The 72,089-nt window shown below is 44.5% G+C and overlaps 1 protein-coding gene across 1 annotated transcript; it reads right to left on the bottom strand.

Annotated features, from left to right (window-relative positions):
• Positions 1-15,359: 15,359 nt before the first annotated feature.
• Positions 15,360-70,008, bottom strand: PPAT (phosphoribosyl pyrophosphate amidotransferase). The gene is made up of 11 exons (XM_082264989.1): positions 69,718-70,008; positions 61,540-61,606; positions 56,747-56,953; positions 50,976-51,088; positions 47,290-47,432; positions 33,035-33,107; positions 20,261-20,415; positions 18,891-19,018; positions 18,576-18,797; positions 17,904-18,024; positions 15,360-15,785 (listed from the first exon to the last, which is right to left on the bottom strand). The coding sequence occupies exons 1-11, from the start codon at positions 69,843-69,845 to the stop codon at positions 15,610-15,612; spliced, it is 1,533 nt and encodes a 510-aa protein (XP_082121115.1). The 5' UTR covers positions 69,846-70,008; the 3' UTR covers positions 15,360-15,609.
• Positions 70,009-72,089: the final 2,081 nt, after the last annotated feature.

Genomic DNA, 72,089 nt, shown 5'->3' with positions numbered 1-72,089 from the left:
AGGATCCAATTAACCATAAACAATGGCCATCCCACGGACTCCATAGAAATCCATCAGGACGCCCAGTCCAAGCCATATGCAAATACAGGTGCTGTCAGATGGGAGGTATCTTACCTGCAGTGCAGCCTGGAGCTGGTAAGTAGACAATGTATAATTTGTCAGTGTGCACAACCTCTGTTCCTTATGTGCCTTTACTGCACTTTTTATATTTGTTATTTTACGAGAAGTGAGAGTCACTGAAGTGGCTTATTTGTTTATTGGGTTTCCCTTTGTTTACCCTTTTGCTAAAACTCAATTAACAACTGGCTTGTCTTTAGCAGCAATGGTGTGTATACCAGCTAGGACTGTTCATGGGCAGTGCTTTGTTTTCTCTGCCTAGTGTCCTACTCCTGTAGGTGGCGATAATCCGAATAGCTGTGGCGATCAACAAAACGTAAGAGAAGTAGATTTCACCCATTTCCAATTATGTTGTTAATATTTGGACACCTAATTCACTTTTGGGGGGTTGAGGGGGAACCTCCATGCCATGTGCAATGGATGAGATTTTAAAAAGTTTATCTAAAGTCTCAATATGTGTGGATGGTGGATTACCCTGCAGTTATATCCTCCGCTCCCTGAAAGCACGATCCAAAAAGTTAAGCACCTAAACATAGAAAAATGGACATTACGTGTGCTTCTAGATAAACTCATACAAAACAAATCAAGTTAGAAATATTTATTAAGTACAAGAGATAAATGTTATTTTTTGGAAAATTATAAACATAACACCACCACTTATATTGGCTTCAGTGTTCATATGCGTCCACAAGGGTAAGCACATTTCACAGATACAAGACGAAATGATATCATGTCTAAAATGTATTAAAGTATATACAGGTTAAATATGCATGCACCAAAAAGTGGATACTTACAGATCTTTTGACATAAGAGACTTTAGGGCATTGAAACTCTCTCACAGAATGATTACCAATACACAAACATTTAGTTAAAGAAATTACTGAATACAAAAGTCCGAGTTATTACCTGATAACTTCCTTTCCAGGAATCCTCCAGGACGGTCACATGAGATAGGCTCCTCCAGCCGGAAACACAAGCACAGATCGATTTAAATGGCCACCCACCGGCTGCCCCTCAGTTGTATAAAGATGACCTGGACAGCAAAGTCTAACAGCCTGAAATATCTAGCAAACAACTTCCCAATCAATAGGGTGGGGGTCCACCATCCTGGAGGATTCCTGGAAAGGGAGTCATCAGGTAATAACTCCCAAATCATCCTCCAGGACTGTCACATGAGACCCCAACGATGTATACCTAGGGTGAGACTACCCCACTTGAAGGACCTTACGACCAAAGGTCAGACCTTGGGCGGAGACCAGATCAACTCTATAGTGTCTCACGAAGATTGAGTCACTGGACCAGATGACTGCTTGGCAAATTTGGTCGATGGATGCCCCAGCCTTTTTCAGTCTAGGAAGTAGCTACAGAGCAAGTGGAGTGTGCCTTCACATCTGGATGACTGGTCCGGATTTGGGTCGAGTAGGCTGTTTCTATCGCCATCTTAATCCATCTGGCTATAGAATTTTTAGATGCTGCTTCTCCCTTGTGAGTGCCTCTGAAAGATATAAAGAGGTTGGACACCCTCCTGAAAGGTTTAGTGACTTCCAAGTAATGCAGGACGCACCTCCTGACGTCCCGTGTAGCGAAAACCTCTTCTCCCTAGTTAGAAGGATTCTGGCAAAAAGATGGTAGCACCACTTCTTGTGATCAATGAAAAGCTGATGTGACCTTAGGGAGGAAAAGGGGGTCTGTTTTGAGTACCAGCTTATCTGGTAAAAACGTGAGGAAAGGTTCTTTTATGGACAGGTCTTGTAACTCACTTACGTACCTGGCCAAAGTGATGGCAACCAGTAACGCTACCCTAAGGGTGAGGTGTTTTAGGCAAGTATCTACGAGGAGTTCAAAAGGGTCCTTGGAGAGGGCCTTGTGCACAAAGGAGAGGACCTAGGGGGCTTACTGCAGGCACTTACTGGGATGGGTCTTCTCAATGGATTTGAAAGGACGTTTAACCAATAGATTATTGTTGACCAGAATGTCAAGAACTACGGATTGAGCTCCTGTCTGGACTTTGAGGGTACTCACTACAAGTCCAGCCTCTGCCCCATCCAGGAGGAAGTCTAAAATGGTACTAATGCAGTCTGGAAATAGAAATCTGACAAGCATCTTTGATGTATATACCTTCCATACTTTGCTGTAAATTATCCTGGTCACTACGCTGGCAGAGAGTCCTTTGTCTAGTAGCGAGCACCGTTCAGAATCCAAGCCCCCAGTTTCAGTGTCTGGATTAAGGGATGATAGGCTCCTGATTGAGAAAGTAGATCGCTCTGGCTCGGAAGAACAAAGGGGTCCTTTTCTGCCATCTTTTTCAGAGGAGTGAACCATGCCCTATTCAGCCAGTAAGGGACTAAAAGGATCACCCTCATCCCTTTCAGCCAGATCTTCCTTGGAATGAGTTGGATTGGCAGAAAATGCGTAGACGAGGTTGAATCGACAAGAGAACTCCAGGGAGTCTATCCCTAGAGAATCCTTCTCTGTTCAAAGAGAAATAATTTGCTACTTTCTTGTTGTTCGCTGTGGCGAACAAGTCCACTTCTGGGAACATCATCTTAGAGTGAGTACTGAGAAGATCTGGTGGTTTAGCTCCCATTCCGTTGGATCCAGCTGTCTGCGACTTAGGAGATCTGCCAGAATGTTGACCGTCCCTTTTATATGGATGGCTGAAAAGGGAGAGCAGGTGGGTTTCTGCCCAAATAAGTAAGTTGTGGGCCACCCTCATGAGCGGTTTTGAGCGCGTGCCCCCACTGTTGTGACATTAACAGTACCTGGATGTGTCTGCCCCTTGTTTCTTTCTGGAAGGCGAGCAGGGCTTCACGTACAGCTGCGAGCTCTCTCAAGTTGGAAGAAACTTCCGGCCCTGTGTGGAATCAGAATCCCTGTCTCAACTGGTGCCCTATGTGGGCTCAATTGAAAGCACTTAAGTCCATGGTGATTCTGACTAGGGATAGACAGATATGTTTTTTTCAGGGCAATACCGATATTTTGGTCACAATGTATTGGTATCGGCCGATATGGGCTGATATTTTGTACATTTAAAGTTTTGAAAAATAAAGACAATTTTTGACACAAATCTGGTACTGAACATGTTAATTTTTGTTTAATGCTTAATGGCTGGCACCCTGTGGTGGGTGGGTGGCTTCCTGTGGTGGGTGGCTGGCTGGCTAGCACCCTGTAGTGGGTGGCTGGCTGGCACCCTGTGGTAGGTGGGTGGCTGGCATAGGGCCTGTGGCTGGCTCGCACCCTGTGGTGGGTGGGTGGCTGGCTGGTACAGGGCCTGTGGCTGACTGGCTTGTACAGGGCCTGTGGCTGACTGGCTGGTACAGGGCCTGTGGCTGACTGGCTGGTACAGGGCCTGTGGCTGACTGGCTGGTACAGGGCCTGTGGCTGACTGGCTGGTACAGGGCCTGTGGATGTGGGTGGCTGGCTGGCACAGAACCTGTGGATGTGGGTGGCTGGCTGGCACCGGGCTGCTGTGGGTGGGTGTATGGCTGTGATACACTCCCGCGAGACTAGTCCCAACTCAAGACGAGGCTATCCAAGGCAAGGGAGGCGGCCTAAGAAGGCAGAATGACATCACAAAAATATCACCAATAACGGCCAGTTCCGGGGCCGATACATCGGGTTAAGTGCATATTGGCCCCCGATATATCGGCTGAAGTTGGTCCCATTGAACTGCTGGAATGGAAGCCGACATGAGGCTGAGGCCTAAGAGGACAATTATGTTCTTACTTGTTGTCCTGGTTGTGGAGATCAGTTGTTTGGTCGCATCGGCCAGCTTTGTTACTTTTTCTTCTGGCTAGAAGATCCTTTGGGCCACGAATCGATGGTGTAACCCAGAAATACCACCCGCTGGGATGGGGTTCGGTTTGATTTTATGCGTGTTGATCTTCCAGCCTAGCGAGGTGAGGAAAGTTTCGGTAGTTTGTCAACACTTCTGATTTTGTTAGTACCATATCTGAACGACTTTCTCATCTATGGCCTATCTGGACCTCTTCAATCTGAGCTCCTGCATGACTTCTGCCAATATTTTTGTGAATATAGGAGGAGCTGACAAAATCCCAAAAGGGAGAGCCTGGTATTGGAAGAGACAGAGCTGCCCTTCCGTACGGATAGCAAACCTCAGAAACCCGATGGCTGGGATGAATCGGGACATTAAAAGGTAAGCGTCCCCCAGGTCTAGGGTTGTAAGAAAGGCTGTTTCTGGAAGTAAGGATCTCATTGAAAAGATAGATTCCATCTTGAATTTTTCTGTATTGGATAGATCGGCTGAGGCCCTTTAGGTTTAAGATTAGGCAATGTTTGCCCTGAGGAAAACTTGGGAGTAGAAACCCAAAGTTTGCTGAGAAGGATGTAGTTCTATGATCACCCTTTCGTTTAGTAGATCCATGACAACAACCTCCATGGCTTTCATTCAGAGTAGTGAAGCCAGAAGAGATGTGAGTGACACAGAAGCTGGATGGTGACTTTGTCACAAATTCTATCCTATATCCCTCCTTAATTATCTGCAGGATGAAAAGGTTTGCACAAAAGCCTTGCAATTGCTGGAAGAAGTGCCGTAGTCTTCCTCCCACTGGTACGCTGGCGTCATTGGGGTTTATTACTGTTGGGCCAGGAGTTAAGGAAGAGGGCATTCGACTTCCCCTGGAAGACCCATCTTCTTTGGGGATTTGTCTTCTCGCCTTTAGATTGTTTCTCCTTTAGGGCAAAGAAAAAACTTTCGGTTTGTCCTTACCTTTGAATGGGAATCCTTTGGATTTGTGGTCTGACTCCGCCAGCACTTAGTCGAGTTCCGGACTGAACAGTAGGCTAGCGTCGAAATGGATGTTACATAATGTTCTTTGATGCGTAGTCCCTAGCATTAATAAGGCCTGTGGTGCGAGCAGATACTCTGACAGCTTCCGCCGAAACATCAGCCATATACACCACTCCCTTTTCTATCAAGAGTAGGGAATCTTGCGCCTCTTCTGCGCCGGGGACTTTTTCCAGGTGACTCAAGAGTTGTTAAAGCCAGATTCCTGGCTACACAGGTATTGGCCATGTTGGGTTGAAAACCAGCCAACCTGCCTCATATACTTTCCTTATGCCCTGTACACACGTGCAGATTATCTGCAGACTTTTGTCTGCAGACTTACCTTTTCTATGTAGTGCAAGGGCCTGCCGGATTGCATACAAATTGAAAGTGTTTAGGTTTGACCTCATATTATATGGTTTTGGTAAGTCTGCAGACAAAAGTCTGCAGATAATCTGCACGTGTGTATGGGGCATTAGCGTCACGCCGATTTTCTTAACCAGTGGGTCTTTGAGAAGGCCTATATCCTCAAAGGACAAATCAGATTTTTTAGAAACCCTGGCCAAAGATGTGTCCAACTTTGGGCATTTGACTGGGATACATTCCGTTTCCTCAAATGGAAATTCTCTCTTTAAAGCCTTAGGAAAGAACAATTTGTTTTCCCAGACATTCCCATTCTTTGGTAATTATTCTTTTAAGAGATTGGTGGACCAGAAAGGATCTGTTTTTGGTCTCTTGCAGACCTCTATATAACCGGTCACAGACAGAGTCGGTGGTCTCGATCTTCTGTATATCCTCTGTTATGTAGATAGCCTTAAGGAGTTCCTCCGTTTCTTCCGCTGGAAATAAAGTGTTTAGCTATCTTTTGTGGCACTACCCGGTCTGGTTCGTCGGGATCCAAGGTGCCTTGAAAAAGGAGCTCCGTTTCTTCCAATACAGAGTCAGAAGAGGTCAATCGCGCCAGAGGGACGGCTGGAGATTTTTTCGTCTTCTCGGTGTACACTCCTCAGGATAGCTGACGATGTTGACGGCTGGGCCGTGTTCTTGATCACACTAATGATGCTTAAAGAGATTTTAGAGTTGAGGTTCCTTCTTTCTTGAAATCTAGAAAATCCTTTTGTTTTTTTACTGATAATCTTTTTTGCATCTGTGGAATAATAATTTGTCGGTATCTGGGGGGATCTTTACACCGCAAGTGCGGCAGTATTTTTTAGATTTACCCATCGCTTCTGCAGATTCTTGTGACTTGGGCTGGGAGCAAGAAAAAGAAAGGCAGACAGAAGGGGAGAAAAGTCAGCCTAAGACATAGCTTGCCCCCCCCCCCAAGGAAGTACCCCCCCAAGGCAGTACTCCAGCCACCTCCTTCCCTCCACTTACCATAGCAAGGCTGTGGCCTATTTAAGCAGCCTCTGGTAGGGGGGGCTAGGTCCTTAGCCATTAGGACTGCCTTCCAGCCCCTACTGACAAGCGGCTCAATATAGATGGGAGGAAAGGATGGGGGAGGTAGGGATGGTGTCAATCCATCCCTAACACAGCTGCCGTTGAATCCCAGCAAGGGGGGACCCTCCCCCCCCCCACACCCATGCTGACCGCGGCAGCTGCCCTTACTCAAGATGGCTGCCAAGCTACCAGCAGCGCCATCTTGAAACCGTCACTTCTGCTGCGCCGACCAGAAAGCGACCTGCTGCACACAGGAGAAAGAAAAACCTTGATTGAGAGGGAGCAAGTCCACCCCTTTCCCCAGCCATTATTTAAACACCCCCTGGTGCAGAAAATGCAAAGAGGAATCAAGGAAAGGGAAGGGGAGTCCTGTGAGAACTGCATGACTCACCCCTGGGAGTCCTTCATCCCTCACCCCAAGGCCCTGAATACTGGTAGCTGAACACAAGCAGGGGAGGAGGTGTCCAGGGAAACCTGCCTTGGACAAGGTAGAAAAAAATAAACAGGGAATGAATGTCATCTTCAGCTCATGCTTGCAGGACAGGAAACACAAGAACTGAGGGGCAGCGTTTGTGCTTGTGTGTCCTGCAAGTGGAGGAGCCCATCTCATGTGACAATCCTGGAGGAGGACTTGGGAAATTAAAAGGTGGCGTTGGGGATATCTGTACCCCTAAACATGTTTTTAGGGGTACATTTATCCCCAAACAACACCTTTTAACTAATTTTCTAATAAAGAACTTTTTTTAACTAAATGTTTGTGTATAAGTATTCACTATGAGGATTGCAATGCCTTAAAGTCCCATTTCCACATTTGTTTTTTCTCCATTCATATTTGGGATGTCTTCAACTGAACTCATGTCTTTATCTTCTGACATAAACACACAATTTCTCTCAACATAACAGGAGCTCTCAGTGATATCCATTATATCATCTTGGGGGTCTCCCTACCCTTAAAAGAAAAAGGCTACTAGGGACAGATATTAAAGCCCAAGAGATCACACGAGAACCAAAAAAAAAAAAAAAAGGAGGCAATTTTCCCACTGGGGATGACCGAAGGGATCAGTGCCAGAGGGATCAAACAAGCTTTCAGGGCCCATGGGGAGACTCTGGGGTACAAAACTGACATGTAAAAAGCCCACATGCTCATACTAACTTTTCTCCCCTAACAGTATGCTGCACTCCAAAGTGGAATGCATTGGAGGCCTCCCCCAAGCAGATGACACACTGCTCAAGATATCAGAAAGGACAGGATAAGATTTCCACATAGAGGACATCATGCAGCAGGGGTGTATTCGGACACACACGACAGACACCCCCAGGAGGTAGGGATACAGCAATAAGGGCAAAAACAAAAACCACAGCAAATTAAACAGAAGGGAAAAAATAATGGAAAGGAAGTAGTGGATCAGGGAAAGGAGACAAAAATAAGATGGTAACCATAAAGATAAATCCTCCTACCCCAGAAATCCCCAAGGGGACATCAGGAAGCACCATTCACTACATTCACACCATTCAGTACTACAATAGTGCAAGAACATACAATTGCAAAGGTCCAGAGTAACAAAATGAACCTAAAAAAGTGTGAATTAAACCTTACATCAATTTTATTTAAAAAAAAAAAAAAAAAAAAAAACCTACATGGGAGTGCAACTAACCAGCTCATGCCTCCCATGATCACATGCCTGAAGAAGGGGTCCTGCGCAGCTCAAATGCTAAATACGTACCATTTGGGCTTGGCTTTGTCAAAAGATCTGCGGTGTGCTGGCAGATATTTACATTATACCGTGGTGTGTGTCACATCTGATGCATTAGGAGGTTTTGGGGAGGGCTTTTTTTTTGGGGAGATACAGTGGGGAGGGTGTCTCCTCCCTTTTTCTGTTGCACCCTTGGGATTGGCAGGCACACCATTTGTTGGGAGAGGTGGACAGCTCCGTGGGAGACCTAGGGGTATATAAAGTCAGACACAAATTGAGAGGTTTGTGAATGCTGATGGCTGCATAGCACATGTGAAGAACAATGTCCTTTTTGGAGATAACTTCGGTGGTAGATCGAGACGTAGTTTGGTGAGGCGAGAGTTTTCATTCCCTCTGTTTTGGCACATTTGTGTACGGATATTCCCTTTGTAATCATAGTTGCATTGGATTTTCCCTGCTGTGTGCCACATATCCACTTTTATGTTTAGACTGTGGTTGGATCGAGATGGGTCCTTTATACAAGAAAGATGCAAGTTTAAATTAAATGAATTTGCTCTAGTCTTAGAACAATAAGTCGCTACTATTTGACAGGGAAGGAGGGGGCGGGTGGACAGTTTTAAATTTGTCCATTTTTGTATTCTAGAGTCTCCCCATAGGTCCTGGAGGCTGGTTTAATCTCTACCCTCGCTCTTGGTCATAGCCAGCAGTAAAGTTGCCACTTTTTGGTCCCACTATCACCTCTTATGCCATATTTTTTGGGCATAATATTTGGCCCTAGGAGTCATTTGGGGGTAGTGAGACCACCAGCAATAATATAGTTATCACAGAGCTCCTTTTATCTTGAGAGAAATTATGTGCATTTATGGCAGGAGATCTGTAAGTAACCGATTTTCGATTACTAATCTGGAGATACTTGAAATAATTTCATTCTTAAAGGTTAGTGTATCTTGTAGACAGTTGAAACTTTATCATCACTTGAAAGTACTAATTCTCTCTTCAGTCCTGAAGAAGCTGGGGGCGTGGTGTTTTTTTTTCTGAATCAGGAACGCTTATTGACCCTTGGTGTTTTTAGTTTATAAATCCTGCAAAAGACTATTAATTATTTTACCTCTTGTAAATATCTTTCTGATTTTTAAATGTGTGTATTGTGTAAATTTGCCTGGAAGCAAAATGTAAAGTCCATTTTTCTTTGTTAGTTTGAGGCAGCTCATGATTAGAAGCCCTTCTCAAGAGGGATGACCAATGACTACCTTCCTACTTCCATTAAGCTGGATACACACACTATACAACTTTTGTTGTTCGATTTCCTTTAGATTTACCTTCAACTATGTAGTGCAAGGGTCTGCCTCTTTGCATATAAACTGAAAGTGTTTAGGTTTGAGCTCACATTATATGGTTTTGTTAAATCTAAAGAGAAAAAAAAAAAAATCTATAGAAAATTGTATTTGTGTATCCAGCTTAAGAATGGATTATCTTCATATGCATAAGGAGCACCACGTGCAGAAGACTAGAGACTTTTTGGCAAGCATTTGCGAGGCTCCTGGCAACTTTGTAGAAGTCTAGTCTTCAATTCTAGCTTGGAAATGTTAAAATGCATTGCAATAGGAATGCATTCTTTAAACCATCTGCTAGCTGGCCTTCAATAATATTGTCATAGTGCTGAAACTTAGTCTGCTAGCAATGGGTAAAATGAAAGCAACCCATTAAGATCTGTGTTACACCAAACTAGAGATGAATGGTACTTTCAAACTTGTTAAAAGATCATCAGCAAATTCTTTGCAGAATTTCAGAGCTATATTAAAAAACACTGGATTTTTGACTTAATTCTTTTTTCTGAAGTTCATTGACAGACTCAGCTTCATATCTTCTTAGGTTATGCTCATCCCTTCAGGAATAGGACACCAGGCAGGAAAAAGCTTTCACAACGCCTATGGTGCTGTCCCTGCAGGCATAACCCCACACACTCCGCTTCAGTTTTGTTGCAAGCAGTGTTTAGAAGACAACAACCCCATTCCAATCATAGAGGGGTGGGTGCTGCATCTGTCCATGAGGAAAGGATTTTACAGTAAGTCAAGAATCTAGTTCATCATTCAATGACAGACACCACTTCATATCTTGACCATTGGAACATCCCAAGGAATATTTGCATGAGGGGCAGGAAAACAGACAAAAACCATAACTCCAAGGCTAAAAATATAGCAAAAAAGGTAAGGTGCCCAACCATGAACAACTGGAGCTCACCTAAAAAAACCATACACCCTCAAAGAGAAAAAAGTTATTTTAAACAGCGGACTGCAAAACCTTGCAGCCAAGAGACATCCAAAGATGCCAACACATCTACCTTGTAGAATTTTTGTAAACATGTGCATTGATGACCAAGTTGCCGCCTTGCATCACTGATGCCTGGTGGCGAAAAGCCCAAGAGGCACTCAGCGCTCTAGTAGAATGCACCTTTACAGGGAAAGGAGGAACCTGACCCTTCAGTGAATAAGCATGAACCACCCTCTGCCTGATCCATTTGGATATGGTCACAGCAAACGTAGCCAATCCTTTGAGGTCCTTCTGCAATTTCCTTGGGATTCTTGGGCTTAGGACAGAGTGAAGGCAGCACAATGTCTTCATACAAACGGAAATCAGAAACCACTGATTAGGATTAGGTTGAAGTACCACTTTATCTCTGTGGACCACCAGATCTAAGACAACGCCACCAATTCAGACACCCTGTGGGCAGAAGGGATAGGCACCAAAAAGGCAACCTTCTGAGAACTTAAGCAGAGGAATCTCTGGAATGTTCTCAAAAGGAGGTTTATGAAGAACCAATAACAAAGTTCAGATCCCACAAAGGTAAACGGGGGATCAGCCCCTGAATAAAAGTGTGAATCAGGGCATGCGTAGCTAAAGACGTCAGAAAAACACAGCCAAAGTAGAGACTTGGGTTTTGATGGTGCCCAAAGCCAAAAGCTGTTCAACCCTTTTAGAAAAGTCAAAACCCTTGCTACCGAAACGAGAGGGTGCACCGTCAACAATTCAAACCAGGAAATGTAAGATTTCCATTTTGGAGGGAAAAAAAAAAAAAAAGATTTCCACGTACGATGATAGATCTTCCTGGAAGCAGACTTCCTGTCCAACTGTGTAGGAATCACAGAGTCAGAAAGCCCTCTATCCTTCAATACCTGGCTTTCAACAGCCATGCCATTAAAGCCAGTGACTGTAAAGCAGGATGGAAGATTGGTCCTTGAGACAGCAGATCTTCCGACAGGAACTCTCCAAAGGAGCATCGGCGACCAACCTAACCAGGTCTGCATACCAAGACCGGCGAGGTCAGTCTGGGGCCACTAGATTGACCAGAATCCCTTCCACCTCTATTCTGTGCAGCAGCTTCAGCAGGAGTTTCAGTGGGGGGGGGGGGGGGGGGACACAGATCAGCCGATACTGACCCAAAGGAGCCACCAGTGCATCTGTGGCATCGACCAGAGGATCCCTTGGCCTGGCCACAAACCGCTGCACCTTCTTGAGTCGAGAAGCAAACAGGTCGACATCAGGTGTCCCCCCACCGGACACACAGGTGAAACACCTCCGGGTGCAGGGACCACTCCCCCTGATCCAACACCCGAAGACTCAGGTAATCTGCCTGTCAGTTCTCCACCCCTGGGATGTGCACAGCAGAAAGAGCTGTGACAAACTTCTCCGCCCAATCCAGAATCTCAGCCACCTCCCGGGGCCACCAAGACACTCTTGATGATTGATGAACACTACGGCCGTGGCATTGTCTGATTGAATCCAGACCAGGCAACCTTGCAGATGAGCTGTCCAATGGCAAAAGCTTTATCGCTCTGAGCTCCAAGATATTTATTGGCAGCTTGGACTCTACCGCCCAGGATCCCTGGTCACAGTTTCCCCAGCACTCCTCCCCAGGCTGGCGACCATGGTTACCACTGTCCAATACAACAGCAGGAAGGACTTGGCGAAGTGCTGGCGAGTGAAGCCACCACAGAAGAGCAGATTGTGTTGCAACGCAACTGAATCAAAGTATCCAAAGATTTTGGATCCTTGTTCCATTTTACAAGAAACTCCTTTTGTAATGGTCTTGTGTGGAACTGAGCAAACCGAACCACCTCAAAGATCGATACCATCAGACCCAAGGCCTGCATGCAAGTCCGCAGGACAGATTTTTTGCAACCGGATTGCCCCCTGCAATTTTTGCAATTTGTCCAGGAAGGAAGATTCTCGCCAAGGCGGAGTCAGGCCCAGATAATCCAGTCTCATTGAAGGTATCAGGGCAGATTATTTTTAAATTGATGTTCCAACCTCATGCACACGAGGATTTGTCTGCAGATCCGGATTGGCCTGCCTTTGGTTTACCTGACCATGTCTTCTTGGAACTCCCAGAAGACCTGAATGGCTTTTTTTTTCTTGCGACCCGGAGGTACAAAAAACTGCCTATGAACAGTAAAATAAGGCCCCCCGTCTAGCACGTGGTGCCTTGCCCTTAGAGGATTGAGACGTGTACTCTTCCCAACAGTAAGGCCTTTTATCAACTCACCCAGGGAGGATCCAAACAACCTGTCCCCCGTAAAGGGAAGGTCAGACAAAGTCTTTTTGGAAGCCTGGTCCACAGACCAGCTTTTTAGACACACCATGAGTCTTCTAGCAATCCCCACCGCGGACACTCTGGCTACCAGTGAAGCCGCATCCACCAACGCATCACATATATACAGAAGGGCTTGAGCCATTTGATCCAAGAGCCCAATCAGCCCCGTGGGAGAGCTGTTGCCGATGCCAAGACACCTTTTAGTAACTTCACCCATTCAGTGACGTCTGACACCAGGGTGGTCACCAAAATCTTGAATCTCAATATTGAGCCCGCTGTCACATGTAAATGGCAGGACAGACTCAATCCATCTATCGACGGGGTCCGTAAAGGGCAGAGATTCTTCCACTGGGACCACAGTAGACTTAGAGTTTTGAAACTGCATGGTCCACCAAGTGGAGATCTTATCTGCGAAGGGTTTAACGGCATTTAAAATGCTTGGGCACCACTAATGCCCCGTACACACGTGCAGATTATCTGAAGACTTTTGTCTGCAGACTTACCAAAACCATATAATATGAGGTCAAACCTAAACACTTTCAATTTGTATGCAATCCGGCAGGCCCTTGCACTACATAGAAAAGGTAAATCTGAAGACAAAAGTCTTCAGATAATCTGCACGTGTGTACGGGGCATAACTTGCTTGATGTGCCCCCACTGTTCATATTGACACCTGCATTCCTGACACTGTAGACTCATCCCATTTTTAAAGTTTCTATAAGTGCTTCCACCAATGCGCTTTCCCACACAGCAGCTGATAAGGACATGTCCTCTTCGCCATCAGACTGCAATGACAGAGCCACCAGGGTGGGGTGCATCTGCCCCTGGATCTGAAGATACAGAGGGAGGCAAAGGGTGCTTACAACTAGCGTTACTTAACACCAACACTAAATCTACTTTTAAAACCAGGCATTCCAGAACTGCTATAAAAGCTGACAGGGGCTGCAAACCCAGAAGGTTCCACAGCCATACTGAGGTGGTCTGTAGGTGAAATGTTGTCCTGGGACTCCATATAAACTATTAAAAAGTAGTGTCACTTAAAAAAGTCGCTAAAGCAATTGCACCGCTACACTGGCTGGTAAAGTCCCAGCCTAACAGTATGTTAGCATTGTGTGAGGAAACCCACAAGAGACCCCAAAAAACATCACCGCACCGATCAGGAGGCACGCAGGAACGATCTGTACAGCAGAAAGAATGATCTGACACAGGAAGTGAAAGCACCTGGGTCATGCCTAGAGTGGACTAAAGAAAACGACCACCCCATGCATTTGCATGGGGAAGATTTAGAAAATGACTGCTTATACATTACATGAGGGATTCTGACATTAATGCAGGGCAAGTCTACAGCCAAATGGCAGCCCCCCCCCCCCCCCACGGCACACCATGCGGTCTACAGGACCCCCGGGCGGGGGGGTTCAGCAGACAAAGGCAGATGGACCCCACCAGGAAAAATGCCCTCACCCCCCCCCCCCACCGCAGAAGCGTTGCAGCGGCCGCTATATGTGCGCCTCCTGAAAGGTAGAAAACCTGTTATTGGGGGGGGGGGCTGGTATACTTGAGAGGCCAAGGGGAACCGAGGGATACCCAAGGATCCGACTATTCCATGGAGGGGGCCCACATCCACCCCAAGACCGCCAGAGAATTGGGGGGACTTTTCCTCACCATACCACGAAATTAGGTGGGCACCACTCCGAACAGGCTACCTCCCACCTGGGATGGGGGTGCTCCCAGGCAAGGGGTACACTGCGACTCAGGGTGTTCTAGGTCATTCACGTCCCAGTGAGACAGTCCACTCGCAGGCTCGTCCCATCAGGGCTCTGTCGTTGCAAGGCCTAGTGCTGAACTATAACCTGCTCATGCTCGCTGGCACAGGCGGCTGTTTGTAGTTCTCCAGGAACTCTACTTAAAGAATAAACTACAAAAAAGGTTCCCAAAAAACAACAGCTAAGGTCAAAGTCCCAGCAGGGAACTAGGTCCTACTCCTAAACTAGGCCGAAACAAACCTTGGGGCTGTAGAAGAGTGAGAAGGGTTATGCCTGCAGGGACAACCCCATAGGTGTGGTGAAAGCTTTTTCCTGCCTAGTGTCTTATTCCTGAAGGGAGGAGCATAACCCAATGGTCAAGAAGATATGAAGCTGTGTCTGTCAGTGAATAGAAAAAGGAGTAATCTTACAGAAATACATTACTCCTGCAACAAACCACCACTGCCCATAGGGCTGCAATTGTGCAACAGCTTGTGAGTCTGTCCTAACTGACAGTGCTCCCCTAAAGACTCAGTGCAAGAAAGAAAACCTCCACTACCACCACTATGGAAAAAGAATGAAGTCCTCTAGCAACCAACCCACATATTGGGTTAGAGAGGAGTAAAATTAAGACAAGAACCTGCATGGAGGAACAGGGGTAACTTACATCTGCCTTGTGCAGTGCTTGTTATAGTATCCAAATTCAATCCAGAATCCTTTGAGTCAGCAAGGTAGGGCTGCTATAGTAACTGGACTTTCCCAGCGGAGTTTGGCAAGAGTATCCCCCAAAACAAATAGTTTCTGGTTTCAGCACTGCTGAAATAGCAAAATATATATGGTTGTGTGCTGTAATACTTGCGGCATTTTATAATTTTGTATTTCAAATGTGATATGCAAGCAATCCAGAAATCTAAATAAGTATTTAAAAAAAAAAAAACTTTTATTGCCAGCCTTCCAATGTTAGACGAAAAAAAGGAGGGAGGAAGCAGATATCTGCACTATAGAAAAACCATTGAGAACACAGACCATTCATACTGTACAGGTAAAGTGGTAAACTCTTCAGAACAGACACTAAAGAGGCTAAGTATTTTCTGTGCGTCTTTCAGCATGGGAAAAATCAGTTTTTTGGCATTGATGCTTTTTGAAGCAGCTGTCCATCAGATAAAATAAATAAAACGTCCAGTGGGTTGACTTGACAGTAGGTGACAATGGTCACATGTCAAGTAATGAAGATGAATTTCACCATTCGAGTTCCACTGGATATTCTCCTGTGAGACAAGCTGTACAGTGGCCACGTGAAGATTGAGGAGACGTTGTGCCATTCAATCCGTTTTGTTGGTCTTTGAAGGATTTAATGCCCTCACGTACTGCAGAAGTTAATCCTTCCACCGACAAGTAAACCACACTGTTCGCACCTGGAAGGAAGAGAACATAGAACACTGAGCTTGCAAATCTTAGAATAAAAAAATTTAATGAACCTTGACATGGTTGCTGTTCATATGGTCAGGATTGCATTTCATACACAAACTAAGGCACTTCCTCTAGTGGCTACCTGGACATTCAACAGTACACGTCTGGTCCTTACTAAATGGTGACGATAAACTTTGCAAAAGAGATGATTTCTAATGATGAAAAGTACCCTGCTTCATGTACATATTAAAGTTACAAGCTACAGAAAAAGAAATGCATTGTTTATTTAAAGGGACAATTAAAACAAGAGCACTCAAAGTCTATGGTTTTTGGTATGCTTCTCCATGTAGATCAGGGGCTATATGGACAACATAAATCCAAATGATACATTTTTCTTTTCCAATAAATGTATAACTTTTTTAGAAAAGTACAAAGCCAACATACATAGGGCAATTAGAATACTCTGAATGCATACATGGTAATATACAGAACCATAAACATGCACATAACACCAGCATAAATCCGTTCCATCCTCTGAAATAGTTATGAGTGGAGGGGTAGCGTACTAGCATCGAATTGATATTCTAACCAAAATATTTTCTCCTATACTTAACTCTTCCAGTTTATAGTAAAAGTATGACTATATACACTTAACAGACTACAGTGGGCTGACTTCACTCCCACTGTTTGAGACGGTTCCAAGATAACTATACCTTAAACCATAGTTAATTGGCCCTATGAACATGTAGCAAAGAGGCAAAACAAAAAAAATAATTAGAAAATGGAATGTAAGAGGCAACTGAGGAAGAGGGGAAAGGCAGAACATGCACCCTATCCTGAAATCTAAATAGACCATCTACACCCTTTTAAAAGGCTTAACCACATCCCATATGTTGCTGGCCTTTGGTGGTTGTACCAGGATGGATGCCTGCAGCTGCAGACATCACCCTGGTATCTTTAAGAACAGGCGGTCAGCTCTCCTGTAACAGCAACTGCAGCCATTACAAGCAGCGTGAGGGGACATCCCGATCCAGCAATGTGCACAAGAGCCTCGGCTCCTCTGGGTCTTTCCCTCCTCACTGGCTGAGACTTCAGCAGTAGCCATTGGCTCCCGCTACTGTCAATCACAGCCAGTGAGCCCATAACGCGAAAGCAGGGGTGGGGGCCAACCCAGTGTGAACACACTGAGCAGGAGATAGGGAGCCCTCATAGCAAGCTGCTTGCTGTGGTGGGGCACTCGATTAGGAGCCAAGAGAGCTGGCGGGGGACTAGAAAAGTGGAGGATCAGGGCTGCGCTATGCAATACCAACTGCACAGAGCAGGTTAAGTATAGCGTGTTTTTATTTTTTTTCAAAAAACAAACCTTTATCAATACTTTAATCCAGGGATCCAAGATTTTTACAAAAAAGCCAACCTTTCATTTAAAAGTTGCCAAGAGGCGTTCGTTGCAGCCACGAAGATAAAATGCAGTTAGCCTCCGTGTGCCTCACCAATCCCTCCACTGGACCTCCCATCAAGTGATACATTTTCATTAAGCAAATAACTAGGTCCATTTGCAATGGAGTGATACCCCAATTTGTGGCCTTGTTAGATAGGCGACCAGCCAGTTAGGAACCAAAGGTGGCAGTGGCTCTGGTGCATACCCACAACTAAAATAACGGATCACATTACCCATTTGCTTTTGGTTACAGACTACTATTACAATGGTGTAATTTTAAAAGAGAACTTATTTTGATAATTTAATGAAAGCACTAGGCCCTGCCAGCACAAGATTTCTCTGCCAAATATCTAAATCTGCAAAGTTTCATCTGCTTTATGAAAGAGGCAAAAGTTCAACCACTTCATGAAAGGCATTACTCAAGTCAAGCACTACATAGTTAAATGCTTGTGCCAAATCAAGCACTACATGGTTAAATGCTTGTGCCATTTAATCCAGACACATTTCATGTACAGATCCATAACAGGCACAACGCATGCCCCAAGTGCATACACTTAAGATAAAGGTTTCCATTCGTTACAGAACAAACCACATGAAGGGTGCACTATATAGCAAAAGAATTCCAGAATGACGTTGCCACTGATTATCCACCTGCCAGCCAGCAAAAAGTTCAAGGTTTGCTTACCAATGTAGCCAGCCAAGTCACTGAATTCTGGACGATTCGCAATCAGCTCCTCTTTTGTAGGAATGTTAATTCCCATGTAGCAGGGATATCGGATGGGTGGGGAAGCCACACGAATATGCACCTGGACAGAATAAAATATAATCAAAACATTTAATATTAAAGCCAGCAAAAGATATAAAAAAATCTACTCGATAGTGACATCAAGAAAAAGCTAGGCCAACTACGGTGTATTAGGTTTACATTTTTGTAATCACTGCTATAACCCCGGTAACATCTATATGTGCACAATAAGATGAGATGCCAACACTACTGCACAGCTCAGGACTTCTGCTAGTTAACTGATCGTAGCTCCCTGCAGCAAAAAACATGGTTTTGTGCCCAGTAAAGAAGTATTCTAGGATGCATAAGGTACATCCCTAGGCACTTAAAGCAGAACTAAAGTTTTAAATAAACGGTGAGCAGGCAATACAGGCATACAATGTCGTCTGTAATATAATAAACCCACCTGCTTGCAGTCATCTAATAGAACATACACTGAGCAGCGCATGCAGCAGTGCCTCTGCCTGGATGACTGTACACCTGTGCACACACGATCCATCCAACCACCAATCAAGTAGTCTGCATGCAACCATCTCACACATCATGAAATGTACCCTCTTCTCCCACACTCACCTCTTTTGCTCCAGAATCCCTCAGCAGCTTAATGATCGGAGAGATGGTGTTCCCTCTGACAATGGAATCATCAATCAGAACTATTCTTTTCCCAACAAAGTTATCCGACAGAACGCCAAACTTTTTCGCAACCCCAAGCTGTCGTAGTCTCATGTTTGGCTGAATGAAGGTACGTCCAACATAGCGATTTTTGCACAGTACTTCAACATACTGAATACCACACTGGAAAGTTGTAATGGGAAATTAGCACATACATTATGATAAAGATAAGGGAGATATGGGAGGGGAACGCATATGTAAAGACCAAATAATTACCTTCTCAGCATAACCCAAAGCTGCAGGGGTTGCCGACTCTGGCACAGTGCTGATAAAGTCAGCTTCAACTGGAGCCTCTATAGCCAACTGCTGACCACACCGCCTTCTAACTGAATACACCATCTGTCCTAGAACACAGATTGAACAAATATAAAATTAAAATCAGATTTTTTTTCTGTAGGCCCTACCAGCAAAAAAATAAAGAGTACAGTATCCTATTACCACATTGTATGTATGTATTTCCTACTAATTCACTTGTTTTGAAGGAAAAATAAACCTCAGGCTGGCTTCATGATCTGTTGGGATAGTTATAGGGCTAAGGTAATGGATGTCCAATTGTAGCCTGTTTGCTACCCATCCTAATCACAAATTCTCATTCTGCTTTTATGTATCCAACAGTGGGCAGCTAGAAAAACACTGAACAGCCGTATTTGGACATCTGCAATTGGCGATTACACTTCTCAAAAAGGACATTTATGCCCCAGCTTGAAGCGAACTGTATATTGGTTTTCTGTTTAAAAGGCAGAGATGTATAGTAACGAAGTAGAACTACTTAAGTACTGTACTTAAGTACCGAAATGCGGTATCTGTACTTTCCTAGAGTAGAATTTTTTTCTCCTACTTCTACTTCACTACATTTTTTCGATGATTTCGATACTTCTACTCAAGTATTTTTTTTTTTGTGCTGCATAGTTACTCGTTACTTTTAAAAAAATTACCACTGCCAGAACAGTAGATGGCAGGTTGCATAAAGCTCAAAAAAATGTGTATAATGTAATTTGTAAATCAGCGCATACGAAAATAAAGGCTGTGTATAATAAAAGCTGCTATACCAAATCTTTCCGATAAAAAGAAAATATGAAACAAACAAATAAATGGTGCTACAGCGCTTAAAGTGCATCAAGAAACTACTAACAAACACAGGTTAATCATTTGAATAAATCATTTGAAATAATAACAAACAATATGATGTTCAAACTTTTGACTTCTTTCTTTAATAACTACATAACACAGTACTTGTACTTCTACTTTCAGTACTTGAGTAGAAATTTTTTTTCAAAACTACTGGTACTTTTTACTTTTAGTACTTAAGTAGCAAATTTTTTGAAAAAACTACTTGCAATACTTAAGTAAAAAAAATGTTGAATACTTTAGTACTTCTACTTAAGTAACTTTTTCTGTGAGCACTTCCACTTCTACTCAAGTCACTTTTTGATCGAGCACTTGTACTTTTACTCAAGTAGAAATTTCGAGTACTTTATACAAGTCTGTTAAAAGGTTTGTCACACACACTTTAACTCGACACCATTACAATCCCCATGAATATTTTACGCAGTACCCCACAGGAAGAAACGATTGATCATGCCTACCTTCAAAAATAGAGTCTGGTCGTGCAAAGTAAACATATTCAAATATACAGAATGCAGATGGGTCCTTCTCTTTAGGTCTGGGGACAATGTCCAACGTTTGTATCCCAGTCTGAGAAATCTTCACTATTTCTCCAGGCAAGACTTCTCTGTAATATCTAGAAATATGCAGAGGTATAGAATTCTTTAGGCATTCTAGTCAACCAGATAGACTTGTATGTGCAAAGAGATTTTCATTTCTGTCCATGCATTTGAGACTTCCCCAACTTGGGGGACCCAACTCCCCACTACCAGCCTGGGATTCAGTAGGGAAGGAGCTCATTGAAGTGCTGCTGCTCCCATCACTCTGCTCTCCCCTCCAGTTAGCAGCGGCTTGTCAGAACACATGGATGCAGCACACCCAATGGTATCAAAACACCAACCCCTGGTACAGTTTCTGTACAAGTAGTAAACAGATAGCAAGCCACAAATTACGTACACTTTACTTGTATTTCATTTCATTTAAGTTGAACAAATTCAGTAAATGCATTCATTAGAAATTTGCATTTATTTTTTTTTTTTAAATCAAGAAAAAAAATTTATTGAGAAATCGCAGGCAAATACAAACAGTGCAACAGAAGAAACAAGTAAGAACAGCCACAAGATAAGGCACATAATGTGTTACAGATCTCAGCCACAGAACCAGTATACATCAGAAATCAGAGAGCAGCCTGAACCAAAAAAATCGTAGCAAAAAAAAAAACAGTCATGCATCAAAATCAAAGCAGCTCTCACAACACATACCACCAGAGGGCCCCCCCAATCACCTAAAGCAGCAGACGGTCGAGGACCAGGTCGGTAGGAGCCATCTCCGGAGAACCCAGCCAGACTCCCCAGATTTTCTGGAACTTAGCCGGGGCACCTCTATGCAGGTAAATAAACTTTTCAATGCGAAGGGTGGCGCCCAGTCGCTCCAGCCATATCCGATATGTAGGAGGATCCCGATCAACCCAATGTCGGAGAATAAGCAGTCGAGCCTGAAACAGAGCTCGCGCAGCCGCCTCTCGCAAATATCCATCATCTATAATGTGATCCGATATACCCAAGAGACAGTGCTTGGGATCCACAGGGATCGCCAAGCCCAGAACTCTGTTAATAGTGGAGGTCACTGAGGTCCAGTACCGATGCAGTTTTGGGCATCTCCATAACAGGTGTATTAGGTCCCCCACCTCTCTCTCACATCTATTGCACATATTGTCCGATCGGATACCCATAGCAAACAGCTTCGCCGGGGTATGATGTACCCGTAGAAGGATATACAGCTGGGACACTTTATGGGAAACATTAAGCGAGCACTTTTTAACTGACTCCTCCCACTGCTCAGCAGGTATCTCCCCCCACATCCCCGCCCCACTGGTCACACGCCTTACAGGGATATCTGTCCAGATATAGAGCCAATAAGGCTGCATAGCAGGCTGATATAAAACCCTTAGTAGAAGTATACTGCTCCATAAGGAAAAATACCGGTGTGGAGGACAAGCTGGAGTGGGACAAGGAAGGCTGTGCCCGGAATGCATGCTGAAGTTGCAGGTAATAGAACTTCATAGTATTTGGCAAGGAGAACCGAAGTTGCAGTTGCTCAAAGGGTATGAGCGCCCCATTGAGCAGAATGTGTTTAATGTGGGAAACCCCAAACTGCAGCCAAGAAATTTGCATTTATTTTGATTTCAGCTTTAAAGCAGTAAAACCCAAAAAAGTTATACAGTATATTGCAGCTTACCAATCAGGTGTGGTGGCTGCTACAGTTTTCTTTGGCTTCTTTCCCTCAAATTTCACCTAGGGATCTAGCCAGTAACACCTCCTGTATTAGTATGGCAACTCTGGATGAATGCACACAGGAGGAACAGCAGACAGCAGCATCCCTTGGGCAGATATTTACTGGTCAAGGGGAGCATAGGGCGAACAGTGCTTACATTTGTAAATGTATACTTTCCTAACTGAGCATTTAGGGTTCCTACAGAAGTTGCTCCCTATTGTTCTCGAGTTCCGAGAGGGACACTTGGTAATGGGGGCGATTTCAATTACGCAGCTAAGCCACTTATTGATACATCTAGGAAGGTATCCTGTATGTCCTATGCACGTCTACAGAAACTGCAACGAGAAATCTCTCTCCTGGATCATGTCAACCCATGGAGGTTGATGCATCCGGGAGAGAGAAACTTTACATTTTACTCACCAGTCCACAGTGCCTATACACGTTATCGATCGTATCCTCGTGACTCAATCAGATCTCCCTTTAGTTAGGGCATCTGATATAGAGGACTTATCTCTGATCACGCACCTGCGTACGTGAGGGTAGAGTGGGAAAGCAAGGTACCCAGACCTACTTGGCGCCTAAATGAAGCCAAATAGATGAGGCATTAGCTACCTATTTTTTGGAAAATACAACCATGCCATTACGCCGTCAGTCCTTTGGGAGGCACGCAAATATGTAATTGGGGGGGGGGGGTACTAATCCGCATAGGTTCACAATGTAAAAAAGAAGAGGAAAAAAAAAGTCAAAGATCTACTGCACAAGATAGAGACCCTAAGTCAACAGCATTAGAAGTCCTTGGCGAAGTCACATTTGACCCCTCTTACAAATGCAAGAGGAGTTGAATGGTATTTTGTTCCAGAGGACAATAAGGGCAATGATGTGGTACAAACGGTATTGCTATGAATACTCGAATAAACCGGGTTAATGTTGGCGCGGGGACTCAGGGGGCCTAGGAGACATACCCATATGTCTCGAATACAAGGAAAGGGGGGTGGAGAGCTACACACCTCATCTGATATTGCTGCCGAGTTTTGTTCTTTTCTATAAATCTTTATATAATCTCCCGAAACGTGGAGAGGGGAAAAAAAAAAAAAAAAATCGGATTTTTGTAAGATCTTACCGTAAAATCCTTTTCTCTTAGCTCATTGACAGACTTCTTGATTCACATCAATTGGGTTATGTTGTCTCCGCAGGAGTAGGACTAGGCAGAAAGAAAAAAACGTTCTGGCTCCACCCTAGGGGCAGTCCCAGAGGGTATATCCTCCCTCTCTCTGCTACAAGGAATCAGTTCTGTTATAAAGCAGCAACAGAGAATTTAACCCAACCCAACTCAATGATAGAGGGGCGGGTACTACGTCTGTCAATGAGCTAAGAGAAAAGGATTTTACGGTAAGATCTTACAAAAATCCGATTTTCTCTGTCGCTCATTGACAGACGTAGTCTTCTTGATTCACATCAATTGGGACATCCAGAAGCAGTGCCACAAATGAGGGGTGGGATTGACAGAAATCAAAATCCAATCTAGAAGGCCCAACCGGTGCCAACTAGAAGTTTTAAAGGCTCATTATAAGCAAAGAATGAGACTCAAATAAAAATTCCAACGGAAAAAACTCTTGAGGTAGACCACTGGTCTCCTCAAATGGCGGCCTGCAAAACCTTGCGGCCAAACGAGGCATCAGACGATGCAATTACATCAACTTTATAATGTTTTGTAAAGGTATGCACCGACGACCAGGTAGTCGCCTTGCACACCTGGACCACCGACGCCTGATGGCGAAAGGCCCATGACGCACTAAGTGCCCGAGTGGAGTGCGCCTTAACAGGGAACGGGGGCTCCCGACCCTTAATAGAATAAGCCTGTACCACCGTCTGTCTGATCCATTTGGAAATAGTCGCGGCAGATGCAGGCAACCCCTTTTTGGGTCCATCCGGGATCACAAAAAGTGAATCCGTCTTGCGAAACGAGTATACCCTGATCGCCCGGACCACATCCAAGGAGTGTAAAGCAAACTCCCGAGGATGACTGGGCTTAGGACACAGGGAAGGTAATACAATTTCTTCATTCAGATGAAATTCTGAAACCACTTTTGGTAGGAAGGATGGATTCGGACGAAGAACCACCTTAGCTCTATGAACCACCAGATATGGGGAACGACAAGATAATAATAAATACTAAATTAAGATCCCAGGGTGGTAACGGCGCGCGCACTGGCGGAGCCAGATGTCGCACCCCCTGGATGAAATTCCGCACCAAGGAATGAGTAGCCAAAGGCTTCTGAAAGAAGATAGCTAATGCCAAGACCTGACCCTTGATAGTGCTCAAAGCCAGTTTCTGCTCAACCCCTTGTTGCAGAAAAGCAAATATTCGACTAACCGAATAAGATCGTGGGTGGAACCCCAGGGGTTCACACCATGCAATGTAGGACTTCCAGGTGCGATGATAAATCTTTCTGGAAGTCGCTTTCCTTGCTTTAACTAGAGTAGGAATAACTGAAGCTGAAAATCCCTCGTCCTTCAGCACCTGGGTCTCAATAGCCAGGCCGTTAAAGCCAGCGATCGTAAAGCAGGATGGAAGATCGGTCCCTGAGACAGTAGATGCTCCCTGAGAGGAAGTCTCCACGGGACGTCCGCCACCAGTCTGACCAAGTCGGCGTACCAAGCTCGGCGAGGCCAGTCCGGAGCTACCAGGATTACTGGAATTCCTTCCTCCTCTATCCTGCGAAGAAGTCTTGGCAGTAACCCGAGAGGAGGGAAGGCATACATTAGCTGGTATTGCCCCCACGGGGCGACCAGTGCGTCTGCGGTCTCTGCTAGAGGATCGCGGGAGCGAGCCACGAATCTCTGTACTTTCCTGTTGAATCGTGATGCCAACAGATCCACATCCGGGGTGCCCCAACGTAGGCACAACTGGTGGAAAACGTCTGGATGAAGGGACCATTCCCCCTGATCCAGAGTCTGACGGCTGAGATAATCTGCCTGCCAATTCTCCACCCCCGGAATGAACACCGCAGAGATAGTTGGAACAAACCGTTCCGCCCAGCGAAGAATGCAAGCCACTTCCTTGGCCACCCGGACACTCTTGGTGCCCCCCTGGTGATTGACATAAGCCACAGCCGTGGCGTTGTCCGACTGGATCCGAACCGGGCTGCCCTGGAGCTGCTCGGTCCAGTGAATCAGACAGTCTGATCGCTCTCAGTTCCAATACATTTAGCGGTAACCTGGATTCTTCCGGGGACCAGAGTCCCTGAACGGATAACTGACCGAGAATTCCTCCCCATCCGGATAGGCTGGCATCCGTGGTCACCATCGTCCAATATATTGGCAGAAATGACTTTCCCTGGCTGAGCATCGGAGACCGAAGCCACCAGACCAGAGACTCTCTGGTCTGTTCGCTCAGGTCGGATCCGATAGTCCAGGGATTCCGGATTCCGATTCCATCTGAGGAGAATCTCTTGCTGAAGAATTCGGGTATGGGACTGGGCAAATGGGACTGCTTCGAAGGAAGCCACCATCAACCCCAGAACCCTCATGCAAGTCCGAAGGGAAGACCAGCTGTTGGATAGTAACAACTGGACTGCTGATTGAATCTTCCGGAGTTTCCCTACCGGAAGGAAAATTCTTGTCCTGACTGTCTAGAATTAGACCCAGATATTCGAGCCTCTGGGTGGGAACCAGAAATTACTTTTGCTGGTTCACCAGCCACCCGAATTCCTGTAAAGAAATTATAGTAATTTCTATGTTTTGTAGCAGGGTCTGAGGAGACTCTGCATGAAGCAGGAGATCGTCTAGGTAACCTAGAATCGATATGCCTCTTTGGTGCAGTAGTGCCAACATTGGGGCCAACACCTTCGTGAAGACCCGAGGAGCCGTGGCAAGACCGAAAGGTAATGCCGCAAACTGATAGTGGTTCTCTTCTACGGAAAAACTTAGAAACCGCTGATGTCCTGCGAAAATGGGAATGTGAAGATAGGCGTCCTTGATGTCTATGGACGCTAGGACATCCCCTGGATGCAGGAAGGCTGCTACTGTGCGAATGGATTCCATCTTGAATTTTCTTATATTGAGAAAGGAATTGAGTGCCCTTAAGTCCAGAATTGGACGCACTTTGCCCTCTTTCCTGGGTATTGTAAATAGGTTTGAATAAAACCCCTGAAAGCGTTCTGTCCAAGGAACGTGGACTACCACTCCTTGTTGTAGTAAATCCGTGACTGCTCTCCACAGATCTTCTAAACGATCCGGGGATAGTCGGATATTGGAAGGGAAGAAATCGCGCCGGTGGGAGAGATCGAAACTCGATCTTGTACCCTGACCTTATGATTTCGCAAACCCACTTGTCCGGGATTCTGGAAAGCCATGGATCCAGGAACCGGCGAAGACGTCCCCCCACCCCAGTTATGGGTGGGGGCTCACCTTCAGGCTTTGGTAGACTTATCTTCAGGTCTGGAGGGGTCGGGCCTTTGCTTGCCCGACCAACGACCCCTGAAGCCTCCTGAAGGAGCTTTGGAGGACTTAATTTTTTCACCCGCGGGGCGAAAAAAAATTTTGTGAGCAGAGAAAGAAGGCCCTAGTCTTTGACGAGGTCCTTTACCCTTAACATTTTGCGGTAAAAAGGTGCTCTTTCCTCCAGTGAGATCCTTAATGATCTCATCTAAGTTGGCTCCAAATAAACGCTCTCCTAAAAAGGGGATATTAGCCAATGCTTTTTTGGAACCTTGGTCGGCTAACCAACCTTTTAGCCACAGTGTACGCCTGAGAACCACTGCTGAAACTGATGCTCGCGCCAATAATGGAGTGGCGTCTAACGCCGCATCACACACAAACTGTAACCCCTGTATCATCTGTTCCAACAAATCTGATACCGCCTGAGGGACCTCTTCTAAGTCCCGGCGTAACCACTTGGTCCATTCAGTTACAGTCTGCGAAACCAGCCCAATAGCAATTATTGGTCTGAAAGCTGATCCAATCAAGGAAAACATGGTGCGAGACATAGCTTCTATCTTGCGATCCACCGGATCTTTAAAAGACGGAGCGTCTTCTAAAGGAATAACCGTGGCTTTATTCAATCTAGCAATTGGTGAATCCACCACAGGTGGTTCTGTCCATTTCTTAATGAGGGTTTCCTCAAACGGATAACGCCTGTTAATGCGTTTAGAAATAGCAGAAGTGCGTTTTGGCAGACTCCATTCTTCTTTGATTGGATTGCCAAAACATTTGGGCAATGGAAAAACCTTCGCCACTTTGATGCGTTTTTTAGTCCCAAAGGGGATTTCAGTTTCAGCTATTTCCGACGGAGTACCCTGTAATCTTAAGGTTTCTTGAACAGATACAATGAGTGCGTTTACCAACGCTTCCTCTCGGGCTATGGCTGATGCCGAAACATCCTCCTCACTGTCTGAAGAGACAGTACCCGAGACACCAATCCCAGATGAGGTACCTGCAACTGCAGAAATAGGCTCAGATTCTGAATCCGAAGTTTCAGATAATATGGGGTTAGGCGGGGGTCGCTTTCTTGCGCCCTGTCCCTGACAAGCCACTTCCACCCGGGACACAAAAGTTTCCATAATAGCTGACAATGATTCAATCGTCAGTGGGGTGCTGGAGGATCCTGCAGACACCTCGAGGGGATCCGGTTGAGATACATGAGTGGCAGGGTCCATGTTAACTCAGGACACCTCTGCCAGAAAAAAACAAAAAACCCTTCTTTTTTTTTATGTGTATCCCCCTAGCGCAATAGCGCCCCTCAGAGTACCTGCTTCTTGATCCCCACAGAGAGAGAGAGGGACCCTCAAGGCTCACCACCCGATGCAGAGAAGTTTCCTACCAACTGCAGTCAGCGTTTGTCTCTTACAGACTGGAAAGAGCTGTGTTCGTTTTCCCGGGTAGAAGAAAGTGGCTCCGCCCCCTGTGTACGCCTTCCGGCGTTCCCAGCTCTCCTCGAGGTTAGCTGGGCTCTTCAAACATGGCCGCCCCCATACAGGAGACAATAGACTCCAAAAAAATGGCGGCCGACGTGACCTGCGGACATACATGTACCTGGTCTACAGCAAAATGGCGGCGGATTGCCAAAGTCTCGTTTTTCCCAGCACATCCACCTGTATATCATGCTGATGGCGGTTTATCGATCTGCAGGAGGTCCACTACAATTAAGGTGGGATTATACCTCCTATGTCTGCTGCAATACTGCAGTCTGCTGGGTAGAGTGTTAGCTCCCAAACCAAGTCCGCTTGCCCATTGTATTTACAAGGGGGATTTTTAGTGTCAGATAGATACTGACCATGTATGGAGGGGCCCATATTCCATACTGCCTCATAACGAGGAAAAAATGAAACATTTACTCACCATACCGAACCGACAGGCACCCTCTCTTCACAATACCCTCTCCACCGGGGTGGGGGGTTGTTGACCACTCCGGACGCCTCGACTCTCTGGTTCCTGGCGTCCAAGCGAGACTTTTAACTCGCAAGGTCAGTCCCTCCAATGGGACTCCGTCGCGGCCGACCCAGCGCGGAGCTCTGGTCTGCACGCGCTCGTAGGCAGAAACCGGGGTGACCACTGGATCTCAACATCCAGCCCGTCGCCCGGCCCCGCATACTTACTTGAATGTGTCGCGGCCGACCAAGCGCGATGCAATGGTCTGCGCGCGCTCGTAGGCCGGCTGGGGTGACCACTAGTGTCGCCCAGATCCGGCATAATTGCTTGAAGATCTCACAGGAAAAAACACTGGAGAAAACTACCTAAAAAAATATTTTTTCTAAAAAAAAAAAAAAAATCTTGCCAGGACCAAAAAAGATCCCAGCAAGGAACTTCGGTCCTTACTCCTGACTAGACAGAAAAAAACTGATTCCTTGTAGCAGAGAGAGGGAGGATATACCCTCTGGGACTGCCCCTAGGGTGGAGCCAGAACGTTTTTTTCTTTCTGCCTAGTCCTACTCCTGCGGAGACAACATAACCCAATTGATGTGAATCAAGAAGACAACGTCTGTCAATGAGCGACAGAGAAAAAGGTTCTCTATCAGAGGAAAAGGAACAAATAGAGGAATATTTGCAAGCTTCAGGTATGCCCTCCCTGACAGAGGAACAGGCATTTGCCTTAGAGGGGGAGATATCAGAAGAAGAATTACACCTTGCCATTGCACAGACTAGACCACGCAAAGCCCCTGGTCCTGATGGATTTACTTTATCCCATTACCAGAAGTTTAAAACGCGTCTTACTAAACCCTTATTACAGCATTTTAATGCGGTCAGAAAAGATGCAGGGTTCCCACCTGACTCTCAGAGCATATATTGCTCTAATTCACAAAAAAGGGAAGGACCCCTTATGTAGTAACTATCGCCCCATAGCGTTATTAAATTCCGATACCAAATTGTTCCCTTAGCCAATCGTTTATTGCCGCACATTCCTCACCTGGTGCATTTCGACCAGGTGGGTTTTGTGCCATCACGAGAGGCACTGGATAATACGATAAGGGCAATAGACCTTATTCACCTGGCACGGACATCACAAAGCAAACTAGTCCCGTTATTAAAGGATGCAGAAAAAGCTTTTGACAGGGTGGCATGGAGTTTTATCCATGCCACCCCGTCACATATTGGGTTGGGGCCTAGAATGCTACAGTATATATTGGCTCTCTACTCTAACCCTTCGGCCGCTGTGCGGGTAAACGATTGGACGTCTGATTACTTTTTAATTGCTAATAGTACTCGACAAGGGTGCCCACTATATCCTTTGATATTTGTTTTGAGTCTGGAACCCTTACTGTGTCAGATACGACGCTCTCCAGATATAATGGGGGTGCGGGCTTTTGGTGGCCGCATTTGCGGACAATCTAATGTTTTTTGCCACCAGCCCGCTTATCTCCCTACCGAACATTTTAGACGCCCTTCAGATTTACGGTAACTTGTCAAACTACAAGATAAATTTAACAAAATCTGCAGCTCTTAATATCTCTCTATCAGATCAAGAAGAAAGGCTTTTACATATGTCGTTCCCATTTCAATGGGGAGACTTCTCACTGCAATACTTAGGAGTGCAGATTACGCCGATCTTTGGATCTGTATAGAAAGAATTATCTCCCATTGGTGAGTAAAATCAAGACGGATTTACGATGTTGGCAAAATTTGACTTTAACGTGGTTTGGCCGATGTAGCATGCTCAAAATGAAAGTGCTCCCCCAGATTTTATATATTATGCAGACTATCCCAGTCACTGTCCCAGCTGCCTTTTTTCAGCTAATCAAAAGCCTATTCCGCTCATTTAATTTGGGCAAAGAAATCCCCTGGAATGCAAACGTTTTTTGCCGAAGGCAAGAGGAGGGATAGGCTTACCGGATATTCTCCGGTACTACAGGGCGATTCATATGGTTAGAGTAGTGGATTGGCATGGCAATCGGGGTACCAAAAGGTGGGTTGAGTTGGAGATTACAGAAACTGGTCAGCTGACCCCGCCGACTCCTTGGTCAGTCTTTTCTCCTAAAGATGATATTCTAGCGCATCCAACAACAGGGGTAACACTAAGAGAAACCAAAAGAATACAAGCTCATCCAAGGGTCGCTCCTTCCCAGTCTCCGATGATACCCATATTGGGTAACCCTGAATTTCCCCCAGGTTGCACAAATGCCAAAATACGAAATTTAGCACAGCAGGTTAAAATACGTTTACTCAATGTATGGCAACAGGATCGCCCACCTTCATATGAGGAAATTAGGGAGTGGCTGGGTGGTTTATTAGACCACCTAAGTGCCTATCAGTTAGGTCATTTTATTCGGGCATTTCAGCGAAAAGGATATACTCCACGGGACCTGACCCCACTAGAAAAAAAATATGTCTATCAGGTGAATCTCCCAAACATTTGATTTCGAGGTTCTACGCAATGCTAATGGAGAAGTCGGAAGCTCAGCCGATGCGCTTCCTTCGAAAATGGGAACAGGAGCTAAATATTAGTCTGTCTATGAAACAAACCAATAAAATCTTGAACCTAGTGCATAGGTCGTCGATGGAAAGTAAAACACAGGAATTGGGATACAAGATTCTTGTGAGATGGTACAACAGGGTCCCCTCAGTGCTGAATAGAATGGATGCGACCCAACCGGGGACGTGTTGGCGCTGTGGACTGGCTGAGGGGACTATGATATACATTTTTTGGGAATGTGAGCTATTGCAGCCTTTTTGGCAAAAAGTGGCCTCAGTAATTAAATTAACTAACGTAGAAGTACAAGATAACCCTGCATTGTGTTTATTACATCTGACTCAATATTCAATTAAGAGCTACAGAAGTCCTTGACCCTCCGTCTTCTCAATGCGGCTAGGCAAGTGTACCTGTCTTTTGGAAACAAACTATTCCACCACCGAATAGTCTTTGGATCTCAAAAGTAAATGAGATATACAAAATGGAAGAGCTTACTGCCGCATTGAGTAACACGGAAGAGACGGTTAGGGAACGATGGAGGCCATGGGTTCATTTTATGGGTACTGACCCCCTTTCAAGAGGAGTCTGAAGGATGGGGCTAGTCGTCCAAATCCGTTAATTAGGTGTGCCCGATAAGTTCGTGGTCAATAAGAAAGGAATATGCCTCCATAATGTTTTGTACAATATATCAAAATAGGGGCAAAAATCATAGAAAGATATGGTGATATTGTATTTCTGACACGGTGATGGTGGGTATATATGTCCCATGACTTTGGGAATTAAGACTATCCTTGAATTGGTGTGGATATCTGAGGGTGAGTGGGACTGATGTGACAGAGGAGTGTCTTTGTTGATTTCGGAATGGGGCAGAACGGATTAAGATACTCTGAATAAATAGACATGCCATGCGGGATCGCTTCCCCCATGGGAGAAGATCTTGGAATGGGACATAGGGGCCCCGTTCGGTTAACAGTTGCCCATTGACAATCCCCGGCCCTCACAACAATGTTATGTAATGTACATGTGATAATAGATCCTAAAATGGTACATATTTCATGATGCAGTTTTTAAGTTTGAATTGATTTATGTTTTTTGGGATACTTCCCTACCCCTTCCTTTCCCCCCCCCCCCTCCCATTTAGACCCCCTCTGAAAAACACTAGATGTGGTTCCCTTTTTTTTCTCTTCTTCCTTCACTAAAAGTTGCAATGTTTTTTGAGTGATATGATGACTATAGGGCACGGACTGTGCTGCACTTCCTTTTTTTTTTCCCCTCTTCTTCCCTTACACTTTTTTTCACATATTTTTTGCATGATGATTGCAAATATATAGTGGTTTGCCTTATTTCACTTCACGGAATGTATATAACTGGGGGCTATGGGGGAATCTATGTAATATGCATTTTGTTTTTTGTGATTATATGTGTATGTTGATAAAATCAAAAAAAATTACAAAAAAAAAAAAAGGACAGCAGCATTGTGTCAGTATGGAACACCAGATAAGTGGAAATAAAGCCTAAAAATACAACTGCCACATCTAATAATTGGTAAGCTTCAATTTAAATACTTGCTTTTGGGTTTAATATGGTTAAGGCAATTTAGTGGTTAATGAATTGTCTTGGTGTAGAAAATCCTAGAGCTTAACCTCCACTAACCCTAAACTTGCCAAGGTCTAAATGCACCAACATTTAAGGCAGCGTGAACACATTCATTCAATGTCACATGCTTCCCAGTGTACAAATTGGCATAATCTGCTCCAACAGGTCTCATGTAACATGAGGTTACAAAATCACGGTCATTGGCTTCCATCCATATCCACTCCAGCTGTTGTATCATGTGAGATCTTACATAAAACTGATCTCTAAATATTAACCAAAAATAGCTCATTTAAGTTAAGACAAAATGTATGAAAGCAGAATTTGTTTCAACTTGATCGTTTATACAGTTGAGAGACACTAAATTGTGATAATGACAATTTGTGTTGTGCGGTGTTTCGTGAAGCTGCCCAAAACATTTGTCACATATCATGCTTGTGCTCAGTATTACATTTACATTCTCAGTGTTTATACCAATACTTACTCTGCACCAATTGACAAAAAGCTACAGGATTCAGAAGATACCACCCAGCCTTCTGTCTCTGATCGATTTTTTGCTAAAAAAAAAAAAAGAAAAAAAAAATATATGTTTTAATTGGCAAAATAATCTGGAAATGCAGGACATCATAGCTTTGACCCAACCAGTCCATCTGGTGTGTGTATGAAGTGTCTATAGGAGGTAGATATTACCCCAGCTGTATTACCACAATAGTAAACCTTCTAGAGCACTGGAGGTAAAAGTGATGGGGCTCAGTAGGGTTCCATTTAATTGACTAAAATATTTTCGTCAGTTTGTCAGCTGCATGTTTTCAGTGACAAACTAAAATAAACTTAGAATTAGGTCAATTGACAAACTATGATGAAAATAAATTCCAATTTTCATTTAATCAACTAAAATCTCCAGTACATGTTAGTCGACTAAAATCAAACGGGTTTGGTTAAAGTGTAATATTTTAATTAAGCATTTCTCTAGAATTTCCAAACCCATACTCCTGGAGTAAAAATCTTACATTTATGGTATGAAGCTTTGAACACACTAGAGACACATATTTGGCCGTTTGCAATATACGTCTTTATATAAAGAACAAAGTTTCATAAACAAAAATATTGCTTTTTGACAAAACTGAAGACAGAAAAAAAAAAAAAAACCAAAAAAAAAAACTAAACGCTTGGCTGTAATGCGAGGCTGCAAGTGGGCATGGGGAGATGGACATGGAGTCCACAGGGCAGGGTGCATTATGTGCTGGAAATTTTAGTTGACTAGGCTAAGACTAAAAGATTAACACAACGCAGATAACTAAAATACAGTGCTGGTTCACACTACTGCGATGCCAGACATTGCATGTGATTCGCACCGCATCGCAGATCACATGCAATGTCTGTGCAATGTGATTTCAGCCATACAAGATGTATTGGGCGAAATCGCATCACATTCGCACCAAAATGGTGCAGGACCCTTTTTGATTTGCACTGGAATCGGATCGCATTGGGTGTTCACACCTATGTGCTCTGATTCCTGCACCATTTCACACTGCGATTCAACCTGGGAGTGTCATTAACTTTCAATGACATTCCCAACGATTTGCAGATCTGTGTGAACCACTGCGCGATTCTGGTGCGATGCAGGAACCAGCACCAATTTGCAGGGTTTCTCACATCGCACCAGTGTGAACAGGGACTAAACAGCATTTTGGTCAATAAACTGACAAACTAAAGCGAAATTTGACGTCAAAAAATGGATTTTTGTAAAATCTTACCGTAAAATCCTTTTCTCTTAGCTCATCGACAGACGTAGTCCTCGGTGATACACCACCTTCGGGTTATGTTACCTCCGCAGGAGCAGGACTAGACAGGAAATTAAAAAGCTCTGGCCACACCCTAGGGGCAGTCCCAGAGGGTATATCCTCTCTCTCTCTGCCTCAGCAAATCAGTTATGTGAAAAAGCAGTGCTTAGAGAATTTAACCCAACCCAACTCCAAAACAGAGGGGCGGGGACTACGTCTGTCGATGAGCTAAGAGAAAAGGATTTTACGGTAAGATTTTACAAAAATCCATTTTTCTCTAGCGCTCATCGACAGACGTAGTCCTCGGTGATACACCACCTTCGGGACGTCCCAGAGCAGTATCACAACTGAGGGGTGGGAAAATGGAAATCAAATCTAGAAGGCCCAACCGGTGCCAACTAGAAGTTTACAATGCTCATCCTTAATGATGAGACTCAACAAAAAAATTTTCAAACAGAAAAAAACCCTCGAGGTAGACCACCGGTCTCCTCAAATTGCGGCCTGCAACACCTTGCGGCCAAATGAGGCATCCGCCGATGCCGTCACATCAATTTTATAGAATTTTGTAAAGGTATGTACCGACGACCAGGTGGCCGCCTTACATACCTGGACCACTGACGCCTGATGGCGAAAGGCCCAGGAAGTACTGAGCGCTCGAGTGGAGTGCGCCCTAACAGGGAACGGAGGACTCTGACCCTTAATAGAATAAGCCTGTACCACCGTCTGTCTAATCCATTTGGCAATGGTTGCGGCAGATGCAGGCAAACCCTTTCTGGGGCCATCCGTGATCACAAAAAGTGAATCCGTCTTACGGAATGATTCCGTAGCTTTCAGGTATACCCTGATTGCCCGAACCACATCTAAGGAATGCAACGCATGTTCCCGATGATGCTTGGGCTGAGGACACAAGGAAGGTAGTACAATATCTTCATTCAGATGAAAATCTGAAACCACCTTAGGAAGAAAAGATGGCTTAGGATGAAGTACTACCTTATCCCTATGAATCACTAGGTATGGGGACTGGCATGATAATGCAGCCAGTTCTGACACCCTGCGAGCAGAAGTAATAGCCACCAAGAAGGCCACCTTCTGGGATAAAGTAAGCAAGGGAATCTCCCTGATGTTTTCAAAAGGAGGTTTCTGTAGAACCGACAAAACCAAATTAAGATCCCAGGGCGGTAAGGGCGCGCGGACTGGAGGAGCCAGGTGCCGCACCCCCTGGATGAAATTCCGCACCAAGGATTTGGTAGCTAACGGCTTCTGAAAGAAGATTGCTGATGCTGAAACTTGACCCTTGATGGTGCTCAAGGCTAGCTTCTGCTCAACCCCTTGTTGCAAAAAGGCCAATATTCGAGAGACCGAATAGGTACGTGGAGGAAATCCTAAAGATTCGCACCACGCAATATAAGTCTTCCATGTGTGATAATAGACTTTGCTGGAAGTCGCTTTCCTTGCTTTAATAAGGGTAGGAATGACAGAAGTAGACAAACCTCTGTCCTTCAGTACTTGGGTCTCAATGGCCAGGCCATTAAAACCAGCGACTAAAGCACGAAGGTAACTTGGTCCTTGAGACCACAGACACTCCCTGAGACGAAGTTCCCACGGAACGTCTGCGACTAGCATGTCCAAGTCGGCCAGGCCGGCTTGAGGAGGCCAGCCTAGAATTTCTAGGACCACTGGCGCTGATTGGATCTGAACCAGGCGTCCCTAGAGCTATCTGGCCCCGACCATCCGAGAAAGTCTGGTCGTTTTCTGTTTCCACACATTTATCAGATACCTGATAGTTATCAGGAAGGGTGATCTTTTCTGGTTGAACCTCAGGGACCGAAGTCACCCGACTAGAGGCTACTTGGCCTATCTGGTCAACCAGATCCGATTCCTGTGAGGTATCGGGACTAATCTTAGGAAAGGGTAAAGGAAAAGATCTATTCAGGGAACGGTAACTACCGCTTCCTGTGGTACTTAAATGTTGGAAGGGAAGAATCGCACCGGTAGTAGTGGTTGATGCTCGATCTGATGTCCTGAATACCGGTGAAAACGTCCCCCCACCCTGAAACCGGGTGGGGGCGCACCTTCAGGCTGTGTACTCCTTTGCTTCGGGATTGGCTGGGTTGGTCCTCTGCTTGTCCGACCAGCCCTTCTTGAATCCTCCTGGAGGAGTCTTGCCTTTCCCGCTAGTACCAGCCGGGCGCCCTTTATGGGCGGTAAAGAAAGGTCCTCGCTTGTTGCGAGGTCCCTTAGCTTTTGCAGCCTGTGGCAAGAAAGTGCTCTTGCCCCCAGTGGCATCCTTAATGATTTCATCTAGGTTGGCCCCAAATAGACGATTCCCCTGAAAAGGGAGATTGGTCAAGGTCTTTTTGGAACCTAGGTCAGCTGACCAGCATTTTAACCACAGCACACGTCTGAGGATCACTGCTAACTTAGATGCATGCCCTAATAAGGGAGTTGTGTCCAAGGCTGCGTCACAGATAAACCGTAGCCCTTGTATGATCTGTTCCATCAAATCAGATGTCTCCTGGGGAATATCTTTTCCCCTAAGATCTTGGCGTACCATTTTCGCCCATTCCGTAAGTGTCTGGGAAACTAGACCAATAACAATTACTGGTCTAAATGCTGACCCTATCAGAGAAAAGATAGTGCGGGACTCTGCTTCTATCTTTCGATCCACCGGATCCTTAAAGGACGAAGTGTCCTCCACTGGAATAACCGTGGCTTTATTCAGCCTGGAAATAGGCGGATCCACGACTGGTGGTACCGTCCATTTCTTAATGATGGATTCCTCAAACGGATAGCGTCTAGCAATACGCTTGGAAATAGTAAAGGTACGTTTAGAATGCTCCCATTCTCCTTTAATCTGATTACCAAAACATTTAGGTACCGGAAAAGCCTTCGCCATCTTGATGGGCTTATTAGTACCGAAAGGCCTCTCTGTTTCAGTTGCCTCTGCCGGTAAAGCCTCAAGTTTTAAGGTTTCTTGCACTGCCACAACTAGTGCGTCCACCAATGCTTCTTCCTGAATTATAGCAGGAGAAGAAGCGTCCTCCTCACTGTCTGAGGGGGCTTTACCTGGGATAACAGCCCTTGCAGAGGAACCTGCAACTGCCGTGACCATCTCTGAATCTGAGTCAGAGGTATCAGATGGTATAGGGGTAGGCGGGGGTCGCTTCCTTGACCCCCGTCCCCGACAGGCCGCCTCCACCCGAGCCACCATAGACTCCAAAATTGCTGTAAATGATTCTATACTCTGTGCACCGGCGGGTCCCGAGGCCCCCTCGAGGGAAACAGGTGGGGGAATATGTGTGGCAGGGTCCATGATAACTCCAGTTACTTCCTGGATAATATAATTCAAAAGAAAAAAACTTTTTTTTTTTTTTTTTTTTCTTTTCTGACCCCCAGCGCCACAAAAAGCCCCTTAGTGTTACCTGCTAGGGATCCCTATCGATCGAGAGAGAGAGAGATAGACCCCCAGGCTCACCACTTGATGCTCAGAGTAAAACTGCAACAGCTTACAGCGCTGTCTTGACAAACAGGAAGTCTTTTGGCTGGCTGCCCAGGAAGAAGGGAGGCGGCTCCGCCCCTCTGCACGCCTTCCGGCGCCTCCCCCAAGCTCCACGAGGTGTAGGATCACCTCAAACATGGCCGCCCCCATGCTGGAGACACGAGGCTACGCCAAAATGGCGGCTCGTGCGATCCAGCAAAAAAAATGGCGGCGGCCTCTGCTGACTAGCGGTGTGCTGCAGGGCACACAACACTCTCTCTGCATGGGGATATGGCGTGGTTGGCGGTACCGGCCCTGGCGGACCGCATGGTCGTTCGGGAGGCCTGCTAATAGCTGGAGATCTGATTTGGAAGGCAGTCTACATGTCCGTGGCTTCTGACTGGTAGGTAGCTTATACTTAACCCATAAGATTCCCAGAATGCCACAGATTACATCTTTAAAACATGTATACAATAGATTGTTAGCTCCCAAACCAAGCCTCCTGGCTTTTTGCACACATAAAATCACACTCAAAGTAGGAGGATTTGTGACATGTTATAGGATAGAAAGAGCTCTTTCTTACCATACAGAGAGGGGCCCGCGTTCACCACAAAACCCGTCAGGGAAAAAGGGGGAACATACTACTCACCATACCGGAACCAGGCGGGCACCAACTCCTGACAGTACCCCTCTCCACCGGGGCGGGAGGGCTGTCGACCGATACGGACGCCGTGACTCATGGTCTTTGGCGTTTCAGCGAGACGTTTAACTCGCGGGTTCAGTCCTTTTAATGGGACTTTGTCGCGGCCGACCCAGCGCGGAGCTCTGGCCTGCACGCGCTCGTAGGCTGAACTGGGGTGACCACCGGATCTCAACATCCAGCCCGTCGCCCAGTTCAGCTTTCTTGCTTGAAGATCTCACAGGAACACTGGAGAAAAAAAGCTGTCTAAAAATCCTTTTAGAAAAAAATTCTTGCCAGGACCTAAGATCCCAGCAAGGTATCTAGGTCCTTACTCCTAACTAGACAGAAAATAACTGATTTGCTGAGGCAGAGAGAGAGAGGATATACCCTCTGGGACTGCCCCTAGGGTGTGGCCAGAGCTTTTTAATTTCCTGTCTAGTCCTGCTCCTGCGGAGGTAACATAACCCGAAGGTGGTGTATCACCGAGGACTACGTCTGTCGATGAGCGCTAGAGAAATTAACATTTGGGCTCAGATGGATAGGGAGGGGGAACAGACCCAATGTCAAATTCACTTCATACGTGGGTTTATGTAAACCTAACGTATTGAATACTTTAGCTGAAAGATCTGACGTTTTAAATGCATGAAGCCAAACCCTGCAACAGAGAACATATCTAATTTATGTATGAGGTTCTATAGTTCTGATAGTCAATCACTTAAAGCCAATCTCTAGGTATACCAAATAATGTATAAAATCACTAACTAGAAGACTTAAAATGCTGCCCAGCCAGCTCTGCGATTCACCTATAGATCAGCCGGGCAACACTAAGATTTTATCTTTGCAGTCAATCGGTCTGCTCACTGTGGAGATCTCATGCACACTGGCCATTTGCTCAGCTCCTCTAAAATACCGTGCCTTTACTCCTGGCAGGGGACCAAAAAAAAAAAAAGTGCTGGGGAGGGGGGCGGGGAATAAAAATAAAAGTGCCTAAAGCCAAGTTTTGCACATGCATTAAGGCACAACAAGCGTTGAGGTGGACGCTCACTCCATTGGCCAGAATGTTTATTCTATCCACAAAACGAAATGTGCGAGAGGCTCTCCTGAACATGCAAGGCCAGAATGTTTATTCTATCCACAAGACTAAACATGCGAGATGTAGGGGGAAAGTTTCCGCGCTTTTGGAGAAAATTAAATAAATAACTGACTGCAGCCTACCTCAAAAATATAGATAACTATATTTGGTAAATGTGAGGAAAGGGGAGGTAATATGGCGCTGTCAGGCTAATAAATAGGAAAAAATAAATAAATATGTCTTAAAGTGCACTGGTGATAGGTGAATAAGAACCAGAATATATAAAGCTTCATAAAGTGAATCCTTAAAGAGTGTAAATAAGTTTGAATAAATTGGTTATAAAATGTGTATCTATATAATGATAAATAAATAAAAAAAGTTTAAGATATAGGTGATACAAAATCAATGTGTAATCTTAAAAATATATATATAACTATATAAAAAATTTTTTAAAGTGATGTTGTAAAAATCTTCCACATATACTTAAAGTGCTAATTAATCAATCAGATATATATTGTGCTAATGGGCCAAACGGTAAATAACTTTGTATAAATCTGTGCACATAAAAAATCATAAATAGTGTCCAACAAATAAGATAGCATAAATAAATAAATAAATATAAAACGAATATATAGGAAAATTGTCCATATAAATAGCCAAATATAGCAAATATAATCGAGTCCCAAAAAAAGGGGTGATGAAGTAGGGATTTGACAGGATAAATGGATTACAGGACTTCCAGAATGATGGGGGTGCTCAATACAGGAATCAGTGCTCCCCTCCTATTATTCCCGCACTCACCAGATGGTGGTACCCCCACAGGGGTAATAAGCGTTTGGGGTGACTCTTGGAGGTCCCTCCGAAGGTTGGCTAGTAATCCACTTAAACCCGACTTCGTATCCTATTCCAGGGAAATTTGATGGAAAATCCCTCCTCTTAGAGTACTCCAAAAAGGTTTGAGAGATCCGGATGAGGAAAGAAAGAAGGGCTTGGTTGCAAAAACTTTATGGGTTGCTGGTTCAAACGAGCACCGCCTCTTCGGTTGAGAACCACCTTCACTCAGTTCACCAATCAGGGAATGCAGAGAATCTCTGTCCCTCCTTATCCTTCCTCATTCCTCATGTCTGCATTAGGGAGATGCTCTCCAGAACATGCAAGGGATCTTTTTTTCCCCCTCCTCCAAACACCTATGTGCGCATGGGCACATCCTGTACAATTCAGATCCCCTACCATGGTACACTTTACCCCCTTCACTCATCCCCCTCCTCCATTCTCCTAGTCCACCTTTATGTATAATATGCCCCCCTGGTTCTTCTCACATCCATACAATTCACAGATCCCCCCCCCCATCCCAATTCTCATTTAGGCCTCATGCACACTGGAAGTCATCAAAACGCCAGTAGAAAGCTGTAGAAGGCGTTTTTCAGCAGTTTTGCAGTAGAGTGTTTTAGCAAAACTATACTCCCACAAAAGCTTATGGCTCAAAAGCTGATAAACGCAGAATAGCCACGTTTCTCAGCTTTTACCAGATTTAGAGTGTTTTTACAGCTGAACTCCTCAAAAATACACTAGTTTTCATTTTTCCAGACAGAAAACACCCCTGACAAACTGCTGATATCAGCCTGTGTGTGCACAGACACATAGGACAACATGCTGGGGAGTTTACTGGCTGCAGAAAAAAAAAAAAATGCATAAAATCAAAAACAGCTGTAAAAACATGAAGTGTGCAATGAGGTCTAAAGGACAAACCATTCCACACACAAGCTGAGATCCGAGAACAGCCATCTCATGGTCACAGCTGCATTGTTATTGTCCGGGGTCTAAAGCAAAGTTGCTTACCATTGGTAAACTGAAGTTTGTTCTACTGAAATGCTGAACAATTTGTGAGAGGCAAATACAAGAGATTAGATTAGAGGGAAGTAAAACAACCCAATGCCATGAAGGTCACCAAATATCAGCAAGTAACACTGCCTTGGTGTCCTGCCAATTCTGCTAAAATGGTCGCAAAACACAATTGTCAAATGACGACATTTTAGGACTCCAAAAAACAAGACAGAACAAGATGGTCTGCAAAGTGCACTAAACCCAAGAATAAAAATTAATTGCATCTATCCAGGCCATGGCTGCATTAAGATATTGTAAACAAAGATATATCGGCGCAAGCAAAGGATAAAAATAAAATAAATGTTTAAAGCCGCTGACACCAAGGTAAAAATAGATAAAACCCAATGTAAAAAACTGATAATAGAAAAGTGCAGCGCTAAAAAGATAAAAAACAGATCAATTGGATAAAAAGGAGAGTCCTTGAATGGCACAATCAATATCTTAAATAAAAGTCCAATAAGAGATTCCAATGAAAGTGCTCAGTGCTCCATGACACACAGGAAAAGAGTGCTCTCAGTCGGTGCAATCCTTCACCAAAGATGCTAGCCTCTCACCTGAGGGCTGTGAAAAACAGCCTCAAACACTCCCAGCAATGTTAGGCTCCCGACCAGGACATCCCTTCGTCTCAGGTTACAATCACAATGATCCCCATAAAGAATGAAAAGGGGCAGATCATAGTGCATTACTTTTATAACATGACATTAATGAATAGACAGCCTCTTACTTGATAAAGATGAAACACGAGCAGTGTACAAGAAAAAAAACAGCTGATCTCCGGACAGAGCGGCGCTCTGCCGACAGGGACTGCGAGTGACGTCACAATCTCCTCCCCCTTCCGCACGCGTATCGTCCGTGGGCAGGACTTCTTCAGCGTATGGGCGGAGGGACGGTCGTCACTAATTTATCTACGATCCCCGCTCAATTAAGCATCGTTGCTGCCATAGCAACGTCGGACCGGAAGTGCCCCGGGGCCCGCTACACAAAGGAAGCTAATACTGACCTCGTAGCAGGAACGGCATCCTCAATATGCACCGGAACAAAAACACAGGCTCAATATCCAATATCGCCCATTATTGTTCAAGAGCGGGGATATAAGTATTAAAACACAAGTAAACATATTTGGGAATAAATACCCATAAGATAAGAAAGTTGAGAAAATTATTACCAAACATTGGCCGATATTCCCAGCAGGACAAGATCTTAGGTCCCACCTTACCCACCAAACCAGTCTTTATATACAAAAAAGCCCCCACAATGAGGTCTCCTAGCACCAGGGGTAATTGATCCCCCTAATCCGGGCGAAAATAGGTTGTTTTCATTTTTATCAGGTTTCCATGCCTGTGGAAGATGTGTGGCCTGCAAAACTTCAAAATCCAATATAAAAAAGAGAAAGGAATTTGTAGCCCACACCACGGGCGAATCCTACAAAATCAAAGATCTGATTACATGTGCGACAACGGGGGTTGTCTACATGCTGGAGTGCAAATGTGGGCTGCAGTATGTGGGTAGGACCACTAGGGCGCTACAAGTCCGTATTGGTGAACACATGAGTAGCATAAGAAAGGGCAAGAAAGCCCATCATGTAGTTCAGCATTTTAAACAATTCCATAATAAAGCCCCGAAAGAGTTAAAGTTTTGGGGGATCGAGAAGGTCAAGAAACATTGGAGGGGGGGTAATTTTACACGACAAATAAGTAAACGAGAATCATATTGGATTTTTGAGACAAGGGTTGGGGTCCCCAGAGGTCTCAATGTTGACTTCGACCTCAACTGTTTTATCTCAGACCGGTAGTTTCCTCTTTTTTACCCCCTCTTTTATTAATATATGGATTTTATTGGTATTGATTTTATCAATTTTATGAATAGTGTAGGTTTTTGACTTTAATTTTTATTCTTACATGTAAATGATTTTTAACATATGTTTCTAGTTATTCTGAGTAATTGTTTTTAAATGTTTTATATGTACATTTAAATTAAGCAATTGTATACAGGGGCTGCGGGTGACATGTCATGATGTGTGTGTGTGTGTGTGTGTAAATAACTTGTTAGGCTTATCTTATGGGTATTTGTTCCCAAATATGTTTACTTGTTTTTTAATACTAATATCCCCGCTCTTGAACAATAATGGGCGATATTGGATATTGAGCCTGTGTTTTTGTTCCGGTGCATATTGAGGATGCCGTTCCTGCTCAGAGATCAGTATTAGCTTCCTTTGTGTAGCGGGCCCCGGGGCACTTCTGGTCCGGCGTTGCTATGGCAGCAACGATGCTTAATTGAGCGGGGATCGTAGATAAACGAGTGACGTCCGTCCCTTCGCCCATACGCTGAAGTAGTCCCGCCCACGGACGATACGCGTGCGGAAGGGGAGGAGATTGTGACGTCACTCGCAGTCCCTGTCAGCAGAGCGCCGCTCTGTCCGGAGATCAGCTGTTTTTTTCTTGTACACTGCTCGTGTTTCATCTTTATCAAGTAAGAGGCTGTCTATTCATTAATAAACGTCATGTTATAAAAGTAATGCACTATGATCTGCCCCTTTTCATTCTTTATGAAGGGATGTCCTTTGCGATTGCTGTCCTGGTCGGGAGCCTAACATTGCTGGGAGTGTTTGAGGCTGTTTTTCACAGACCTCAGGTGAGAGGCTAGCATCTTTGGTGAAGAATTGCACCGACAGAGCACTTTTTTCCTGTGTGTCATGGAGCACTGAGCACTTTGATTGGAATCTCTTATTGGACTTTTAAGATATTGATTGTGCCATTCAAGGACTCTCCTTTTTATCCAATTGATCTGTTTTATCTTTTTAGCGCTGCACTTTTCTATTCTCTGCATTAAGATATTTTCAGGCTTTTCACCTGGTGATCCTTCCAGTAATACACTACCTGTCCTAGGGTGACACTTGCTTACCATACTCCAATGGAGATGCAGCATGGACACCCAATTGCAGAAGGATGTTGGGATCACCTTCACCTTTCCATCTACACAATACGGGAGAGGCTCGGTATTTTACAGGGGTGAAATGAGCCGGGCTGATAACACTAAGGGCTCTTTCACACAGGATGTCCGTCGGCAGACTCCGTTTTTCTCAGCGGGGGATCGATCCGCTGATCTCCCGCTGAGCAGGAGAATGACAGCTGTTCTCCGCACTGTGTGCGGAGGACACAGCTGTCAGAGCCCCATACATCTCTATGGGGGAATCGGATAGGAACGGACCATCGGTCCGTTCTCATCCGATCCGCTGGACGGATGGAAAATAGGGTTTCCATCCGTCCAGATTTGACGGATCGGGTGTAAGCGGACATGTCTCCGCTGACATCCGATGCCCCATAGATGCATCAGGGGACAGTTCAGATCTGCCAAAAAAAACAAAAAAAAAAAAAAAAACGGACTGGCGGATCTGAACGGTCAGCCTGTGTAAAAGGGGCCTTATTCAGATTTTAGTGCAGCATTGTAATCTCACTACAGGAAGCAGCTGCAGTCTCTCCTCTCTAAAAAAAAAAAGGTTTTCCAATCACCAAACAAATACGAGTTTGGACTTCACTTGCTGCATACTTGATTCCTGTTATTGTCACAGAATTTTAAAGCTAGAGGCAACTCGTTTTTCGTCTAGAAATGCAATTTTTTTTTTTTTTTTTTATAAAACAGACAGCACTGTTCCAACAGGCAAGTATATAAACATAGGCAGACATGCAGATTTTTCCCTCTATGGCAGAGAGATAAACATTTTAGACTTGTAGATTGTATAGTGTGTAAATGTATACGGGCATGGTTTGAAAATATAGTGTGTAAATGTATACGGGCATGGTTTAAAAATATAGTGTGTAAATGTATACGGGCATGGTTTAAAAATATAGTGTGTAAATGTATACGGGCATGGTTTGAAAATATTGGCTATCTGCACACAATATATCAAAAGACAAAAAAAAAAAAAATGCAGTGTTCAGCATAAATTAATACACCAACATATTGGTCAGAAAACCTTTACTTTCAGAATGCACATTTTCAGAATCCACATTTTCTATGGGACACTACAACGTTTTCCCACAAATGCAGGCCGTTGATTGCAACCAATATTTGTTAATTTGCACACCATCAGTTGTGGATATTTTAACTGACATAACATGTGTAATAATAATCTCTCACCCACTGGTGGTTTAGTGAGCTTTGAGGTCGTGCATTTAAAGATGGCTGCCCCATATCCAATTGGAGGGGCGGGGGGAGTGCAACCACGTGTAGCTGACCTCACTCCTCAAAATGACCTGTGAGTGGTCAAGAGGAATGATCACATCCTGTGGGTGGTCTCTGGTATACAGGACTATTAAAGAAAGAAAACGCATGAGGAATAATCAGTTTTTGAAGCTGTAGAAAACCCAAGCATGCAGCCAGGATTTCTTACTTGTCCTGTTCCTCCAGCTATCCAGCGTAAGCTGTTGACATTCAGCTACCGGAGCCAAGTACCGGTATTTGATATTTTGGGATATTGGGAATAGGAGTATGTTTAAGTCGTATTGTGTAATGTTTACGGTAAATTTTAGGCGTACGGAACTTTATGCCCAGTAAAGTCTTGTTTTATGCTTTTTATCAAAACTACTCTTGGTGTGTCTGTTCATTTTAAATATCCACTAGATATTTCAGTGGCTGTCCAGTATACCTTCATTATAGGTTTTTTTGTTCCCACCTTTGATACACAAAAATTATTTTTCCTAACATTAATGTAAAGACCATGTTGCAAAAATTATTACATCCCAATGAAAGACTTAGGGGCAAAGCTAAGTTTTAGACAACAAAATCCTAATTCACAAGAATTCAACTACAGGCAAGTCTAATTCATTAAAGAGGTGCCCAGCAGACAGTGGATTATAAAAGGGTGTTCCTTAAACAAAACCCCCTCCCATTTCATGCCATCAGCAATGGCACTACATGGAAGAGAAATGTCACAAGACCTGAGAAAGAAAAATCTTCTCTTTACACCAGGTAAAGGCTACAAGAAGATCAGCAAAGCTTTACTTATCAGTCAGAATACTGTAGCAATACTGTAGCAAAAGGGATACAAAACGTTAAGATGGAACTGCAACCATCTGAGATGTCCAGGCCATCCACAGAAGTCAACACCGACAGGAGAGTCTTCCGATGAGAAGGGTTGAAGAAAATTGCCATGCAAATTCACTGCAGTTAGTAGAAAGCCAAACTGGGGTGACCATTTCCCGTGACAATACAGCAGAGGAATGGCATGCATGGGTGTCGTCCACGAAGGAAGTGTGGCCGAAAGTTTATTCACAAAAAAGTCTGCCTAGAATTTGCAAAGGCCCAGGCTTAAAAAAAAAAAAGAAGACGACTGGGAGACTCTGTACTCTTGAGACCCAGATAAAGGTTTTTTGGAACTGATGGCTTCAAAACTGTATAGTGTCGCAAAGGTGAGTACAAAGAAAAATGCATGATGCCTACAGTGAAACCTGGTGGTGGCAGTGTCCTGTGGGGCTGCATGAGTGCTGCTGGTGTCGGTAGCCTCTTTCAGTATAGAATTCATGATGCCATTCATGAAATGTAGCTTCCCATCACTCCATGACCTTGGCCATCGTGCACGTTTCCCCAATATGGCTCCTCCTGCCGGAACACTGCAGTCAGCGCTCTCATTCATTGGCTGAGAGCGCTGATCAGACCTTTTTCGGTCATGCCCCATCGAACAGCCAGCTTCTGTCAGACTGGCTGCAGTACACAGGGGCAAATGGCCACCTGCTTCTATTGGGCCAGCCCATGTTGCCCAACATTCAGCCTGTGTACAAGGCTTTAAGCAATTCTATAAAAGCTAACAGGCTAGTGTGAAGACATTTGTATTAAAAATTACCTTTTTGTTCATAGTTCACTGGGATGAGCCTTCCAATACACAAAGGTCTGTTGCCATAGGGGTCACGTACTGCATAGATGACGTCATTGTGCATAACGAGCAATGAGTAGGATGTTGGAGTCTCATTCATCAAGTTCCTAATTCTGAAATAAAATCATTGAATGCAACTTAACTCATACCAAAACACACAGCTGTGCTCCACGTATACAGCTATAAATGACTAACATCTTGCTTGGCCAGAATATGAAAAGCTGGCTTGCAGCAGATTGAATTAGGAGTGAATTAGGGGTGATGGGGATAATTTCCCCCAATGTCTGCTTTAGAGCCTATTCACATCTATGTAGGTGCATTTTTGGAAAAGTTTGTCCAACTTGCCTAAGCAGCTGGTTCATTTGGTAGACCAAGACATGAGACCGCCATTGAAAAGAGATACAACTTTCCTGCTGCCTCTACTCAAGGGGGTTATGGGAAATGCACTTTAACCTCCTGCCAACAGATCACTATAAAGACGGAGAGAGTTTGCACAAGTGCAGGCTCAGGACCATACACGTACGTTGCCAGCTTGTATCTGGGTATGGGGCACACATGCGCACCCCCCTGTCGTCCTGTGCCGTGATTGGACGCAGCACGAGTTTGATAGCAGATTTCAACCAATGATTTAGGCTCAAAATCGGCTGTGTCCAATCAATCTGTGTTCAGTTAACAGCGATCTGGCTGTTTCTTCTCCCTGAAAAGCAGGGAGCAAAAAGTAGCACACATTACATTGTTAGGCACAGTGTTAGCCCCTTGATTGCCCATAGATGTTAACTCCTTCCCAGCTAGTGTCATTAATGCAGTCACCGTGTAGATCATCATTGATCACAATATTTGTGACAGTTAGAGACCCTCTCAGCCAATGTGTTAGCGCCAGATTGCCTGCCTGCCACCCTATCAGTTACACTACAAGTCTCCGATAACCACCATTACAGTTTGACTTCCAAGTAAAATAGGCTTGTAGAGGGCTGGATATTTGTTTTGGGTACACCTATACCAATGATTAAGAATATTTTTACCTTTTTTTTAAGAATATAGCTCTTTTAATATTACGTAAAAATAAAATGTTTGATGATATGTGGCTGTCATCTAATACCTGGTGCATTTAAGGCCCACGTGCTTTAGTATTTTGCGATTGTAATTAACAGGGGGGGCACCTTTTATATCACCCGTATACTGAATTGATTACAGTGGATTGTCTATGGTGCATACATTCTAGTATAGATTCCACAACCCAATATACATTTTAATTGGGATTTTTTTTTTAAACCAAAGACATGTAGCAGAATACATTTTTATCTAAATTTCTCGAAGATATTTGATTGGATAGGTTTTATAACAAAGCAGAAATTCTTTTCTTCAAAATTTTCAGACACCTTTAGGTAAAAAAAAAAAAAAAAAAAAAAAAAAACACACAATTAAGCAGCATACACACTACAATTTTCTTTAGATTTTTTCCTTTAGATTTACCAAAACCATATAATGTGAGGTCAAACCTAAACACTTTCAATTTGTATGCAGTCAGGCAGGCTCCTGCACTACGTAGTTTAATATAAATCTAAAGGAAATAGGAAATCGAACAAAACTTTTATAGCGTGTATACAGCTTTAGTGGTGATCAAATACCACAAAATAAAGCTATTTGTGTGAAAAAAAAGATACTGTACAAGTTTAATTTGCTTACCGTGTTGTATGACCATGCAGTTGCCAGTTAAAGTAGCACAGTGCTGAATAGGAAAATTTGTCCTGGTCATGAAGAGGGTAAAACCTTCCAGAGGCCAAGTGGTTAAAGCGTAACTCCACTTGGGGGGGGGGGGGGGTGGAATGGGGAGAAACCAATTTCCCCTCTGGGTGATCTAGGTATATTGCAAGGATTAGAACAACCTTTGCTGCAGATTCACACCTTTGTTATTTTGAAGAAATCCCTGTTTGTTCCTCTGTTCACTTATGTTCAGTGGGTCTAATTGAAGTGGTTTCATAATTATCAATCAGCTGTGCAGCTGCAGAGCACGGATGAAGAAATCAGCTGGGCCTGCATCCCTTTAGATGTGTTCCTATTGTGGAGTACTTCATCAAAAATTACATTTTTGTTGCAGGGGATGCCAGAAATATGACTTATCTTAGGTCAGACATCTGGGAAAATAAAGCAGTCCACATAGATCACCCTTTACACCGCCATCATCCCTTCTACGCTACACTCCAAGCGCTTCAAGCCTCACTTTCAGATCACTCTACTGCAGTGTAGTCTTCCTGGTCATGATTGCAGACTGACAGCAGTGAGAAGGATGGTCTATGTGGACAGCTTTACCCCAGATGCCTGCATACTTAGATCTGCCTCGTTTATTTAACCATGTAAATTGCTAAATGTTGTACCGTCCTTAAAATGTAACCATATTGCTACACTTAGAGGTGCCTCTCTTCTCTTTTATACTCTGTAGCTCCTGCTGGATTTTGCTTATAATCCACTTGAGGCTGCCATTTGTGGATGGACATTTTATGGTTAAACACCCTATCACATTGCCATATCTATCCATCCACATACATACACTGAAAGACTTCTGAATAAATGGTTGTGGAACAAATCATCTGAGTTTCCATTGGGAAATTTGCTTTGATACAAGTGCTTTAGATTACAAGAATGTTTCCGGAAAAAAATAATGCTCACAATCCAAGGTTTTACTGTATTAAACTTGTAGTTCTAACTGACCTTCAGTCACTGTGCTGCCAGCAGATAAATGCTATGTTGCAAAGATGACAATATATCCACAGAACAGAAGCCAAACAATGTTGCAATATCAGAAATCATAGTGTAACAGATTTTTAGACAAGGCCTCATTCACACCATACATTCAGAAAAGCTGATGGAAATGGATGCATAGATTTCACTTGTAGAGGCGAGTTTACATCAGTTTGTCTGCATGTTTCAGTGAGTTATACAACCGTTGCAGATTCCTGCACAGAAAAAAACCCACACGTGATAAGTATTGTGGTATGAACAAGGCACATAGAGAACCAATGGTTTTTGTGCCCTTGCAGAAAAACTGTCTCTGCACATGGTGTGAACGAGGCCTTAATGTACAATGCCTATCGTGGCCCACTCACACCATCTGTTCTTGGTTGTCCTGGGCACCCTTTTAAAAAAAAAAAAGCAAAAAAAACATGGTTGGGATGGTTTACCTCCTCTAACCACTTCTTTAGCTCTGGTTCAAACCAGTGCGAGTTATAAAACTGTCAAGTTGCATGACAAGTCACACTCCCATTTGCAGCAATGGAACCCAACTTTGAAAAGGTTTCTGCACCATTTCATTGTCACTTTGAAGTCACACTTAAGTAGTATGAGTTCAAAGCTGCACTTGTGAGAACCAGGGCTTATGCTGCAGGCACAATGCAATGCAGCAAATATCCCCCACCGATGTGCAAACCATTCACCTCAATGCCCGTCATCTGGGCTCTGAAGAATATCCACAGTAAAACATTCTTCAAAGGGCAAAGAAAGTAACTGAGGCCTATGACACACTGGGGGTTACGTGACCACAACATGTGCAAGGACTATTGCAGCTCATTTAAAGAGTTCTAGAGTGCCTCCTTTCAGATATAACTGGAAGGAGCCTTCCAGTTCCTGGAAAAACTTCAGCATAAAACAGGAGTACTCACCGTGCTATCCAATCAGGTGTGTGATCTTCTTCCAGGGGAGGTGTGAAGGCCAGAAGCTGAGTGATAAGTTCACTATCGGAACTTGTAGACAGGCCAATTCCATGTCGCATCAACTATTAAGAAAAAAAAAAAAGGGCACCAGTTATAAAAAGGGGCTCCAATTAGAGCTAAATATTACAGGAGGCCCATACACCATGAATGAGCTGTTTATGCATCTGGGGCCACCAGGTGCTGCATGCACAGAGCCACTTGTCCCAATTTGGCAGACGTGTGGGTGAGTGGCCCAGTACATAGCGTGCCTCGCACTGCTGGAAACAGTGACATGCTAGTTCGATGACAAAGATTACAGCCCAACACATTACCGTGGTCACCTAGTCTTGTTCTTACCTAAAACCAGATGCAGTAGAGACTTTCAGGCTCCTCCATTTTCATCTCGTAAGTCTGCAAATAGCACACTTGCTTGTCTCTGGGTGGCTACACTCACTATGGATGGATAGGGGCAGAACAAAACATGTTGGGTGTGTGGCCTGGCTGGCGTCCAAGTTGAGGCTGCCATTCATCTCAATTCATGATTTGCAGCCTATGGATCTTTTCCTTTGCTGCAGCTTGAAGCTAGGACAAACTCCTTGTCCTTGCCTGCACTCACAGTGGTCTAGGTGGACCTACCTCTACCTGAGCAGCACCTACATTTTGTCTTTTTGGGGTCACCTATGGATGGAGCCATTGTGTCCAGCAGCATTACATGGATTACTGGGACTGATAGTTTATACAATATAAAAAAAGGATGTTCGCACTCTTCAGCTTCCAAGTAGTGACCATTACATAATTTTTCTGGCAAGCTCAGCAGAATTTTTTCAGACTTTTCTAAAAATGTTCTTAGCCTGAAAGTTAAAAACAAATGCAGCCACAACATCTAAGCTAAAGCTTTTTAAAGGTATATTAGCGTGCCCCCATTCTGGATGAAGGAGCACAGGGGGGACCTTTGGATAGCCTTGTCAGTCTGGGGGAGAGGGGAGTGTTCGATCTACGAGCGAGCCGATTTAAATACACTAAAATCAAGGCTAATCTAAAGCTCACACTGTAGTTGCATAAGCAATTACAGCAAGTTTTTTTTCCCCCCCACTTTCAGAATAAAAGGTTTTACATGAGCAAATAAAAAGTGGGCCATAGTTAATTACCCCTGTCAGTAGTAAACGGTTTGTCTCAACAAAAACTGCTACATTTACAGGAGAGCCTTTTCTGTTGAAAAACAGACCAACAGGCAAGCCTAGGAAAGAAAACTAATGCAGCCATTACAGCTAAGAATTGTTCAGCTGCAATAGATTGCTCCTGTGTAATACGGCTGTAGAAAAAAAAAAAAAAAAAAAAAAAAAGTTAAAAAAGTTTATACGAGTTTAATGAAGAGGCCATGATCTTGGGTTTTCCCACAAATGACTGCTGTACAGTAAACCCCCGCTCCATCGCGGTTCAGTTTTTGCGGTCCTGGTATATTGAGGTTTTTGTAATGTTATTTTACTATATAAATCATTAAGATGAAATATTTGTGTTTTCCATAGCTCTTGCTATGTCTTAGTATATTTTATGTGTTTAAATGAGTTTCTATTGTTTTAAATGTGTGTTTAAAGACCTTAAAATGCTTTTACACGTACAGTGACAGTAAACAAAACATGCCTACAATGCATTTTAATAGGGTTTTTCTATTTCGCGGCTTTTCACTTTTCGCGGCTGGGTCCGGAACGTAACCCCCGCAATGGAGGGGGGTTTACTGTATATATTCTTTAATGTTTGGTTGGCCATGTACAATCCCATGTAAACTCTGCATTACAATTTGCTTAAGTCGGTCTGGTTTGTGTTCAGAGGTGGTTTAAATTTCATTAAAAAGTTTGTGAAATGTATTTTCGTGCTGAACAGTTCATGGAAACGACATCCTCACAGGAGTAGTATATATTATACGGATTAGAGTTTAACATGCATGTATCCAGCCATGCACAATTAATTTAGTCTTATGCAAGTCACATTTTTGCCCAAAGGCAACAATTACCAAAGCAAGGATTTCAGGTTCTGGAATGTCGAGAGCTGATCATACTTTATAATGAAAGTCATCGTAAATATATAAAACAATTAGGATTAAAGAGTGTAAGGCATGTGAGCCAAGCAGTGCTCCTCTAACAAGCAACTACATAGCTGGCCTAACATTTGCGGGTGCACTATAAATGTGAAATTGTTATAAGATGGCCATCTAATATTTACGGGCACTATTCGTGTCTGTAGCTCTACATTTCACTTATTTGCCGCTTTGATTACATGCATTAAAAAAAAAAAAAAAAAAAAAAAAAGTAACTATAAAGAACTAGGATGTTTAGCAGCGGATCACACTGGCGCAATTTCTAATGCGCTCCAAACATGCACTGAGCTTGCATTGCCATGAATTCACATGAGTTTTTAAATATGTGACCACTCGCACAGAAACCACATGCTTTGCCACGTTTTGGAAATGTATATCGCCATAATGGCATGCTAATCGTGATTGGGGAACCATTAAAAATGATGCTGCATTCACATCCACGTATTTCCAAATGCACAGAAAACATGTGCATTGGAGATGCACTGCAAAGCGCATTGCACTTGCATTGCCATTATGGAAATGCAGCGTTGATGCATGTCTGTGGTGCTTTTCCAAAATGTGTGGCAAAAAAACGTTTTCTTTGCGGGCTGGTACACTTTCAGAAACGTGCAGATATGAATGCAGCCCAATTGTTGAGGACAACTCAATCGTAGTTAGCAGGGGCTAAATGAGCTACAAACACGCACTGAAAAACGTGCGACACGCTACGACCAAAAAGGTTCTTGAGCTACTTTGTGGCCTTTTTTGCATATATGGAATGGGCTGCCCTATGCAGGTTTACACATGAAAAATCTACAAGAGGGATCTGTTACCGCTATGCTGTCAATGGAATGTGATAGAGGGGATTTTTTTTAGGCAAGGATGACCTGGGAGGAGAGGTGAGGAAAAGGAAAAAAATAAACCACTACAGAGGATGGTTCCTTAAAGAAGGGGCATTTTCATTCATTAAATGACATGCAGGAAGGAGCATGGCCAGATGCCCGGCTGCTCATTTTTAATCACATCCCCCCCCCCCCTCATGAGATTCAAATTAAAATATGGGTCTGAAATGTACTATGCTTTTTGTAGCGTTCTCTCCTTGCCAGAGATTGCCAACAAAAGCACTTTTTAACCATCTTGTGATAGGGGCCCTTTTTTTGGGGGTGAGACGAGGACAGTACAAGTCAGAGTTCACACATGATTTTAACTCTGCTCAGAAACCAGTCTGAATTTGCTGCCTGACAGTATACCGAGCCACAGCCATTAGGCAAGCCAATAACTCGATATAAAAAAAGGTGGTTTTACTCAGAAAGCAGACTGTCCCCCATAGTAATTGTAAAATGTACATTTTTAGTCTAGGAACACTTTAAGTGACTGCAAGTTTTGGAAAAAGGCCAAAACATAGCATGAAGAGTTTTTACCCATCAGGACATGGGCCACATAGGCCCCTTTACCACAAGCATTCACCTCACACTGACTGACTGTTCTACTACAGTCTGATTTCTGGGAACAAATCACAACTTTACTGCCCTTATCTAATAGATAATAAAATGCTAAGGCAGGGAAGAAATGCTCCAGTTTCAAGGTCTGGAAAGATTTCTGTACATAATGCAGTGAATTTAAAAGGCCGAACTACAAAATTAAATCTACATATCAAAATCAACGACCTAACTATCAACCCATCCATCCACCTATGCTAAGGTCCTAGGTGTAATCCTGGACTCTGAACTATCCTTTCAGCCACACAGCCAGTCACTGTCCAAAGCTTGCTGCCTCAACCTCCAGAACATTGCCGATACGCTCCTTCCTATTCCCCCTTCAGTCCATCATGAATGCTGCAACCAGGCTCATACACCTTACAAACCGCTCCGTCTACTACCCCCCTTTGCCAATCCCTCCACTGGCTGCCACAACCTACAAAATAAATTCAAGTTACTAACCATAACTTACAAAGTTATGGCATCTCTTGATCCTCCCTCTTGATTGTAAGCGCCAATTCCTACTGTAAAGTATTGTTTTGTACTGTCTACCCTCAAGTTGTAAAGCGCTGAGTAAACTGTCAGTGCTATATAAATCCTATTAAATACATAGCAGATTAATTGATGTATAAAGGCAACACCACCAATAACCACTGAAAATCACGAGATAAGGAAACAGCTGAGCACAATGTTCTCTAAAGACATCGTGACTGACGTACGAAAGGTGTTGTACGATTCGCTCTGAGGTGTAACATTTAGATCACCAGACTAATGTCCTTCAAAAAGGCTGAAACACAAACATTGTACCACTAAAGTTTTTAAATACATTGTAAGATGAAGTACAATTAAAACAAACTTATTTAGCTTTGGCTAGAGCTGAGAAAGATTAGAATGCCTGTCAGTTTTTACTGCTGCCTCTGCCCTGAATCTGTCCTGTTTACTATGAACAGGGAGCAAAAGCTAAGCCCCGGTTCACACTTATGCGATGCGGGAAGGCTGCAAATTCGCAGCCTGTTCCCGCATCGCAAACGCACCCCTGGCAGTTCACACTGCCATATGCGATACGCTGGGGGTGTCAATGTAATCTTAACGACACCCCCAGTTTGATCGCATATCGCAGTGCGATCTTGCAGTTCGCACAGGATCGGATCGCACAAGTGTGAACCGCTGTGCGATCCGATCCTGATGCGGCTGCAAAAAAGGGTCCTGTGCGTCTTTGCTGCGGGTGCGGTGCGAATTTAGCCATACAAAGTGTATGGCTAAACTCGCACCGCACAGCTGTTCGCATGTAATGAAGGAGCAGTTCGCTCCGACATTACATGCGATCGCCGCAGCCGCATCAGTGTGAACCGGCACTAAAAGACAAACCCAAAATTTGATGGAAAGGAAAGAATGGAAATATTCTAATGACACTGTTCCTGAGAACCCTGGTGACCAACCGGTATTCCCTCACTATGAAACGGGAAGGGAAATTTCTCATAACAAAATCTAAGATGTTCTAACCCACTTGAGCAATCCAAAATAAACTAAAAAAGGTTCTGCTTTATTTAAAGCCATTTATAGTGGTGCATGTTTTTAATTGTAGCACGGGTTAGGCAACCTTTGCCACCCCAGCTGTGGCGAAACTACAAGTCCCATGGGGCCTTGTATATCTATGTCTCATGAGCTGGGACGTGAACGGTGGCGAACGCCCAAAGTTTACCTTTTGGTTATTACTGGGCGATTGAAACAGAAAAAAAAAAAAACAACACCCCACACTGTATAGCACAGATGGACAAATGCATCAGAAAGATTCCACTCCATTGCACACTGGGCCATCTAGCTACCGTCAAATACAATAGTGCAGTGCGAGCAGCTAATAGTAGCTATAATAAAAGTCCATATAAATTCATCAAGAGAGGAACATCAGTCACTGTAGATGTGCATCTGTTTGCGCGGATTATCTTTGCATTTAGCTACCGTGCCTCAAACCCCCCAAGCATTTTAGTGAACCCAGGAGGGACAGATGCAGCAATCAGCACTGACAGGCTGTGTCAATCTGGCTGGACAAGACTGGCCCTATGCATTCGGGAACAAATGCCCAGACTGCAGAAGAAAACTTCTGTTCCGAGCATTAGTCTAGAACATTTTCAGGTAGACATACAAACTGCATTTTTAGGTAGATTTAAACAGGAGCTTAATCAGATTACCTTTCGCTTAAGTCGAGCTGCATTTACTAGTTCTCCATTATGTGCCACAGCAATCTTTCCATGGAGCGTTTCAACGACGAACGGCTGACAGTTCTCCAATGCAGAATTTCCTGATGTCGAATACCTTGTGTGCCCAATTCCCAGGTTGCTCATGTTCAGTTTCTTCAAACTTTCCTCACTGAACACGTGATTGACCAAACCCATTCCCTGTATGGGGAGAGAAAAGCATGAGCATAGCATTGGAAGACTTTATGGGCATCCAAACCATAGAGTAGATACACTAACACCCAATAAGCTTCGGAGGACAGATTGATGTCTGAGCATAGCACTGAAGACTGTATGAGAGTCTTCTGTATTGTATTTTATAGGAAAATAGTATTTGTACTCAACAGTCCCAAAGCATTCCCTGTAAGGTGGAGAAACCAAGCATAGCTTTTCATTCCAAGTTCCTTAATACAGTGGGTATAGAAGAGAACCATCCCCTTTAAAATGATTACATTTTGTTGCTTTGAAGACTGAAATGAAGGCAGACCGCTGTATTAGTGAAACTTATAACATACAAGTGAAAGATAACCCCCCAATGTCAGGAAATAAATTTTAAAAAAATCACTGAGTTGGGGGGGGGGGTATCACCCCCTCCTTTGTCATTTTGTTGGACCACATTTTGCTTTAAATTACAGCCTTTAGCCTGTTGGGCCATTTTCCACTAACTTTGCACATCCAGACTTTGCAATATTTGCCCACTCTTTGCAGAACTGCAACTAAAAATAAATTAGGCCTAAACAGCAAACCATGTCTGGCAGAAATCCAATACAGCTCATTATCCAAAGAACACCATTCCTACAGGAAAGCATGGAGGTGTTAATATGTTAGGGGGGGTTCTCTGCAGCAGAGACTGGGGCACTTGCCTGAATATAAAAAAAATGGATGGGGCAAAATATCAAATTCTTGAAGAAATCTGCTGCGCTCTGCCAGAAAGTGGTCAATGGGAAGATGATTTACCTTACATGTCAATGACCCAAAGCATACAGCAAAAATGACCACACAGTGGTTGAAGGAGAAAAAGGTGAATGTCCTTGCATGGCCTAGTCAGGGCCCAGACAAATGGTCACCAAATTTAACTGAACTTGAGCAGTTCTGCAAAGAACTCAGGGATTGGGTTTTAATTTTTTTTTTCTAACATGTCGGTGTTAGAGCTTTCACTTAGATGAAATACAGCTGGATTAAAAAAAAAAAAAAAAGCGGTCTTAATTTTAGGCTGCAAAGCAACAAAATGGTTGTTTTAAATTGGGGTGATTCTTTCCTATACCCACTCTATGTGGGGCTCCAAGTGCAACTTTACAACCAAAGGGCCATCTATAGCAGTGAGTGAATGTAATTCTACAGACGGCGGACAGACATTCTAAAAAGATGGTCAGAGACTGTAGATATGCTTTAGGAGTTGGTGATTTGGACATGCTTTGTGAGACAATCAAAGCCTGTAGAAACATTACACGAGACCTACATCTGTTACAGCCCCTTAAAAAAGCCATGGTTCCACATTAGTGTTCCCTACAACCCACTAATTGTGACCCTGCAAGATCTATGAAAGGTTGTACAGGCCAGTCAAGTTCCTCCACCCCAAACTCGCTCATCCAGGTCTTTAATGGACCTTGCCTTGTGCACTGGCCCAAATCATTTGGTGGCGGGGGGAAATTAAGATGTGGGGGTTTTATCAGGGGGTCTAAGACATTTTGGACAACTTCATGCTTTCAACTCTGTGGGAACAGTTTGGGGATGGCCCCTTCCTGTTCCAACATGACTGCACAAAGTAAGGTCCATAAAGACATGGATGAGCTAATTTGGGTGGAGGAACTTGACTGGCCTACAGAGTCCTGGCCTCAACCCGACAGAACACCTTTGGGATGAATACGAGCAGAGACTGAACCAGGCCTTTTCTTCAACTTCAGTGCCTGACCTCACAAATGCTCTTCTGGAAGAACGGTCAAATTCCCACAGACAATCCTAAACCTTGTGGACAACATTCCCATAAGAGTGAGTTGAAGTTATAGCTTCAAAGGGTGGGCCAACGCAATATAGAACCCTATAGACTAAGACAGGGATGCCATTAAAGTTCATGTGCCTGTAAAGGCAGGCTTCCAAATACGTTTGACAATATAGTGTCTACACACGTGATTCTGCTCAGCTGGTTTTCACATTAGGCAATCGGAAACACATGAGGCAAGAGCCTCAAAAGTTTTATAAGGTATGGTGGTCCATGGCGTGACACTTAGGATAAAAGCGATTCTATAAGGTATGATTTCAGACCCCATTTAGAGAAATGATAAATCCAGGACCTCAGACTTCTGCACACAGGACTCCATGGTCGCCTTATTTTCTAGATCTGTACAATTCACTGGGGTGACAAAGTGTACAAGCTATAGTCTCCAAATAGGATTATACCTCTGAGGTTTATACATGCACTAACGATTTTACTTCTCTTCTCGCACTTCTAAATTTGATAATGTATTTGAGATGCTGTAACGGGTTAGGTCCCATTCGTCCTGTGCTCAATTACTTTACTGGGATACATGTCCTGCGATGCCCTTTATGTATTATTCTTTAACCTTTTTTTTCTGCATCTTCTGTATGAATGACATTCCATTTTGCCTTCTATTTGCCTAGGTTTGCCTTGCATACTTTCAATAAAACCAGAAAAATAAATAGTATGAAAGAAACCAAACCCTTTAGCTACTAAAACTTAGGTATACAAAATACTTTTCTTCAGTGGCCTTAGTAAGCACCTAGGTAAGGTAAACAGACTGTCTGCAGGGGCTCAGAGGGCCACAAAATTGTCAAAGGGGTGCAGGTTGGGCACCAGGGACGTCTTTAATATGGATTGGACCCTGGGCAAACATTTTATTGGGCCTCTCAAATCCACTTAACTATGTGCAGGCCTTTTGCCCTGCGTTAAAGATGACCCTGGCCATAGGGTTTGAAAGATTAAAGTGGATGTAGAGGTCAAGAACAATTACAGTCAGCTCCTCTGTCCTATTAATCTCTCCTACATATTTTTAAGTTGGATCTTTTATGGCCCATCACATGACTTCCAATCCACGGGCTACAAAGGGAGGGGCCGAGTACCCCCTCCGATGTCAGCCAGGGAGGTCATATGACCGGCCAGAAGAGATCAAAGACCAGGTTTCCTTTTTCCAAAAACATTTACAGTGTGGGAAAGATTACTATAACAGAGGAGCTGGCTTTAACTGTTCTTGAATACAAAATGTGCAGCGCAATCTTAATTCACTTTGCAATGAGAATTCATAAAACAAATCACTCAGAGAAGATCCAACAGATTATATATAATAGGTGCATATGATTCTAATGGCAGGGTGCAGGATAGTGAAGACAGCCCCTCTTTAAATAGCAAAAACCAGAGTGCCAATGGTTAAATCATGCTATGATTCTAGGTGCTCGTGGGGTCTTCCTGTGGAGGTGAGAGGCAGAGAATGCTGTGGTGGTGGGAGACAAGCACCTAGAATCATTGCATGATTTAACCATTGGCACTCTGGTTTTTGCTATCTAAAGAGGGACTGTCTTCACTATCCTGCACCCTGCCATTAGAATCATCTGCACCTACTATATATAATCTGTTGGACCTTCGCTGAGTGATTTGTCTTATGCATTATCATTGCAAGCTGGATTATTAAGATTGCGCTGCACATTTTGTATTAATATTTTTTGAAGGCTTTTTAGGTTTTTCATTGTGTTCAGCTGCTGATCTGATTTTATTATATTGTGGAGTTCAGCGCTGAATATATTTTTATTTTAACTTTTACTTTACTTTTACTGGCAGCTACTAATAGCGGCAGGAGCCATGATTACCATGGTCAGCACAGGGAGGGACACAGGAACAGGCAGGGTCAGCCAGGTTTTTTTACAGATTAGAAAGGGCAGATTGGACCACATAAGCACCGTGTTTTGTTTGATCTGCTATAAGAGAACAGGAGCTCTTTTTAGGGTTACAACCACTTTAAAGCAAAAATTGCCCTTAGTCTCAAAACAAACTATAGAGCTTTCGCATCCATGGGAGAACCGAATGCCAGGGGAGTAAAGAGAGGGCAGATATAAGCAGCTCACTGAATTGAATCAGTCTTTGCTCTGCATGGGCAAACGAACAACTACTCACTTTCAGCAAAACATCTCCAACAGGTTGAATTTTCTTTGTGCCAATGCAGCTTTCAATCGTCTCAATATACTTGTATGTACCCCAACTTCTTTATATACTTTCCAGAATATCATAGGGACCATCGTTGTGTAATGCAGCATAAAAATTTATTTTTTAGTGCCATAGACATTTACAGGCATGTAGAATTAATGTGCCAGTATGGTCTATAGAAACTCTTGGGATTTGGGGTTATACAAGGCTGAAACCCCATGGGACATCGCTGGATGCCAGGTCATCAAATCACCTAGATGGTCATGCGGAAGGCAGGGCACGAGTCACATACTGTTAAGTACCTAAATGTATCAGGTAAGTCACTTTCCTTCACTGTCTGAATGAAGAAGTCATTTGAAAAAACCCCTTGGCAATAATGGGTGTCAGTGGGAAACCCAGGTACCAAAGTTAATGAGACAGTCAATGCAAACCTATGGCTTCTGGGGAGAATTAGTTAGGACCGCCCAAGTCAAACCAAAGACATTACAGAAGGGTTACGATTTTGGGGTTGGCTTTTAGACTTTAGTTGGTCTCAGGCCTGGCAGACATGGCTTCTAGGACGTGTATTCTTTAAAAGCTTGGTCACCAATTTTACCTTGTGCATTCTGTATGTTGGCACAGCATCTCCATCACTTGTCACAATGCCGGCACTTTCCTGTCCCCTGTAAGATATAAATAAGCAATTAATTCGACATTTAAATATTTGTATACTTCTCTGCATTTTATGCTCACACATTTTTATCTTATGTGCATTATCAGAAAAGCCACGTGATCCTGTACAAAGGAGACAGAACATCAAACTCAAATGCAAATTTTAGGGAACAAAACGGACTGCAGCCTTTTCCCTATTTCATCATGAACACAGGTGAGCCTTTTGCTGCACTCTATTGTTACAAAAAGTTTTAATAGTCGTGGAAAAGGTGCTTTGATGGTGGTTGCTTCTCAAGTTATAAACCACGCAGGCCCCTCACACTAATCCACTGGAGTTTCCATGCCGTGCAGCTTACCCATAGCTTTTTAGAGGGTAACTAGCACTTTACCGTAGACTTCCATTAGATCAGAAGGTGTTAGTGCGTTATCTAAGAGCATGCATCCTGCATGCAGGACTTTGTGTGCTTTAACACACTAAAACCTCCTGATCTAACGGAAGTATATGGCAAAGCATAGGTAACCCGAAGGAAGAAAGAAAAAAAAACAAAAACTAACAGCTACACTACGTAGGCAAACCAAACGGATCGGTGTAATAACCTTATCGTGAATACACATACCAAGTTCATGATTTGAAGTAATACATTTCTTGACCTTAAATTCCCATGGTAAAGACAGTCCTAATGATCATCAAAATATCCAGAAAATTTGTTTCTGCATATAAAGGCCTAGGCATTTCCATGACTTATCAGCTTAAAGTTCTTTAAAGCTGAATGCTGGAAAATGGAAGTCCTCCTTTGCAGTGGTGATGCCCCCTCCTACACTGCAAATGTTAACGGCCTGTTTAGTCTAGGGCAGTGGTTCTCAACTGCTGTCCTCAGGACCCACTAACAGGCCAGGTTTGCAAGATAACTGAAATAGACAGGTGATAGCATTTGCTGCTCAGTGATTGCAGCATTCTGGCCTGCATCTCCCCAAGGTAATACTTAAAATCTGGATTAAGCCCTGTACACACATTGATAATCAGACGACTTATCGTTCACATTTTGTTGCATACCAACATCAAATTCAACAATGCGTACAAACTGTATGATTTTTGTAGTATGATTCGGGAAAAGCTTCCTGGTTGCTTAGCTACGAATCAGATGGTGCAAAACAAAAACAATGGCAGCCAGGCTTTTTACATGCTTTAGCGTTTTTGATCATGTGCGGTCTTTGTGGATCGATTTTTAGCGGACGCATAGTGTACTGATGAAAACAATTGTCGTTCGTGGGGCTATTGTACGACAGAAGTTTTCCTGTTTGTCCCTTCAGATTTTGTTGGACCAACTGTCATGATCGGCTGTCGAAAAGCGGTGTACTAACGATCAGATTATCGTGCGACCAGGTCGAAAGCGAGTTTATTCGTACGATTATTGGAACGTGTGTACGGGGCATTAGTGGGTCCTGAGGACAGGAGTTGAGAACCACTGGTCTAGGGAAAGCCTGGAGCACTTTTTACTTACCCGATCTCTGCTCCCTGGGCAAACTGTGTCCCCCTCTGGCAGTGAACTGTCCTTGGTGTCCTCAGGTCTAATGCAGGGCTTTAGGGGCTGCATCAGTCTTGACGACATCAGAGGACCTTACACTACCAAAGGAGAGTGCAGGGGAGACGAAGCTGCAGGGCCCGATCTAGCAACGTGAAGGAAACTGGAAGCAAAACTGCTTTCCATGGTCCACTAGGCATAAAACAAACAAGCAGTTCACCTTTGCAGTGGGGGTGCAGTTTTAAAGGATAAATTCACCTTTTGTAATAGGTTACACCCATATTTAGGGTGTTACATGTCAGATGCACTAGCCCCTGCTCCTACCGATCCCCCATTTTGACAGCTAGCAGGAGATCTCTCTCCCCCCCCCCCCCCAGAGCTAGCAGGAGATCTCTCCCCCCCCCACAGCTAGCAGGAGATCTCTCCCCCCCCCACAGCTAGCAGGAGATCTCTCCCCCCCCCCCCCAGCTAGCAGGAGATCTCTCCCCCCCCCCCCAGCTAGCAGGAGATCTCTCCCCCCCCCCCCAGCTAGCAGGAGATCTCTCCCCCCCCCCCCCAGCTAGCAGGAGATCTCTCCCCCCCCCCCAGCTAGCAGGAGATCTCTCCCCCCCCCCCAGCTAGCAGGAGATCTCTCCCCCCCCCCCCAGCTAGCAGGAGATCTCTCCCCCCCCCCCAGCTAGCAGATCTCTCCCCCCCCCCCCAGCTAGCAGGAGATCTCTCCCCCCCCCCCCAGCTAGCAGGAGATCTCTCCCCCCCCCCCCAGCTAGCAGGAGATCTCTCCCCCCCCCCCCCAGCTAGCAGGAGATCTCTCCCCCCCCCCCAGCTAGCAGGAGATCTCTCCCCCCCCCCCCCAGCTAGCAGGAGATCTCTCCCCCCCCCCCCCCCAGCTAGCAGGAGATCTCTCCCCCCCCCCCCAGCTAGCAGGAGATCTCTCCCCCCCCCCCCAGCTAGCAGGAGATCTCTCCCCCCCCCCCAGCTAGCAGGAGATCTCTCCCCCCCCCCAGCTAGCAGGAGATCTCTCCCCCCCCCCCCAGCTAGCAGGAGATCTCTCCCCCCCCCAGCTAGCAGGAGATCTCTCCCCCCCCCAGCTAGCAGGAGATCTCTCCCCCCCCCCCAGCTAGCAGGAGATCTCTCCCCCCCCCCCAGCTAGCAGGAGATCTCTCCCCCCCCCCCAGCTAGCAGGAGATCTCTCCCCCCCCCCCAGCTAGCAGGAGATCTCTCCCCCCCCCCCAGCTAGCAGGAGATCTCTCCCCCCCCCCCAGCTAGCAGGAGATCTCTCCCCCCCCCCCAGCTAGCAGGAGATCTCTCCCCCCCCCCCAGCTAGCAGGAGATCTCTCCCCCCCCCCAGCTAGCAGGAGATCTCTCCCCCCCCCCAGCTAGCAGGAGATCTCTCCCCCCCCCCCCAGCTAGCAGGAGATCTCTCCCCCCCCCCCCAGCTAGCAGGAGATCTCTCCCCCCCCCCCAGCTAGCAGGAGATCTCCCCCCCCCCAGCTAGCAGGAGATCTCCCCCCCCCCAGCTAGCAGGAGATCTCTCCCCCCCCCCAGCTAGCAGGAGATCTCTCCCCCCCCCCCAGCTAGCAGGAGATCTCCCCCCCCCAGCTAGCAGGAGATCTCTCCCCCCCCTAGCTAGCAGGAGATCTCTCCCCCCCCTAGCTAGCAGGAGATCTCCCCCCCCCCCCAGCTAGCAGGAGATCTCCCCCCCCCCCAGCTAGCAGGAGATCTCTCCCCCCCTAGCTAGCAGGAGATCTCCCCCCCCCCCAGCTAGCAGGAGATCTCCCCCCCCCCCAGCTAGCAGGAGATCTCCCCCCCCCCAGCTAGCAGGAGATCTCTCCCCCCCCCCCAGCTAGCAGGAGATCTCCCCCCCCCAGCTAGCAGGAGATCTCTCCCCCCCAGCTAGCAGGAGATCTCTCCCCCCCAGCTAGCAGGAGATCTCTCCCCCCCCTAGCTAGCAGGAGATCTCCCCCCGCCCCCAGCTAGCAGGAGATCTCTCCCCGCCCCCCCCCCCCACACTAGCTGTCACAATCTGCAAAAATCACGTTATCGATTCAGTGTTCTGTGAATGGGAAAACTACAGTGGAGCTGTTGAGCATTGTGGTAGTTCATTCCGGTCACTGCAACTGCCTGGCCATATCAGAGTTACTGCCAGACAGATACAGCCTGCAGGACCGTGGCATTACCCCACAATCTGCCGATTGTGGGTGTAATGCTTTACAGGTCCATTACAAAAAAATAAATAAATGCATATTTTTAACTTTGCATTTAGTTTTTTTTCTAAAATTGAACTTATCCTTTCTCAAACTATTACACAATATAAAAAAAAAAAATCAAAACAAATAGAGAAAAATTGTGCATTTGAGAAAAAATTGTGTATTTGAGTTATTGTATATAAAGGTTAACTTTGATGGCCTTTACATTTTTATGTGCTTAAGTGTTTACTTTACAATTTCCTTTTACATGGCGATAGTCTTCCTCTTCCATATTTTTATTGTTTTGTTAAATGTAGAACTGAGTAGATCAGTGACTAGAGATAAGGCAACTTAGTCTCATCACCCTGCCTTCCTTCTAAACACATTTTAATATAAACCCACCACACAGGAGTGTAATGAGTCCGCTGGCCCATAGACTAAAGTGGGGTACACACTAGTAGAAAATCTGCCAAAAATTCCCATCAGAGGTTAAAAAAAAAAAAAAAAATCGTACGATTTTTGGCTAGTGTACACGACTTTCAGCAGCCGGTGCTGACATTTCATTTTCATCGGAAAAAAAAAAAATGGAGGGACAAACACCAAAAGTTTTATCATCCGCCCCCAGCACGACTAATTTTCGTTTAATGTGTATGCAGTACGTCCGTGAAAAATCGGATACAAAAGACCGCGCATGATCTGAAGTTGCTGACGACCCGGAAGTCTAGGTACAAACGTCCCCAAGAAAAAAAAAAAAAAAAAAAAAAAAAAAAAAAACGGACGAGAAGTTTCGTGAACATTATGCACTGTCAACTAAAAACGGTTATGACCGCTGAGCAAGAGAGAAAAATCTGAGGATATTTCGTCAAGCCTTTACATTGAGAGTAGTAATAAAAGGCCACCACTGAAGGAGAAAGCACAACCTGTGTATTGTAATAAGCAAATATGGCCGCTAACACCCACATTTATAGTACACAAACGAGATTTGTAAAGCATTTACAACCAACCTATCAGATTTACATAACTGTATCTGAATCTGGAAGGTGGTCTGCAAGATTGTAGTAAGTGATTTGAGAAATGCACCAAGGTGGATTGCATAGAATTTCCCAAGACATACTGGTAGGGCAACGCTAACATTTTGGCTACAGTGATACTCGCTGTCTAAATAATGGCGCTTTTCCACTGCATGGAACCGAACGGTTCGGCTCGCTTTTGTGCTTTTCCACTGCTGGTACCGCATGGTATAGTGTAGGAACGGTTCGGTGGCGCTTTTCCACTGCATGGAACCGAATGATACGGCTCTCAAAAACCGTACCACCTCGATTGTGGTTCCAACAGGTACCATACCCGGTACCATATCCCACAATCCTTTGCATGCAGTCACTACTAGCCACTGATTGGTCAGAGAATCCCACCCACCCCGTTGTTATCCCACCCACTTAATTTTAGTACTACTTTAGTGGAAAAGCAAACCATACCGTACCGTACCGAACCGTTCCAACACCGTACCAGCAGCGGAAAAGCAAACCGGGCCAAGCAGGGCCGAGTAGAGCCGAGCCGGTACTTGCAGTGGAAAAGTGCCATTATAGACTGGTGTCAAGAAGCCCTTCTACATAGTAAACACAGGGTGCCGGTGCCATTTAAACACACTTTACATTTTTTTCTTAAATAAATGCAAAGCTTTTTTCCAATCTCAATTAATGCAAATTGTTCTCTGATTGGATGAAGTGGAAAAACAAGGTGGTGATGTCACAAACCCCACCTCATCCAATCTGAGAACAATTTGCATTCAATTTGAAAGTGCAAGGCATTCTTGGAATAGTATGGCATATGCATACTAACATTGGTCGAAGTTGGACAAATGCAACTGAAAAAAAAACCTACAAAACCCACACATACTAGAGTTTTAGCATTAATTGGGTACGGTTAAAAATGGTCCTAGAGATTGATATTATATATATTATTACTACTACTACACCCACATACGGTAAGCTCCTTGAGGGCATTGGCTGATGGGAATGTACAATATGTAAAGCATTGTGCAAATTGTCAGCACTACACCAGTACCTATAACTGAATATTGGATGATCTGGTCCCCGTATCGGCAGCAGCAGGGATTCAGTTGTACGATATACATGACAGATTTTACATGTATAGCTTAAAGGATAAAGAGACTATACATTCCTGGATTAACTGAAACACACACATGGTCCACGGAGTGCATTGCTTTCCCACCACTAGCCTAGCCATGTGTCTGAGGGGCGAGCCACTTTCAGAAACCTCTTCCCAGGACTTAGCGCTGACCTCTGACCGGTATCAGATAGCAATCTATCTTTGGAAGGCCATGTGAGTGGCATGGTCAGCACCATTTTGTTTGTCACAGAAGGTGTTTATGGAGTTCATACACGCAACCTGATCCACTGTGCACACAACCCACACTCATGGAGATACTTCTACATCAATGGAAGGGATGGAAACTTCCTGGGTCAAACCAAAGCCTTCAGACGGATACAGGCAAGGAGACTTTGCTCCTGTTTTTTGGCAACAGGGTGATTGTAATGGTAATTTAGTTATCAGCTAGAACTAGATCACAAGTCATTGAAAAGGACAGCGGTGGGGTGATGGGCAGCTTTCCTGCCCTGCTAGAATGCAATCAAACAAAAGCAGAGGTCAGTACAATGCACCAAATCAGGTAGAACTAGAAACAAAAAAATAAACTTTGCCTTAGGAGAAATAGCCAAGGATACAGTCAACAGTACATACATGCGCCAAGTGGGCCATTGATTTGTCTACAAACCTTCCCAACCATTTGACAGCAATGGAAACCACCATTTTAAATGGTCCAGACTGACTTCCACCAGAACAGATCGTTCTATTTTGATCAAAATAATTAGATTGTATCAGCTTTTCAGTGGAGTCAATTATTGAAAGATGCAACCACTTCATCAAAAGTGATCACTATACTGAACAATCCCCAAGCATGCATGAAATAAAAAATTATGCCAATACATAACAGACAGCATATAGATCAGCTATATGGGCTGCATCATTGTTTTAGTGCTATTGATCGGATCACGTTTTTAGTGCAATCAACTTTTGAGAGCTACAACTACTTCATCAAGTGGCAGTGATCATTATGCTGAATAATCATATGCATGCAGATATATATATATATATATATATTTTTTTTTTTTTTAACTAAGCCCCAGTGCATGCTTACATTATGGATCAGCTATAATGGCTGTATCATCTTATTGATCATATCACCTTTTCAGTGCAATCAATTTTTGAAATATACAACTACTTCTTTAAAGTAATCATACGCAATCCTATGCATGCATAAAATATATAAACAATAAACCCAATGCATGCATGCTAGTGTTATGGATGAGCTATAAGGGCTGTATCATCCTATTGATCATAGCTTTATAATGCAATCTATTTTTGAAAGCTCCAACTACTTCATCAAAGTGATTATACTTAATAACCATAGGCATGCATGATTAAAAAAAAAATTATGCTAATACATACATGGCCTTTATTATAGATCAACTATACAGGCTGCATCCCTTTATTGATTGTATCACCTTTTCAGTATAACAACTTCATCCAAATGATCACTATACTGAATAACCCCAATGCATGCATGATATATAATACTAAACAATAACCCCAATGCATGCATGATATATAATACTAAACAATAACCCCAATGCATGCATGATATATAATACTAAACAATAACCCCAATGCATGCATGATATATAATACTAAACAATAACCCCAATGCATGCATGATATATAATACTAAACAATAACCCCAATGCATGCTAGCACTAAGGGGTGTATCATTTTATTGATCATCACCTTTTCAGTGCAATCAATTTTTGAAAGATAAAACTTCATAGTAATCACTATACTATGCATGTAGAATCTAGAATCAAACAATAACCCCAATTCATGCATTATGGATCAGCTATAAGGGCTGTGTCATCTTATTGATCGTATCACCTCTATAAATAATCATTTTTTGAAAGATCCAACCACTTCATCAGTGATCATTCTACAGTCCAATGCATGCATAACATAAAAAGTCACACATGCACAACTAGCATTATAGAACAGATCTAAGGTCTATGCACAGGCCCTCCATACAACCTGTAGAGTTAGGTCTGTGCAAAGAGAACTCATCTGAGCAAACAAGATCCTGCCTATGTCAAGCCTGGCCCAGTGAGGTTCTGCAGCAGCTGAGGCTCATCACCAGATCTGCACATGATCTGAGATTAGATCTAGCAAGCATCCAATGAGGTTCTGCAGCAGCTCCGTGTATACATCACGATCAGAGATCTATGGGTGTATAGGGGGAGGGGTTGCACAGATCCATCATGTGCCCCTATGGGCCCTGTGGTCGGTTACCTGTGCTGCAGCCCCACCAGCCCCAGTGTGATGACATGGGGCACATCCAGCTGGGTGGGCCAGGTATCGGAGGCGATGCAGCCGAACACCCCGCACTCCTCCCGGATCCCCAGCTCCTCTAGCTCCATGCTGCACACACGTGGATCTCCGCAGACAAACACTTCCTGGGCAGCGGTGGGTGCTCGGCCCGGGCTATTTAAATGTCCGGAGGGGAGGGAAGCTCCTCCTAGAGAGAAGGATGGGGGATCGGGAAGTTGGAGTACAGGGCTGCCATGTGAGGGGGTGGGGGAGGAGCTGAATACCGATGGGGGGAGGGGCTGAGCACCGGGTGGGGGAGGAGCTGAGCACCGGTCTGTTTCTGTTTAATGCTGACTAATAAACTCATGAGCTCCGCACAGTGCCTGGAGGAGTGAACGTGCACACTGCCGATCAGAGGGGCAGACCTTCACACTCTGAGCACTATCCTCTCATCTACAGAGATTCCTCCATAGATACAAAGCTAACACCATTACACAGCCACATAGGACTCTGTACAAAGCTTACGTGGGAGGGGCCCAGCAGCTCCACCCACTACTGTCTGCCGGAAGGGGTGGAGACAAGACCGGTCATAAGGAATGAGAGCAGCAGTGACTGGTCTTTATTACAGGAAGTTTCTGCACACTGGATTACTATAAAGATCTGGAAGAAATACACAAAGCACACCAAGACCCAAGGAAGAAGACATGATTCTTCTATTTAGATTAAGGTGACCAGATTTTTAAAATGAAATCCGGGGACATTTTTTTTTATGGCAAATGGCACAGGACTGCTTAATACACTGGGCACATGACTACATAATACACAGCACTGGGCACAGGACTGCTTAATACACAGCACTGGGCACAGGACTACATAATACACAGAGCGCTGGGCACAGGACTACATAATACACAGAGCGCTGGGCACAGGACTACATAATACACAGCACTGGGCACAGGACTACATAATACACAGGGCACAGGACTGCTTAATACACAGGGCACTGGGCACAGAACTACATAATACACAGAGCGCTGGGCACAGGACTACATAATACACTGGGCACAGGACTACACAATACACAGAGTGCTGGGCACAGGACTACATAATACACAGGGCGCTGGGCACAGGACTACATAATACACAGAGCGCTGGGCACAGGACTACATAATACACTGGGCACAGGACTACACAATACACAGGGCGCTGGGCACAGGACTACATAATACACTGGGCACAGGACTACACAATACACAGGGCGCTGGGCACAGGACTACATAATACACTGGGCACAGGACAACACAATACACAGAGCGCTGGGCACAGGACTACATAATACACAGAGCGCTGGGCACAGGACTACATAATACACAGCACTGGGCACAGGACTACATAAAACACAGGGCACAGGACTGCTTAATACACAGAACTACATAATACACAGAGCGCTGGGCACAGGACTACATAATACACTGGGCACAGGACTACACAATACACAGAGTGCTGGGCACAGGACTACATAATACACAGGGCGCTGGGCACAGGACTACATAATACACAGAGCGCTGGGCACAGGACTACATAATACACTGGGCACAGGACTACACAATACACAGGGCGCTGCGCACAGGACTACATAATACACTGGGCACAGGACTACACAATACACAGGGCGCTGGGCACAGGACTACATAATACACTGGGCACAGGACAACACAATACACAGAGCGCTGGGCACAGGACTACATAATACACAGAGCGCTGGGCACAGGACTACATAATACACAGCACTGGGCACAGGACTACATAATACACAGGGCACAGGACTGCTTAATACACAGGGCGCTGGGCACAGAACTACATAATAATACACAGAGTGCTGGGCACAGGACTACATAATACACAGGGCGCTGGGCACAGGACTACATAATACACAGAGCGCTGGGCACAGGACTACATAATACACTGGGCACAGGACTACACAATACACAGGGCGCTGGGCACAGGACTACATAATACACTGGGCACAGGACTACACAATACACAGGGTGCTGGGCACAGGACTACATAATACACTGGGCACAGGACAACACAATACACAGAGCGCTGGGCACAGGACTACATAATACACAGAGCGCTGGGCACAGGACTACATAATACACTGGGCACAGGACTACACAATGCACAGGGCGCTGGGCACAGGACTACATAATACACTGGGCACAGGACTACACAATACACAGGGCGCTGGGCACAGGACTACATAATACACAGAGCGCTGGGCACAGGACTACATAATACACTGGGCACAGGACTACACAATACACAGGGCGCTGGGCACAGGGCTACATAAT

The sequence above is a fragment of the Pelophylax lessonae genome (genome assembly GCF_965119305.1).
Source record: "Pelophylax lessonae genome assembly, chromosome: 1".
Lineage (NCBI taxonomy): Eukaryota > Metazoa > Chordata > Amphibia > Anura > Ranidae > Pelophylax > Pelophylax lessonae.
Note: the sequence above shows the minus strand (reverse complement) of the source record. Positions and strands in the feature narration are given on the sequence as shown.

What these genes read in the sequence shown, in the direction of transcription:
- PPAT (XM_082264989.1), bottom strand. Translation starts at nt 69,845, where the DNA reads ATGGAGCTAGAGGAGCTGGGGATCCGGGAGGAGTGCGGGGTGTTCGGC. An exon ending in CTGGTGGGGCTGCAGCACAG is followed by an intron (nt 61,607 to 69,717) that starts GTAACCGACCAC and finishes TATATCTTACAG; the next exon opens with GGGACAGGAAAGTGCCGGCA. An exon ending in TGACTTGGCTGGCTACATTG is followed by an intron (nt 15,786 to 17,903) that starts GTAAGCAAACCT and finishes TCTTCCTTCCAG; the next exon opens with GTGCGAACAGTGTGGTTTAC.